The sequence below is a fragment of the Monodelphis domestica genome, chromosome 4 (assembly GCF_027887165.1).
Source record: "Monodelphis domestica isolate mMonDom1 chromosome 4, mMonDom1.pri, whole genome shotgun sequence".
Taxonomy (NCBI): Eukaryota; Metazoa; Chordata; class Mammalia; order Didelphimorphia; family Didelphidae; genus Monodelphis; species Monodelphis domestica.
In genome coordinates, this window is record NC_077230.1 from 33,690,021 (window position 1) to 33,753,882 (window position 63,862).

At 33.7% G+C, this 63,862-nt stretch overlaps 2 protein-coding genes and 1 long non-coding RNA gene across 5 annotated transcripts in view; all 3 read left to right on the forward strand.

Annotated features, from left to right (window-relative positions):
• The window catches only part of LOC130459058 (uncharacterized), a 10,061-nt gene extending 9,665 nt beyond the window's left edge, over positions 1-396 (forward strand). For both annotated transcript variants that reach the window (XR_008918331.1, XR_008918330.1), the window contains one exon: positions 226-396. This is a non-coding gene — a long non-coding RNA (uncharacterized LOC130459058). The remainder of the gene's footprint in view (positions 1-225) is intronic.
• Positions 397-13,833: 13,437 nt separating this feature from the next.
• On the forward strand, positions 13,834-24,253 carry LOC130459059 (neurabin-1-like). 2 transcript variants are annotated; one of them, XR_008918332.1, is made up of 4 exons: positions 13,834-13,948; positions 15,974-16,094; positions 17,827-18,519; positions 20,319-24,253. XR_008918332.1 is itself a non-coding variant. In XM_056826335.1 (3 exons), the coding sequence occupies exons 1-3, from the start codon at positions 13,894-13,896 to the stop codon at positions 17,936-17,938; spliced, it is 288 nt and encodes a 95-aa protein (XP_056682313.1). In that variant the 5' UTR covers positions 13,834-13,893; the 3' UTR covers positions 17,939-18,520. The 2 variants fall into 2 exon arrangements, 1 of the variants encoding a protein (XP_056682313.1); XM_056826335.1 differs by lacking the exon at positions 20,319-24,253 and having other exon boundaries at positions 17,827-18,520.
• A 2,586-nt stretch (positions 24,254-26,839) lies between these two features.
• Positions 26,840-39,597, forward strand: LOC100014111 (uncharacterized). Its single transcript, XM_056826334.1, has 7 exons — positions 26,840-26,897; positions 28,909-29,119; positions 32,347-32,436; positions 32,572-32,683; positions 33,486-33,582; positions 36,361-36,540; positions 39,323-39,597. The coding sequence occupies exons 2-7, from the start codon at positions 28,939-28,941 to the stop codon at positions 39,422-39,424; spliced, it is 762 nt and encodes a 253-aa protein (XP_056682312.1). The 5' UTR covers positions 26,840-26,897; positions 28,909-28,938; the 3' UTR covers positions 39,425-39,597.
• Positions 39,598-63,862: the final 24,265 nt, after the last annotated feature.

Below are 63,862 nucleotides of genomic sequence, written 5' to 3' on the forward strand. Positions count from 1 at the left end.
AGAAAAGATAGTTTTTATGTGAATTCCTTAATGCATTTTAGAGTTCTACAATGTAATTTTTTTACTTCATTCAGAGATATTGAATATTTTCCTAATGTTGTAAAATCTGAGTTCTTCAGAAAGGATACTTAATTTAATGTTCAGGTTCATTATGTAAAGAGTTATAAAATATATTCATTTGAATGCATGCATGTAAAGTAACAGCTTTAATTTTTTTTTCCAAAGTGCATTGGAATCACTAAGAAGAGAGATCGCAAGAAAATCCTTAAGGGAATTAAGAAAATTCAACAGACAGAAAAAAATTAATACAATCTAACAATTAAATATATCAAAAAGATAATTCTGGAAGATACAGCAAAAATGAGAAAAATATAATTACATGATATTTACCTTTAATCTACTACTTCAACATATTATTTTGATATAGAATAATTTTTCATTGTTGAAAAATTATTAATATCATCCATAATAAGCATTACAGATATTATACTGTATTTCTGAATAAACTGATTATAATATACACATATGCATTCATTTTTGTAGGAAATGGATATGGTATTTCCTCAATATAACTGAAGGAATAGTGCCAAAAGCAATTTTCCTAGTATAACAGAAACTCTTAGATGTTTTCAATCTTGTTCAACTTTTCATTACCTCTGCCTAGACCACCTGTAAAAAATCTGCCTCAAACATTGAATTGTTGCTTTCTTATTGTCCCAGAGTCCTTAATAGACATTAATTGCAGAACCTTAATGTTCTTCTCTCCAAGTCCAGCCCTCTCTATTCTTTGTTAATTTTGCTTCAGAATCCAAATATGAACAAAAGAAATAAATGTATATAAAAATTTATACATATAATAAATATATATCTATAAGGTATATATGATATGTGTGTGTGCATACATATATATTGCCCATGAGACCTCCTTCTTACCTTCTCCCATTAACTACTACATTGGCTTCTCCATAGTTTTTTGGTCATAATACTCTCCAAATCATAGCTCAAGTGCTCCAAAATACTGTTTTACATTTATCAGTCTGTTAAAGAATGTTATTCAGTTTTCCATCAAAGTATTTTAAATATCAGTGAAAATAACCTCATACAATTTTCCCCATAACATTCAGCTCATTCTCTCACAAATGTACAAAAGTACAGTGGGAAAAGTATTCCTACTTAGTGTTATAATTAACATTAATTTATCTCTAGTTATTATTTTTCATAAAGTTTATTAAGAGAAAAAGCAGATCAGCGCAGATTTAAATCTCATCCTTTACTCTAAGTTCTCAGACCACATGAAGCCTAGTCTCCATTAACCTTTCTCTTCCTCACCTGTCTGCTCTCTCCCAGAGTCCATGCCACCAGACTTCATGATTTCCTGCCCCCTTCTTTTTATTCACTTACAGGAGTTTCAGGGATGTTCACAGATGCAAACTCTGGCACAACTGTGATATTTGAAAAATGTGGATCAACCAGTTGGCCCTCCAGGAGGGGGAGGGAATAAGATCCCCTCGTCACATTAGGATTCATATATGGGGCAAATGGAAAGTTCTTATGGCAAGCGATTCTTTGAGAAACGATTTACATAGAAATGTATGGAAGGAACACATGTGGGAGGGCAGTGAAACAGAGCTAATAGATATCCCAAAACTATTGCCAATAAGAATATTGCAATATATAGGGTATCAGTTGGTGGTACAACTGGAAGGAACTAGAAAGCCAACTGGACATGATCATTCCTTACAGATAGTATTTTTGATAAGCCAAAAGCTGTCTTTGAGACACACACACACACACACACACACACACACATACACACACACACACACAAAGAAATTCAAAACATTTTCTATGTATGTGTCATTTGATGCAAAGCAGTAAGCCATTTCTCACCAGATTAAAAGAGTAAAGCTGCTGAGCTGTCTGCTAATAAATATATCATTATTGTTTCTTTAGGAAAAAAAATATAGGTCAAGGGGTTAGAAATGCTGCTGCTAAGAGAGCAAAGAGAATCCTTGGTAGTAGGATGTCTGTGTCAAAGAACATGAGGATTATAATCATTTTATGTATTTTCCCAAATTGCTTTAACAATTCATTGATTCATAGTTCTATCAACAATGAACTAGAGTGCCTGATGGTTCCACAAACCCTTCAACTTTAATTCTTCCCATATTTTCCCATCTTTGACAATGGACTGAGTGTGAAGTAAAACCTTAGACTTGTTCTTATTTGAATTTCTCTTATTGATAATTTTAGAGCAAATTTTCAGATGGTTCTTTATATTTTACAATTCTTTTGAGAACTACTCATATTCTTTGCCCATTATTTTTTGGGGAATTTGGTTTTTGGATTGCATACATTTGTGTATTTGTATATATATGCATCTTTATTTGTTGCATTAGATATAAAGTTTATATATAAGCTTGGTTTCATATATATGCACATATATTCATAAAAACACATGTTCATATGTGTAGATATAAATAGGAAAACAAACTTAGATACAAAGGGTTTTTTTTAATCTCTTTCAATTGCTTCCCATTTTTTAAATCATGGGTGAATCATTTATACAAGTTTTTCAACTTCATGTTTTCTGTTTTCTGAAATTGCCTCTAGTACTTGTCTGGTTAAGAATATATCTTTTGCTCAAGGCTATGAAAGGTGTATTCTTTTCTTTTATTTTTTTGTGATATTAAGGTCATATACTAGACTTGATTGTGATATATGACTTAAGATGTTACTCTTAAGCCTAATTTCTACCAAATTACTTTCTGTTTTTTCCCAACAATTTTTATCAAATAAAGATTTTTTCCCTAAGAAATTTGTTACCCGTTTTTTCAAACTGCATCATTTATAGTTTCATCACTTCTGATTCTCTTTTTTCTGTCTGCTTTATATTCTTAAAATTTTGGCTCAGTTCCCTATATAATAAAGAATGAGGGCTTTATCAGAGATAAAATGATTTCCCAAATTTATTATTTACCTTTTATACCAATATTTAAACTTAATATAATCAAAAATATCCATTTCATTTTTCTTAACATTCTTTATATCTTGTTTGGTCATAAATTCTTCCCTTATCCATAAGTTTGACAGGTAAACATTTTTGTCTTCCCCTAATTTGCTTTATTTCTAGATGAAGTATTCATTTTTACTTTATCCTACTTTGTGGTATGAGATATATTATATTGGTCTATGCCTAATTTCTGCCATACTGTTTTCCAGTGTGCCCAGCTATTTTTGTCAAAGGACACGTTCTTGCCCCCAAAGCTTGGACCTTTAGGGACATGAAGTTGCTGTGGATATTTAACTACTATGTTTTGATTACCTACTCTATTCCATTAGTCCACTATTATATTTCTTAACATACTAGATTGCTTTGATGATTACCGCTTTATAGTATAATTTCAGCTCTAGTGTAGCTATACCTTCTTACTTCATTTTTTTCATTGATTACCTTGATATTCTTGTTCTTTTGTTCTTCCTTTTGCTGTTTATTCCTAGTTCTATGAAAAAAGTGTATGTCACTGAATAAGTAAAGTTTAACAGTTAAAACTGTAATTTTTATAATATTGACTTGATCTATACATGAAACATTTATTTTGTGTTTTTCTAATTATTCAGATCTATTTTTGTGAAGTGTGTTTGATAATTATATTCATTTAGTTGCTAGGTTTATTTTGGTAAATGATACCCCACAGTGTTTTATATTGTGTAGTTATTTTGAATAGAGTTTCCTTTTCTATCTCTTGCCATTGGCCTTTGGAGGTGGTAAATAGAAATGCTGATGATTTATGTGGGCTTATTTTGCATCCCTCTACTTTGCTAAAGTTGCTCATTGTTTCTATTGTTTTTTTGGATTGTTCTCTAGATATATCATCGTATCTTCTGCAAAGATTGATAACTTTGTTTCCTCATTACCTATTCAAATTCCTTCAGTTTATTTAACTCTTATTGCTATCTTGAACATTTCTAGTACAATATTAAAGTAGTGGTGCCCAGGGCCAGGATCTCTTTCTAGGCTGTGAAGGGAAGGGAAGCAGGGTCCCAAATGGAGAGTTATGTTCATAATGGACCAGGGTCAGTTGGAGCTGATGTCACAGAATCATTGCAGAAGCTGGCTTTCCCCATAAGTGTGGGAGACAGAGAAGCATAGAAGATATTAGTGCAAAAAACAATCCAACAGAAATCTATGACTGTCAATATTTGAGAATTCTCTTTGTTATGCAGATAAAATGCTAAAGACTCTGATTTCAGTTTTTAGAAATGAGTTATTATAAAAGATGGACCTCCTAGAACAGACTAATCTGGATTTAGTTTCTTTTTACACATTGATTTCAGTGTTTTGGGTCTGAGAGGCCATTCAAGGAGAGCAGTAAAGCAGAAAACAAATATATATGAACAGAGTCAAAGAAATTACATAGAAGAAAAGTTCTGCCACACTGAAGAAAGGAGTTGCTTCAAGATTTCTAAGAAATACTCTCTGGGAAGCCAAACCAGAAAAAGAATCAAACTCCTCAAATACAGGAAAAGTGAATTTTTAGCTTTGTTTAGTAAATATTAAGTATTCCATATTAACTTTTAGTGTTATCCCTTCAGAAATAGGTAGAAAATATAAAAAAAGATTATGTTCAATTTCAACTTGAGAAACTATGTTTGAAATATGTGTTGGTGTGAAATTTTTCACTTGAAATTTTTTAGATGTGAGAAACATTGTTTTACCTAAAAAGAAAATTCTTGATTGTGAAGTAGAAAAATTCTTAACATCTAGACAGGAGTTTGGTACAGGTATCTTTTAACAGAAGTCCAGTGGCTGTTATAAAATAGAATTTTCCTTAGTGGGTTTGGGCTCTAGAAGGAGCAAGGAGTCTGAGAAACCGGGTGATAAATAAAGAGACACAGACAGGCTAATTTTAGTATGGGATGGTGTGAATCCCTGATGACATTCTCCTTAGAAAGATAATTAAAGGAGACCTATTCTTATTCTATTCTATCTTTTTTTTTCCCCATCTGACAAGCCCTTCCATTTTCTCAGGAGTCCTTGGGCAGAAACTACTCTCTACTACCTTCCATCAATCTCATAGGATGCCCTCCCTGGTCATATGAGAGGTATGAAACTAATTAGACCTACCAGAAGAAATGCTTGTCCCTCCCTTGAAACCTTCTGATTCTTCTGCCATGAATCTAGCACACATTTACTGAGGAGCAGTGATGGATGGAATGACCATATAAGCCAAGAGATTTTGGTGGACCACTGATCAAGGTGTTCCAAAGATGATCATTCATTCACTCATTTCTGCCTTAGCCTGAAAAAGAGCATCCTGTTTGTTGCACTCTGGATTCCTTTATTATCTTTGGTCCTAGGCTTTTCAGCCTTTGTCTACCAATTCTTATGTTGTGTATACTTTAGAGAATAATTACCATCATGTATATCCCCAATTAATTCACTATGCAATTTTGAAAATAAAAACTCTGTCTGCTCTTTGATGCCTACCTTCCATTAGGAGAGAAAGTTGATTTACCCCAATCCACATAGAATTGGGTCAGAAAAAAGAATATCAACGTTTGTTGCCCAAATAACAAAAACCAATCAGTAGAATTATAATCATAGAAAAAGAAAAAAAGAGCTGCAATCTCATAAAACTTTCGTGACTCATTGACATTATATATTGTTTTTTTTTTTCAGAAAAATGGTTCAAATTGTAAGAAATTTTCAGGAACTACAACTAAATTGTTAAATATACATAGAGGACAGTAACCTTATAGAATAATTCTTTGACAAGTAATTAAGAGGTCTGCAATTTGTTTTAAGTATATGCAATTTTAAACATTTTAGTGAATACCTCTGAGAGTCAGTAAAGTCATCTCTAAAATGAAAGCAACTACACTAGTTGATTGTTTCTAGCTCTCATCTTATCAAGAATGTCTCCATGCCTCTGTCAGTGTCTATTTCTGCCTCTGTCTTTCTCTGTTTCTTAGAATAATTCAATAATGAAAACAACAAGGGAACAGGACATATTGAAAACAATGATTGTTCTATGTACTGTATGCCTGGGTCCAAATGTTGTATCTGAAGCTTGTTTACTATCTGTTACAATGAACTATCTCCTTGGATTTTAGTTTCTTCATATGTGAATTGAAAGCATTGTTTTTGTAGTTGGAATTCAGCAATTTCTAACATAACTTCCTTAATGACACCATAACACAATCAAAATAATAATTAAAGGACTATAAGCAAAGTACACAATAAAGGGAGGCCCCTCAAACAACAAATTATATGATTTAAGTATAGGGTGATGGATAATGATGATAATAAAATAGCATAGCAAAATTTCTGCATTGATGATGCTTGGATGAATCTCACTGAAAAAATTATGTCCTAAAATTGACAGAGAGTTAAGATTAAGTAAGTGGACAGCACATTAAAAATAGAAAATCAATACACATTTTAGCTAAACCTAACATGTACAAAAACTTTTAATTAGAAAAGACACAGAGAAACAAAATGTTCCACAAAGTGGTAAACAAAATGAAAAACTGATTCTTCAAAAGTGCCAGAAAAAATGTTAGATCTTGAGCCCTAAAAAACCAAAAGTGATGTGGAATAAAATGTGAAATTGAATAAGAAACAAGAACAGGAATGTCAGAAGCCATAAAAATCATCCCTATATCTCCTTGATATTACTTGGTTGTATCCCAGATTACCTTTGTTTCCTGCCAAAACAAATGAAAACCCAAGAGACACATTACCTACCAGTAACCACATAAATGATCCAAATGTATGTAATACTCTTTACAAATCTGAAACAAACTAACTCAGAAAAGAGAACTGATCTCTGGAGAAAGTAACAAAAAAGTATTATTTCAAAAAGAGATCATTTTTTCCATATGAATTTTTTTCAGAAAATATAGTTTTTCCAGGTAACTTTAGGAATTATGAAGCAAGTAAGTTATAGACTAATTAATGCTATTCATACATACTGATTTTTTAAAAATATTTGATCATTTCCAAGCACTATTCATTAAAGACAAAGATCATTTTCTTTTCCTCCCCCCACCCCCCATAGCCGACACGTGATTCCACTGGGTGTCACATGTGTTCTTGATTCGAACCCATTTCCATATTGTCAATATTTGCATTAGAGTTTCGTTTAGAGTCTGTCCTCTGTCATGTCCCCTCAACTGCTGTAGTCAGGAATTTGCTTTTCCTTGGTGTTTCCACTCCCATAGTTTATCCTTTGCTTATGAATAGTGTTTTTTCTCCTAGATCCCTGCAGATTGTTTCGGGCCATTACACCACCAGCAATGGAGACGTCCATTACATTCGATTATACCACAGTGTATTAGTCTCTGTGTACAATGTTCTCCTGGTTCTGCTCCTCTCGCTCTGCATCACTTCCTGGAGGTCGTTCCAGTCTCCATGGAATTCCTCCACTTTGTTATTCCTTTTAGCACAATAGTATTCCATCACCAACATATACCACAATTTGTTCAGCCATTCCCCAATTGAAGGGCATCCCCTCATTTTCCAATTTTTTTTCAGAAAATATAGTTTTTCCAGGTAACTTTAGGAATGATGAAGCAAGTAAGTAATAGACTAATTAATACTATTCATAAATACTGATTTTTAAAAATTTCAATTAAATTCTTGGGGGGAAAGCTATAGCAATTTAACCCGCAAAAGCATTGAAAATGATTTGATTTGGATATGTACCTGAGATATAAAAAATTGACATTTGGAAAACAATTTATACGATTAAAATATTTAAAATGAGATACCCAAATCACATTTATCTCAACCAATATTTTAAGTCTTTGGCAAAGTAAAAAAACTCTATGGAGCAAAAGTTTACTATTTTTGGAAAAAAAAAAGGTTAAACAGTATCTTAATAGGAGTTGGCGGGTTTGACATAAGGAAATATTAGAAAATTAGTTGTTCAGTATGAGGAATTCAAAGGTGAAGTTGATCTAGTATATTTTATCTTACATAATTCCATATGAGTTATTAATGCCTTAAGGAGAGATAAAAAGATTTAAGGATATTAAATAAATTGTAGAGGAGAAAATATTAGATCCATTTGTTGATGATACTTACTTTAAAAAGTACAGGCAAATCAACCAAGCAACTGAGGCAGTATTTCCAGTAAGATTTCAAGCTACGAAATAGATTTAATAGTTCTATTTGTCAATCAGTCAGCCAGCCAATAAACCTTTATTAAGTCACTAACTTGACAGGAACAGTGATAAACACTGGGGCCAGGAAGGAAGGTCAAAGACAGTTCCTAGAGGTGAAGTGCTCAAAGATTATTGGGGGACACAATATGTAAAAATTTCACATAAACGAGCTGCTGAGAGCATGAGTTTGAAGTCAATCAACAGATAAAAAGAAGGGATCCTGCAGAAGGTGCATTTCAAAGTGGGTTTGTGAAGCTGCATGCTGAAGTTGGGGAGATCTGCAGCAGAGATGAGGGGGAAATCATTCTAGGCATGAGGAGACAGCCAAGAAAAATGCTTAGTCAGTTGATGAATCATCTTTTAAGGACAAGAAATGGACCAGAATCACTAGAAGACAAAAACATTTGAGTGACAAGAGCTTTTGGGTAGGACTGGAGAGTTAGGATCTAAGAAGAGTAAGTCAGTAAAGGTACACATGGGTGGGATGCTACAAGTCTTTTCTACATCCAATAATATTTCACAGATAACCTTGGAGGAATTAGGGGATCTCTGGGGCTTATGAAGAAAGGCAGACATGAGGAGAAGGGTACTCTGCAGGATTACTAGGATGCACTGGAGGGGAAGAGAGGCTTGTGGCAGGTAGAACAACCAGCAGCCTACTGGAGCAGTAGAAGACTTGCTCCAGGGTTTGGGCAGTGTGTCAGAAAAGGAAAAGGCATGAAGGAGATATGTTACAAAGGACAAATCAACTGGCATTCTTGGCAACTGATTGGATATGAGGAGTGCAGGCTGGGTTAGGTTGTGATTCTGGGGCACTGGGAGCATGGCAGTGCCCTCAACAATGAGAGAATTTAGAAAGAGGGAATAATTTAGATTATTTTTTGAGAGGGAGGACTGAAAGGAGAGGAAGACATGTTCTGGTTTTATAAATATTGAGTTTCCGATATATATGGGACCAACCAAAAATTCCCAAATGGAAACAAGAAAAAAAGTTAAAAACTATCCCACTTTCACTGGAGCCACTTTGAAAACCAATGGCCAACGAGGTCCTTTTGTTGTCCTCTCCCAGGACAATACTCTTTAACAACTCTGCCCACTTCTGCTCCCAAAGAGATAAAAGAAAAACGTGCTTTAGGACATCGACAACATGAAGCAATAGTTGTAAAGAGTGAAGAACTATAGAAACATGCATGGACTATACGCTTTAGCACCCTTGAACTATTTAGCTTTAGAATCTTTTTGTTTTTTAATTCTTACTATAAGCTTTTAATAGACACAAGGATCATTTGTTTTAGTTTTGTTTTTAGACCTGTGGCCTGAAGGAGCCATGTGCACTAGGAAAGAAAATAGGAAAAGTTACTTGGTTTAGAGGATCATATGTATCATCTAAGTTTCCCTAGTGCATATGGAAATATAAATGATCCAAGATAATTTCTTGGGATCTGAGAATGTCCATGAGAATAATAATCCACAGGAAGATCTCCATTGACTGCTGTTGCTGAAAGTAAGGACAAACTTGAGAACCCAATGACAGTTTTATTCTAAAGGCTAAAGCCAGAGATAGGGACTTGTGTATTTCTAAAGGGACCGACTTCTGTAGGCATGATGTGGCCTAGGAAGAAGAATCAAATTTCAGTTCAACAGGACTAAAACAATAGGAGATTCAAGAATGCCTGATTCCCTTTTACATGTGAATAAATTCTGTCACAAAGGTAAGTTTAATAAGAAGTTACGGTGGCAGCTGTGTGTGCGTGTGTGTGTGTGTGTTTTGAATCATTTTCAATTGCAAACAATACTTAATACTAAATCTAGGAGGAGATAGGAAATCTTTACAGACTACTGTGTAGAAAGACAGACATAAGGTGACATAGTTATACCTTTCTTTGAAAGCTCAATGCTGGAAGCACTGGATTAGGGAAGGATATGGCAGATTTTGCAGCAATAATGCAGGCTTCAGGGGAGAAAGACCTGCTAAGAAGTTTTGTGTGACAGAAGGGCAGGCCATGTTAGAGAGAAATGTTGGAAACGTCTCCACAGATAAGCTTTGGCAACTGGCTGGATGGAGGAGGAATGATGGACTGAGCCTGTGAAGAAGACAATAGTTGGTGAGGCAGGGTGATGAAATAGTGAGAGAGAGAAGAGGAAGAGGGGAGATTTTCTGATTAGAAAATAAGAATTTCAGCTTTGGAAATACTGAATATCAGATGTTTATAGGACAATGGTATAATTTAGAGAGGCATTACCTACCAAAAATTCCAGACTGGGATCTGGAAAGCTTACCACAATCTCAACACCCAAAGATTAAAGCCCAAATATTTGGAGAACCAAAAAAAAAAAATGACCCAGCCCAATATACTTCTTTTTCACTGTCCTCTGATCAGGACTGATCTTCCTTCACCACTCTGCCTACTGCTGCTGTCATAGAGCTAGAGAAAACATGCTTTTTGATGTCAGCAATAATTCACATTAGCTGTTGGGAGTGGAGCTATGTGGAAACGTGAGAGTGGTTTGGGTTCCTGAGTTGATTACATTAAAAAATTCCTTTAAAAAATCTTTTTCTCAATACTTTTCACATTTACATAAAAGGTTTTTATTCTTTTTAATTTTACATAGTTACAAGAGCCTTAGTTTAAAAGCCCTGGTTCACTTAAAAAATAAAACAAACAAAAAACCCTTACCTTCTCACTTAGAATCAATGCTGTGTATAGTTTCCACAGCAGAAGAGTGGTAAGGGCTAGTCAATGGGGTTTAAGCGACTTGCCCAGGGTCACCAAGCTAGGGAGTGTCTGCGGACACATTTGAACCCAGGACTTGGCTCTCAATTCACCGAGTCACCCAACTGCCTCCAAACTGGTTCATTCTTGAAAGAAAATTGAAAAAAGTTACTTTTCTTTTGATGAGTTACATGAATGATTCCAGTCATCCAAGTATCCCTGAAACTCATAAATTCTTTTAGATGGTTTCTGAGGAACTGAAGCTAACATGAGAAAAATGTTCCCTAGAAACTTACCCAGTCACCTGTGGGGAAACAATAACAGCAGATTCTAAAGAATGCCAGAAAAAGGAGTCCATGAATTTGTAAGAACACATATTTCTATATATATGATATGTCTGAGGAAGCAGAGACAGTTCTGTACTTGCTACCTCTGGGCTAAGCCATATTATCCTCCTTGAGGGCTGGTTGTTTCTCTCAAGCTCGGTGCCCACCATAAATACTTGTTGGCTAACTGGATTGATAAATGGAATTGTTTACACACTCGTTGCTAGGGGAGCTTGTTTTGAAACTTAGGAAGTAAAATTATGTAAGTCTCAAGAAAGAAAAAGAAGTCTAAATATTAAATGTTTAAAGGTGGTAAAATGGAAAGATTGGTAGGCCTAAGCTGAGGTATCTGTTAACTTTTACTGCTGCTTTTTGACTGCTGGCTGACCATTCTGAGTTTCAAGGCAACTGAAGAGTTGATTCAAAAGAAATGACTGGTGGTTCCCTTAAGAGGGCCAAACACTCAACAGCCAATAAGAGATCATAGAACATAGAACAACTGTCAGGTTACCAAGGAATCAGGAGGATTATAAATAAAGGGAGGAGACTGGGGAGGTCATTCCTGCAAAGGAAACCAAGGAGGTAGGATGTGTTAAGGGTTGGAAGGGTGGCAGTTTGATAAATTGTGGAATTATTTGTTTTAGAGTAGTTGCTGGGGATTTCTTTTTCTTGTGGAATGGTTTGATATGGAATTGGTGATTTTTGATGTATACATTTTTAAAAAATATTGATAAACAGAATCCTAAAGGGGATCTCAGAGATTTTGTCCATTTTCAAAGGAATTGAAGATTATTGAGGAATCTATAAATATTATAAAATACTATGGCAGGTTCCAGGGGGAAAATATATCCTAACCAATATCTTCTAACGTGTTTTCTTTTTTATTTTAATTCTTTCTCTTTTTAACTTTTAAACATTATTTCATGTTTTCTGTTTCATATGATTTTCACAATTTTGGTCAGTCCTCTAGTGAAAAAATATAAGAATATTGGGGAAAGAAGGAGTGGGATAAATCGTGGAAATTCATCTTTATATAAATATTTAGAAACAGAAACCAATCTATATGTATGTACTACATTTAAATAAATATATATAAGTCTGAATATAAAGATTATATCCAATTAATATCAATTATTAATTAATGATTATCAATTAGTAATTGTCACTAATCAGTAATTGATTAATTAATGATCATCAATGTGTAATAATCAAAAATTAATCATTGGTTAATATAAATTATTTATTATAAATCACTAAATTATTGAATTATTTTATTTTTATTTATATACATTTAATTAATTTATTTATTTTTAATAAATTTTATTCTTATATATTTATATATTATTGATTAATGGTGATTGATATTAATTATTTTATAGTCATTATTATTAATTACATCAAACAATTATTGATTTATTTCATGAATTAACATTAACCAATTATTATTTGATAATGTTTAATAATTAATATTAACAGATTATTGATGATCATCAATTTATCCTTAATAAATACTTGTTTAATATTAAATAATAATGATTGTGGAAAATAATAATGAATAATGATCATCAATTAGTATATGTCCCTAATTAATAATTGATTAATATTAATTATTGATTATTAAATTATTGTATTTTAGAGTATATTTAATTAATTAATTTATTTTAAATACATTTTCTTTTTATATATGTATATATAAATATATTTTATTCATTTTTGAATTTAATTTATTTATTTATTAATTTATTTAATTTAACTTTTAAATCAATTTAAATAAAGTATTTATTAACTTATTAAAATAGTAAAGTATTAATCATTAAATATTGATTGATATTATTACTAATTAATGACAATTGCTAATTGATTATTATTAATTAAAATCTTTTAGTATTTATTATTAATTAATTAACAATAATTAATAATTGATTCTTAATAATAAATATCAATTATTAATTAATGGTTGAGAATTAATAGTCAATTAATAACAATTATTAATTAATAACAATTATTAATGATAATCAATCAATAATTGATTATGTAATAATTAAATCATTATAATATAATGTGTTATGTTGTATAAATATAATAATATGACAGGATAGGATAGGATAGGATAGGATAGGATATAATCATTATATTATAAATTCTGATTAATTGAAGATAATAATTTATTAATGATCATTAATAATTAGAATTCATTAATTAATATTAATATTTAATTAACATTAAAGGATGGTTTTAGAGTATAAAGAAAAGAATGTTAGTCAATGTGCCTTGTACCACTTACCATAAACATTAATTAGGCTATAGCAAAATTGTATATACCTTTAGAATTCCTCCCCTTCCATTAGGTATAATGCTGATTTTCCCCCCTCAAATTTAATCAACATACAGGAGTAAATTTGAACATATGAGATACATTGTGAATGGAAATATTATTCTTGTGTATCTTGGGGTCTAACACTAAGATAAAAAGAATTTTTAAGGGGCGTATCAATTAATGTCAAAAGACTGATCATGAAAACTAATTTTTCTAAATAAAATTAACACACCACTGTACTTTGAAATTATTTATATTTTGTTGCCCATGCACTTAAATTTTTTTTTAATTTTTTTCAAGTAAAGATTGAATATTTTCTTGTTCAAGAAGCTTGTTGATAGCTTTTAATCTTCTCTGTGAAAAAATGATGCAAAGAAGAGTCCAGAACCTCGATTTATTTTCTTGTCAAATAGACAAAGGTAAGCTTTAACTATAAAATTGCTTATTTCATACATGTATGCCATTTTTCATCAATTTTATTTTTATTAATTTGTTTTTCACATCAATAAACATCAAATCTAGAAAATATTAAAAATATTAGGAATAATTCCCAAATGAAGATTAAGGAGTGTAAGTTTAACTGATTAATATTTTTGATATCATAACTTTTAAAATAATTTCAGAAAGGTGAGTTATATTAATAAGGCACTATTTCCATTGATATTCTTGTCCTTGTTTAGTGAAAAATAATATGATAGAAGATCATCTAACCATACCAGATATCAAAGTGTATTATTATAAAGTACTTATCTTCAAACTAATCTATTATTGATGAAGAAAGAGTAGTGGATCAGTGGAATAGAGTAGGTACACAATATGCACAGTAGAAATGACTTTAGTAATGTTGTGTTTCTTACATGCAAAAATCCATATTTTAGGGTCAAGAACTCACTGGGTCAAAAACTGCTGAGAAAACCAGAAAGCATTTTGGCAGAAACTAGATGTAGACCAATGCCGCACATCATGTATCAAAATAAGGTCAAAGTGGCATTTGATTTATGCATTCAGGGTAATGCCAGATTTAAATTAGGGGGAAAAGAATTATCAAATAAAGGACAGAGAACATTATAGGAGGTGCAATGGATCATTTTCATTACCTTTAAAAGTTTTCCACACAAAACCAGAGGGAAAGAAGAAAAATGGGAAAAAATTTAAAGATCTGATTAAGGCCTCATTTCTCAAAGATATAGAGCACTGGATCAACTTTATAAAGAATACAGGTTGTTCCCCAATTCATAGATCCTAAAATTATATGAATAATCAGTTTTCAGATGAAGAAATAAAAACTGTCTCTAGCCACATAAAAAAGCACTAAATCACTATGAAGAATACAAATTTAAACAACTCTTACTTTTCATGCCTATCAAATTTTCTTAACGAGACAGGAAAGGAAAATGAAAAATGTTGGAGGTGATGGGGGAATATTTGAGACACTAAGGTACAGATGGTGGAATTGTGAACTGATTCATCTATTCTAGAGAACAATGTGGACATATGCTCAAGGAGCTATACAATTGTGCATATTCTTTGAATTGGCAATATCACGACTAAGACAGTATCCCAAAGAGATTAGAAATTTTTAAAAGATGAAAAAAATGTCCCTTTATGTACAAAATAATTTATGGCAGGTCTTTTTTGTGTTGAAGAACTTAAAATTTCAGGGATAACATTCAATTGTGAAATGGCTGAAAAATTTGTGGTATGTGATTGTAACAATACTATTGTGCTACATGAAATGATGATTAAGATGATTTCAAAAAACCTGGAACACTTATATGAACTGATACATAATGAAGGGAGCAGAAGCAGAACAATGGGTGCATGAACAGCAATGCTATGCAATGATCAACTGTAAATGACTTTGCTATGCCCAGAAATACAAAGATTGAAAGACAGTTCTGAAAAACTGAAAAATGTTATCCACTTACAGTGGAAAAGGTGATGGAATCTAAATGCAGAGCAAAATATGTTTTTTTTTACTTTATTTTCCTTTTTTCCTGGTATGTTTTATTTCTCAACATGATGAATGAGGAAGGAAATATGTTTTACATGACTGCATATGTATAATCTTTATCAAATTGCTTACCTTTTTAATGAGGTTGGAGTCCAGGGTGAGTAGGAAAGAATTTGGAACTTAAAATAGATTTTATATGTCCTTAGAAAAAATTTTAATTATTAAAAATATATTAATGTGCTTATATGCTGAAAGGTAGAAAGTTCAGCAACATCATTGGTCTAGGGGAGACTGTAAACAGAGTCAGATATATATATATTGTTAATTATTAAGGAAAAGATACCGGTAAAGTATAAGTGGATGGCTTATAATTCCATTGCAAAGCTAGAGTGACCAGGCCAACTGTACTGGGAGGAAATTTTATTCTTACTGTTGCTTCAGATGTTTTAGGCTTTCATTATTATTACTATTATTATTTTTGTATTTATAGGGGACAACGAACTGGGGCTTTGTACTTGTATCTTCTTTGATCCAGCAGATGAGGATGGAAAGGAACCAGGGGTTTTTATAACTGAAATTATTGAAGGAGGTGCAGTTCACAAACTTGGATGGTGAGTTTGGTTTTGTAATTTTATAAGAATTGACTTTGTAGGGAGGATTTAACATCATTCTAAAAAGGGCTAATATTGTAAACATGGAAAGTGACTACACAAATAAAATCTCTGAAAAATATAGAAATATCAACTTTAAAAATATTGTCATGACCAAGCTAGTAAGGAAATGGAATTGGCTTGGAAACAAAGATTCTATAATTCCACTCCAACTTGGTCTGTAAACTGTGACTTTATTCTTGATCATTGAGAAGGTCTTTAATAATTGCCATAATGAGCCCATTGTAAACATGTGCCCAGCTATTTCCAAATCAGGTCAAATTAACAAGTATTTATAAATCTATACCATTCCAGAACCTGTGCTCTCCATGAAGGGATATAAAGAAAGTGGGAAAATAGTTCTTGATTTGGAGAAATGAAAAACTGAATTGACTAGGCAACAAACAAATTACTATTGTGTGCAGAAAAGATCTATACTAAATAAATGTGAGAAAATCTGGGTGTGGGGGATACTTTGGTTGTATTAGAAAAAATGGTATCCATGAGACACTGGCAACTATCTTCAGAGATTATTGAAATTTGACTATACAATAAAATAATTCCTGAATTGAGAGAGGGCTTCCTAGATATAGGAATGTAGGAATATACATTTAAAATATTACTATAAACTGCCCAAAGTGAATCCTTGAGAAAGGAAAAAAATAAGAAATGCAAATAGGTTGCCAAATCATAACTTTAACCTTGTAAGAATTTACTATGCAACTGAGGTCAAATGGTACCCTCTATGTCCTTGCTCATGATGTAATTTTGGACTTTAAAATAGAATTCTTCCTGAGATGACACTCTGTTACATAGAACTGAAAGCAAAAAACGCCATCAGGCTTTCTGTTTCAAAGCCTGAGGCTCATTACTTCTTCATCCCCAACTCACTTAGCCCAGATGGTTTTAGAATTTTTTCCTGCTTCCTAGATTGTAACAGAATTGATTTCTTTAGCTGCCCATCCTGAATATCCCAAATAAATGGTGGAAATTTTCTCCTCTTAACCTCCCAAAGTTGTTTTCTTTTCCTCAGTTTCTATGATGACATTTATCTGTTTATTATCACCCAAGGTCTCTACAATAAAAATATCAACTAGAAGTTTCCGTCTGAATTATCGTCTCCTTACTCAGTCTTCAGTCAGTGGGGCATTGTCTGATACCTCAGAAGAATCATTTGTTTTAGTTTCTGCAGATCCTATTGACTTTCTGAAGAATATTAAAATTGAAACAATATTCTGATAATTGTTTGTAGGAGGGCATCTGTGTTTGTGGATGATTTCTCTTGGATCCTTCTCACTGTGTTTTCCAAGATCTGCCAAAGTCCTTTCCTTTTTCAATCTCATTTCATTATTGAGACTTAGCCAGCTGGAAAGGCTTGGAGTACAGACCCAGTTATGAACACTAATCATCCTTGAAGCCCACTTAAAAAAAAATCCAGGGAAGAATCCCCAGACAGGCTGCAGGGTAATGAAATTATTGAGACACACCAGCCCTCTAAGTCCTCTGATTAATTTGTAGAGAAGTGGTGACTGAAAAATTTGTAAGTGGCAACCATTATACTAATGGTATGATGAGCCATTGAAGTCTATCTCTTAAATTAGTACCACATCTTCTAATCATACACATGCATTGGACTTTTAGGTCATAAAAATCTTCAATGTAATTTTAATTACTATGCAATTCTATTTTTCAGTATCCGTGTATTTGACCAGATTATTAAAATAGGTGACATCAATCTAATTGGATTGGATGAAGCAGAAATCGTCTCTACTTTTAAAAAAATGGACGATTCTCCTTTCCAGTAAGTAAATTTTCCCACATTTCTTTAAGATGCAGAGATTGCTAGATCATTGTTTTTGATTTGGAAATTTCTTTAGCAATGTGTTCAAACAGAAAAATTGGGGAGAAAGATAGCCTAATTAACATGTTTAAATAATTTCTCTTTTTGTCTTCTTTTGCTAGGAAATGACCCTCTTTTTTTTTCTGTTCAGCAGTTCACAAGACATTTTAGGACCCATTTGCACCTTCCTTTCTGAGTACTCTATCACATCTCAAGCAAACCCTTGATTTTCGTTTGCATTTATTTTTAGTTAATGAATTTTTATTTTCTTGGCAAATAATGCTCCTTGAACCTGAAGAGGTTTTTTTGTTTTGTTTTGTTTTGTTTTGTTTTGTTTTTGTAAGAATGAAAGCTTTTAGCTGAATTTCCCCATTCTGCTCTTTGCATGGCTATGTCTTAATCCAAAGTACATAAATTAAATGTGCATATTTTGTACCTAGGATTGAAATTGGCCGCGAACCACCTGAAGTCAAGTCAGAACTTATCGAACTCCTCGAGTTGTCAGAGGAAAGGAAGAAATATTTTATGGATTCGCTCATAGTACAGGTATTATGTGAACCAAATAAAAAAATGCAGAAACGCAAAATTCTTTCTTTTTTATCATAACAATATTAAAATAAAATTTTTGTTCTTTAAAACGTTTCCTTTCCTACTCTTCAGTAACTTCATCTTAATTTATTACATACTTTTTTATTGTTGCTCTTTTATGCAATTTTATCAATGTCTCTGAGATTTACATTCTAATCTTCTCTGATGCACTCCAACCTTCACCACTGAATTATCATTTGTAGTATAGAGAATGAATTAAGCAAAACTGAACAATAAATACAGCAACTGAATCTGATAGTTTTGCTCCTTTCTGAACAACGGAGATATATACATGTGTGTATGTGTATGTATATTTTTATATCTCTAACTTTTGTCCCAGTCTAAGATTTTCCATTACAATTAGTCAGAGGATGGCAATCTTTTAATGCTGCTTTAATTTACCTTAGTTTTAAAGAGCCTTCTGTTTCTGCTTACTTTACATTATTTAATATGGGTTTTTTTAATGTCTTGTAGAATTCTTATTGTTAATTTCAAAAACTTAATAATATCTCATTATATAATATATCACAGCATTTGTTCAGGTTTTCCCAAATTAACGGACACTTTGTATTCAGACAAAGAATGTGTAAGTGTACACATATTCCCTTGATTTCCTGCCTTTGATGACTTTGGGGTTTCACTTCTATTCTAGTTGCATTGATTTTGTTCATGTTAAATCTTTCTCAGTAGTGCAAAATTCCTATTTTTTCTTTTATTATGATCACAAACCCCCTAGTTTTTTACCATCAATATGCCTCACAAATATTGGTCTAAGAGGTCTTATTCCTGCTGTTTTTCTAATTTTGAATGCTGTATGGGTATTGGTTGATATTAAGGTTGTATATGCAACTTGAATTCATTATGGTAAATTATATAGCCCTTTCCTATTCAAACCTTCATTTGTATCACATGATTTCCAGTTTTTCTCAGGCCTTCCAGAATACAGAATCCTTCCTCTCTCATTTTTGTTTTTGGGTTTTTGAACCCCTGGATTGCCGAGTTAATTATCTTCTGGGACTTCCTCATGGTAGAATATTTTATGAACTCTTAATTATTGTCAAGTAATCCTGAGTAATTTTATTAATTTTGAAGGTTCAGTTTGAGGACCTGTTAATTTTAGACCTCTTTTATTATTCTTGTTTTTAACATTTCCATTAAGATTCCTTTTCACAACAATCTCTGACCAACAATCTTTTTTTTTATGTCTTTCTGTATCCTATCTCAAAGGCTTTCCCCAAAAGGCTGGTCTACCAATCTGTAAGCCCCTGGAGGTGAAGGAATGTTTTATCTTTATATCCCCAGGACAACACACGGACTTGCACTTTTTAGATGCTTAAGAAATTATGATTGAATTAGTTGTTCATGTTGTTATGCTGATGCATAAGCAGGCTCTTGCTTTTTATTCTGTGCTATTTTGCTAGATGTTTTGGCAAACTCTTTAAAGTGTTTTACTATAATTTTGAAATGACCATCCTTCCTCTAATAATGATAATGTCTTTGGAAGAAAGATCAAAGAATATATTTAATCTTTCAAAGTGTGTATATGGGTATATTGGTATATATTTCATTTTGCAAAAAGTATAAAAGTATTTACTACTGCCTCCTTAAAACCTCTTTCCTATCCAATTATGAAATCTTTAAACATTAGCACATTAGGAGAGTGGATTTTGTTTGTTTATTTTAAGCATGTTCTTGAGATTTCTTAGCTTTAGGCCTATATTGTAATTACACTTTCTAAACATTTTCTCCATTTAAAGGAAAAAATTAGAGATATCACTATTGTGAGAGGACAAGCAAGTATTTGTAGAAGTCCAAGAGTACCATGGTACTGGATGGCCAGGTATATATATATATGTGTATATATAGGTATAAAGATATATATGTAAGCTTTTATTGAGTATGTAAACTAGTGGTTTTTTTAGACAAAACTTAGTGAAAGGTTAATAATAAAATAACAATATGCTTTTGCCTCTAAATTCCATTTACTGGGAAGATTTCCAAATTGGAGACTCAATTTAAAAAATGTATATATTCAGTGGGTTTTTTGGATAATATTTTCCTGATGAGGAATGGCCTCATCATTTCTGGCTTATAAATATATAGAATGCAATAATATAATGCATTAAAATAAGTAAATATCAGGAATAGAAGAAATCTGGAAACATCTTGATAAACTTTGATGTATAGCAAATAGAACAGATAAAAACAAAAACAAAAAGAATGTTTTTTTTTAACTTTACCTTCTGTCCTATAATTGAAGCTAAGTGTTGTCAGTTCCAAAGCATAAGAGCAGTAAGAGCTAGGCATTGGGGTCAAAAGACCAGCCCAGGGTCACATAGCAAAGAAGAACCTGAGGCCAGATTTGAATGCAGGACCTCCCATCTCCAGAATCTCTCTATCCACTCAGCCAATTAGCTGTTCATGAAAATATATTTTTTGTGAATCAAGACAAAAAAAGGTCTAGAGAGAGCAATGGATAAGCAAAAACTGTTAGGCAGAAGAATAGATTTAAAAATGTTATTTTAGAGTGTTTCACTGACTCCCTATTATGTAAATTCATGTTCAACATAAATAGCACAAAAAGGCTAGAGTCTCCTAAGCATGATGATTGTTCCTTAGGTTACTAAAAGTGTGGAATCAAGCATGAAACTCCCTAGGTTTCTTCAAATGGACAATATATTTTAGACTCTTCATACATCTAGTGATAATGTCCAGTTCTGATTGTATCTCTCCAGGACTTCTTAAATATTGACACTGTTTTAGTGAAAAATTCAGAGTTTTTTGCACTCATTGCTTTCTAGCATTATTGAACATATAGAAGGATGAATTTTTTCAAATATCTATGGTCACTCCAAGATAGATGCAAAGTTAAGACAGTGTAGTTTCCTAGAGTCACAACTTATTGTCATATTGTTGTTCAGTTGTATAATTCTTCCTAGGACACTCTTCAGAGTTTTCTTGGAAAAATACTAGAGTGGTTTGCTATTTCCTTCTCTAGCTCATTTAACAGGTGAGGAAACTGAGGCAAACGTGATTAAGTGACTTGCCTAGTGTTACACAGTTAATAAGTGTTGGATTTGATGACTGAATTTTAACCTAAAAGATGAGACTTTCCTTACTCTAGGCTTGACACATCCAGTGTGCCACCTACCTATCCTTGCTGCCATTAATATTCACAGTTTTAGTTGGATTACCTAGAGAAAAGAGTAAAATATAACTCAGCTGTGTGCCTGTGATATCAAATAGGGATAGGAATTTCCCAAAGAAGTATAACAGTGACAAAGGGTTGTAAAGTTTAAAATTAGTGGTTGGATGATGATTATATGAAATTATGTGATTGCCAGTACTTATTACAACTTGAGTCAGAATTTATTTACAAATAGAGAGGAAACAATAAAGAAGAGAAATGTAAAGGGGATGGAGAAGTTATCTATCCTATCAATCTAAATGCTTTTCTCTGGGTCTGCTTAATCCAGGAAGAGATTAATTAGCTCTAACCAGGAACCTTGCAGCCTCCTCCAAGATGGAAGTTAGTCTCTCTAAAATCTAGGAGAGGGATCAGCCTTTTACTCACCCAAGGGAATAATCCTAGAGTCAGAGTCCAATTAGAAGCGTAGTTCCAAACCCATGATCCAAGCAAGTCTCCAGCAAAGCTCCCTTGAAGACTATCTAAGACTATCTCCAGAAGACAATCTCTTCAGACTATCTTCTCAAAGACAATCACTCTGCCCTAAAGAAGTTCGGGGTTTGCTTTTTATGGTGACTTCTTGTCCCCTCCCCTCTTCTCAGGGGTCAGTCACAGTTTCCAAATTGTCTAGCACTGCCCATGGGGCAGTATGGGTAGGATCAACTTTTCACCTTCTGAAGGTTAAATTCTCATCAAAAAGATTCACAGATTCCTGGCTGACTGAGGTGTGAATTCTCTAAGTACCTTGCTAGATTCTCATCTAGTACTAAATATAGTGTTTCATCTTTTGTTGGTACAATTTAAAAGGAGACAAAGGAGAGTTAATCCTCTTTTTCTGTCTAGTGAAGGTACTAAATAGGGGTACTTAATAGTGTTAACTCAGGATAGACAGTAAAGAATTCCCTTTTCACAGGATACTGGGGTCCAGAGGATTGGGATGATGCTGTGTCCTCTCCCTTTCCATTAAGGTCTTTCCTGTTTTCGACCTAAGCATGTAATGACTACTTTAGTCTTGGGGAGACCAGTCCACTTGAAGGAAAGATCAGGCATTTATCTCAGTCTTTGCTTCCTTTTGCCTCTACCAGGTAGCTCCAAGGAAAATTGAACAGAAAAATTTGGTCAAATAAGGAAGTGCAAAAGTACTTGATCTACTCTGTGAGACAGCTATGTATTTCCTCTTCATAAAACATAGGCTTAATAAACACAGGGTCTGAATGCAGTTCAGGCTCTCTGGACCTCTGAAATTCAGAATGTTGATTTTATGCAGAACACAATAACCTCAAGACTGATGTTGGATCATTTATGTAGGAAAGGCAGTTAGAGGTTCAAGTTTGCTGAATTGAGCCCTAAAGATCTTGTGTCCACATGGAAAAAGCTGCCAGACTCTTAGAGTGGGGAGGACAGCCCATCCTCCTTCTGTTCAGGAGAGAATTATTTGCCACATGCCCTAGAGTCATGATGGTAAACCTCTGGCACATGTGCCAAAGATGGCACAGAGAGACCTCTCTGTGGACACACATATGCCTTCCATGGCAGAGTTAATTACTAGAAAGGTAGAAGAACTTGGGGTAGGGGGACTGCTCCCTTCCCCTCTCTCCACTGTGCATCCTTACCCCTCAGTACTCACTCCCATTCCTGAGTGGAGTGCTCAGGCTACTCTCCTCTCTTTCTCCCTCCCCTGTCTGAGTAAGGGCAGAGGACACTTGGTTGCTGGGTGGCATGGTCTCTAAAAGGTTCTAAAAGGTTTGCCATCACTATCCTAGAGCCTTTTTGGTGAACCTATAGCAGGTGTGCTGGAGGGGCTGCTCCCTTCCCCTCTCCATGTGCGCAAGGACAATTCTTATATCACCTGCCCCTCAGCCTAGCAGTCAAATGGGAACATTTCCTCCCTCCCCTGTCTAGAGTAAAGTCAGGTGTTCTTACATGCATCATGAGGGTTTCAGTTTGGTCACTTGCTCTCTAAAAGTTTTGCCATCACTGCCCTGGAGAATCAAAGGAGGAGATGCGATAACACCCCCCACACACATACCTCCTCCTGTCACAGGGCTGGGACAGCTCTGAGCATGTTCCATCTCCATTATCATGACATTTATATGAGAAGACAGGCAGATAGACAGGCAGACATAGTGCAAAATTCATTATTCACATTTGTTCTAAATGCAAGTTTAGGCCTTTCTTGAACCTCTAATATGAGAAAAATCACAATTCAAGAGAGCTGTGATTACTTCTGTTACAATGATTGGGAGAATCATGTGGCATAATTTTGGAGTTGTGTGTTTTTATTTTATCTTTAGAGCTCATTAAATAATATTTGAGTAAGTAGAGATATAGGCTAGATGTATAATTTCATTGAAATAGGGAATACTCATGTGTATAGTTAGAAAATCTGGAAACCCTACTACATTACCCAGAATATTTTTCCCTTTGTGCACATTTGAGTCAATTCACATAACTGTTTATAAGTTCTGTAGCTCCTCTCAATTGCTCTCTTCTTTCATGACTGGTCCTGGGTATCGGTAGTTCTTTTATTTTAGTTATTAATTAATAGAAGTTTAAAAATAAAATTTATAGAATATTAATTTTAATCTTTACATTTTGGTTTACCACAAAGAGAATTTTCAAATATTTTTTTTAAGATAGAATAGATAAATTTTTTCAAGCATGCTTTTCTGCCAGCCCACCTGCTTTCCCCACCATCTGTTTGAACCAGCTCTCCTCCCACTACTGCTGCTGCCAGCAAACACCAGATCTTGGGAGTGGTTTCTCCTCCCCCTGCATGCTCTTGGGAAGAGTGCTCAGCTGCAGTCTCCCACTGCTATTTCTGATTCAAGTTTCTGCACAGAGGGTGAGATTCCCCAATTTTTGGCCAGTCTTTTCCCCACTCCAGGTGGGTTTTTGAGCCTGTGCTAGCCATTTTTCAATGAGGAAAAGTGACACCATGCTATTCAGCCCCACCCCCTTCTAGTTTATAAGCTGAATTTCTTAAACTGACCCTTGGCACCCGGCTTGCAACTCAGGATTTTTTTCACAGGAAAGGGGACCCCTCTGCTGTTTTTTTTTTTGAGGGCACATTAACACAAATCAATGGATTTTAGATTTTATTTTTCTGCCTCCTACCCAAAACATCGAGGACTAATCTTTCTTTCATATGAAAATATGCTATTGTTCTCCCTTGAAGTTTTGCCCTTCTTTGAGTTTACTCTTTAAATAAAATCCATTCAGTCTTCCCCTTTCTTTTTTTGGAGGAAAAATGCTTTTACAAAGCATGCTAGGAACTCTCACAGAACAGTTTGAATTGCTTGATGTCTAACTAGTGCATATTAGTTCTTGTTTTTTTTTTACTAGCAATATGTATTTGCACTGCATATTTCCCATTTTGTTTGCTTCTCAAGAATATGCAACAGGCTAGGGGGCAGCTGGGTAGCTCAGTGGATTGCAAGCCAGCCCTAGAGATGGGAGGCCCTAGGTTCAAATCTGGCCTCAGACACTTCCCAGCTTTGTGACCATGGGCAAGTCACTTGACCCCCATTGCCTAGCCCTTACCACTCTTCTGCCTTGGAGCCAATACTCAGTATTGACTCCAAGAAGGAAGGTAAGGGTTTAAAAAAAAAAAGAATATGCAACAGGCTAGACTGCTTAAATTAGAGACCAAACTGAAATATTCTGACAAAATGTTATGGGGTTCAGATGTGTACCCCTGGGGTTCAGGAAGGATACCTTTGGCAAGAATGCAAGACTCCAACACTTAGCTTAAAAACAAAAAGAGAAATTTATTAGTTTAGGAGGCAATGTTGAGAATGGCCAGGAGGATAGCAAGGTGGAGCAGCAAGATGGGGAGCAGTTCCTTGGGAGGACAGCATGAATGGAAAGGCTGCTCCCCTGAGGACAGTATAGATGGAAAAGCTGTCCCCCCAGACGACATCAGTTCTGGGGATTTTGTACTCTTTACAACAGATGCTATGTCATGGTGTGGACATGACCTAGAGTGTTAATAATCACTCAGGAATTTGGTGGGGTTGAGGTGGTCATCTGACTTGGGTCTGCCTGGAGGCATGAAGATTCCTTAACAAAAAGATATCTTGAGATATAGCCTTGATAGGATCTAGGTGTAGCCTGGAGGTGCGTCTCTCTGTCCAAAATAGTTTGCCTGAGTTTCTGGGGGTACAGTGCCCATGTCAAAAGTTTTGATATTCTTAAATATTCTCAACACACAGAGTAGAGAATTCTGCCCATTGCTTCTATCAGAAATTTCCGAGTTCTGACAAATGAAGTGCAAATAGTTAATAAATAGTGCGGAGGGGAATGAACTTTAAAAGAGATCTGGAAGTTTATTGTTTCCTAACTACTTTTAATTTATTAGCCTCCATGAGAGTAAAAGAAGTCTATTGGAATTGGAGAAAAGGATTTTTGACGTCCCTGACTATGTCTTTGTTACGCTTATTTTATTTGCTGATTGCTTGTGTTAAGAGTTAATTTTTTTTAAGTTCATATGTTAATCTAATCAATATCTTTCTGATATACTGAATCATTTCAAGCTAATGTTTTTGCCTATTAGATATATTCTATTATATTGATTTTTGTACCTTTCCCCTCTGACTGTACTGAAGAACATCATTATGAAAGCCCATAAACACCTTTTTCAGTGGCAAAATCATAACTCATTAGGGGTGTGCTGCATTTGTCACATAGATAATGATGGATGGACTTCATCAAAACTGGTTACAACTTGTATACAACCTTTAGAGAATTTAATGAGCTAAGAATTTCAATTGCAATTTTAAGAGGTCTACAGAAATTACTTTAGATATCTAGGAGATTTCTGGAATGATATTTAAAATATATATGCAGACATATATTTTAAAAAATGTTGAACTAAAAGGTAGAGAACCAAATAGATGTTCCTACCTAGCCTAGAAAGGCTAAGTGACTTGCCCAAGTTAATACAACTAATTAGTGGAAACTAACAACTAGGTTCTAGAACTAGAACTTGAGTCCAAATCTCTTTAATTCCAAGATGGTTTGATTGCCAGTTGTATGAAACTGCTACCTTTTCTTCTACAGTGACCTGAAATTTGTTATTGGGGTACTGAAAATATTAATAGAAGAAGATCAGGGATGTAGAAAAAACATCCAAGCTATCTTTGAGCAGGTAAGACAACACAGTTCCTCCCCATTAATCAAGTTTTATTGAATGTTAGTTGTGTTCACAGTGATAAAAGTGGTGGAAAGCAAAGCAGTCAGTGAGAATGGTGCCCATAATAATGCATGAAATAAATGCTTCCTATTTCATTCATCCATTCTTTTGATCAGTCCAAACAAAACTTTTCAATCTTACTAAAACTCTTCTTGGCCTAAGAGGACTGCTTTATGAAAGGTGAATTGACCAAAACTCCCATATCACTACTCTCTGCCTACTTCTACTTATGACTCTTTAGAAAATCCAGTATGGAAATCATTTGGGAACCCCAGCCTACTACTACTACTAATCCATGAATTGTGTCTACTTGATCAAGAGAAAGGATCATCGGCTGGGGTATCCTTCTTCCTTGCTTCCCTTACTCCGTTGCAGCTATTAACTACTCTTAGGTCTTAAGATGTGAATCAGTAGCTTTCTTCCTTCTGAAATGAAGAAGACCCACCAGGCTTTTTTATTATTATTTTCTCTGTGAATGTGCCTCTGAAGTCTGCTAGAATATAGGCTTTACAATCAATTTCCCCTACTTTTATGCTATCATTGTAACTACTAATTGAAGTACCTCTGGATGTGTGCAAAATGCTGCTAAGCGCTGGAGACATAAAGAGAAAAAATGAAACATTTCCTGATCTTGAGACACTCTTACTCGATACTCTAAGTGGAAAGTACAACATTTAAAATAAGGTTCAGCTGAAGCACAAGATGGAATGCTTCAGAAGTCCTGGGGTCTCAGTGGTAGAATGGATGGAATGGATAGCAAGCGCCATTTGGCAATGATTTCACAAAGATTAGTTAGACTGGTTCTGCCATCTATCACATCAGTAAATTCTTTTTGTATTTGAGGATTAAACCCAGTGTCTCGGTCACATATTATCAAGGCTTTCCTGTTGTTATTGGATAAAGTCTAAACCCAGTACCTTCCATACTCTGACACCAGAGGGTTCCATACTTAATTCCCAGAGTACCATGACATAAATTTTTTATTATATATAATATATATATATGCATATATCTATATCTATATCTTTGTAGTCATATAAATCTTATATACCCAGAGCTTAGCTGAGGACCAGAAGACCAGACATGGAAGAAGCTCTTAGTAGTGAATATCATTTTTCCTTTTTTCTATACGCATGTAAATCTGTGTGTCAGTATATACATATATATGCACATAAATGCATGCACACATTTATTTATATATGTGTATGTGTGTATGTGTCGATATCTATACCTCTATCTAAGGCCAGGTTACTTACTCATCAGACCTGCCCTAACATTCTTCTAGTTTGCAAAAGGGCTTGTCACTGTAATTTCTCAGCTATTATGGTATTTCCACTGACTGTTTTTGAACATCTCTTGGAGTCCATTTTACTAAATTACAATCCTCCTAGAAGCAGAAACTGTCTTTCCCCCTGTATATACAGAACTATGCAGGAAGAGAGGCTTCATTTTGTAGTGTTAGGAAGTGATATGTATTGAAGTGGTCCCCCTGATGTCCATCCTGGATGTCTGAAGCTCACCAGGTCAGTAACATCTTACTGCTTTTGGCAGCTTCCTGCACCTAAATGGCAGTGAAGGTGTCACCTTGCCTTGAAAAACACAATTCTTAGCTGGGAGAGCTTTTAAGCTTTGGATTCTATCCCTAACCTCATTCCTATCTACATGCCTATCTCTTTCCCTCTTCCCATTCCCATCCATGTCCCCATCTCAGTTCCCAAACCTATCCCTGTCTCTAATCTCATGTAAATCTCTCGTCCTATCCTGATTAGTTTTACTCAATAGCTACTAGTCATGGAATTTGTGCATATGTTTTTGAATGTAATAGATCTTAAGGGGTCATTTGAGAATAAAGAGGTCAGATAAGTGGCTAGCAGGAATAAATGAGATGGTTGTGACTGTTGGAGAGGAAAAGGATTGAATAGCGTGTAATTAATAGATTTATTTTGGTTCATTTGGTAAATTTCAGGCTAACATTTTTCAAGACAAATATAAAGACATGAACACATACAAAGTGAATATGGAACAGAAACCTGATGAATCAAATAAAGAAGGCACATTTTTACCATTGGCCCCAGAAGAAGAATTATTACTAGAACAATTTAAAATAAAACCTAAAGAGATAAAAAATGAAGATTTATCACCAGGGCAATTATTAGCCCAAGGGGATTTCAATTCAGGTAAGACATATATCCTTGCTCAAAACATTTGACCCTAAAGTTTTCTGATAGAAAAGAGAAATTTGGAACAAATGTTTCTATCACTCACCGAATCTCTGGTCTCTATTCCTTTTCCCTTCATATCTCTAATAATCCTTTTCCCTTCATATCTCTAATAATGAGAATGCCAGCTGCTTTATAAGGCTTTCTCAACTATTGGTGATCCCTCTCTGGGTGATTGAACTATAAGGGACCTTGGAAATATTCTACTATAACATTTTAATTGCTATAGAAATCTATCCTATATGTATGTCAGAATGTCATTTAGCTTCTGCCTCAAAATATGCAGTGATAGGAAACTCATTTTCTCAACATCCAGGCCACACTATTGCTAAATTACTTAAGCTTTTAGAAAAGATTTCAGTACAATTTTATTTTGCTCATGCTTTTTTTAATAATTTAGTTGTATTCCCTTCTTTTGAAATAATACAGAAAAAGATCTTGTTCCTCTTTCCCTATTACTATCTATCTGACATATAAAATCAACTTATTATCCACCTAAGTTTTTTTTAATATCTATGATCATGTTTAGACTGAAGACAATCTTTATATGATTTCTTATTACATCCTTGGGACATGGTTTTGGTTAGAGTCTATTATCCATCCTACTTTAATGACATCCATTTTGGTTTATCAACGTTCTGTTGGTCTCATTGCAACAAAATCTTTTTTTTTTTTAATTCAATTACTTATAGGAATAATTTTGGCCATTTCTTTTGACATTTTAAAATTCAGATACCCCCATCTCCCTTTCCCTACCTGAGGGGGTGAAGAATCTGATATAGGTTATACTCATACTATCATGTAATACCTATTTCCATATGGTTCCCATCATGATAGACACATAACACACATATTCAATAGAAATCTCATGAAGATTTATAATATAACTTATAATTTATAATATAACTATTATAGTGGAAGATGTCAAGTTTTGATCTACACTCAGATTTTTTTTTTGTAGCTTCCTTGACCATTGATAGTATGTTCTTCATGTATTACCTTGGAAGCTTAATGATAATGGTTTAGTCCTTCACAGTTGATCATTGTATAATATTTCTGTTATAGTCTCTAGTTATAGTTGTTCTGCTCACTTTTTCTGAATTCATCCTGTTCATTGTTCCTTATGGCATAATAGTAATCCATTACAACCATATTCCACAGCTTGATCATTCAACCACTAAATAATGGACAACCCCTCAGTTTCCAATTCTTTGCCACTATAAAAAGAGCTGATAATAATATTTTGGCACAGTTAATTCCTTTTATTCTATCTTTGATCCATTTGGGATCCTGAACCTTTAGTGAGATTGTTGTATAGACCTTTGGGTATTGTTTCATATAAGTCTCCAGAATGGTTGTATCGATTCACACTATCACCAATGAATTTTATTAGTGTTACAATTTTCCCACCTCCTCTTCAACATTTATCATTTTCCATTTTGGTCATGTTAGCTAATCTGAAGGGTATGAGATCATTTTGCAGAGTTGGCTTAATTTTCATTTCTTTCATCAATAGTGATTGGGAATTTTTTAAAATATGGCTATGTAAAGTTTTAATCTCTTCTGAGAAATGCCTATTCAAATCCTTTGACCATTTCTCAATTGAGGAATGTTGTGTATTATAAATTTGACTCAGTTCTCTTTATATTTAAGAAATGAGACTTTTGTCAAAAATTGCTATAAATTTTTCCTCAGAATTTGTTTTTTCATTTCTAATCTTAAGTACATTTGTTTTATTTGTGCAAAACCTTTTTAATATAATGAAATCAAAATGCCCTTTTAATCAAGTATGCCGATGATTTATTTATTTTATTTTTTCATAAAACAAACTATTTGTCTTATTTTATTAGTTCTATGGTTTTCTTACTTTCAATCTATTCATCCCTTGCTTGATTTTCATGATTTCCAATTTGCTGTTTAATTGAGGATTTTTAAATTTGTCCTTTTCTAGGATTTTTAGTTGTATCACCAATTCCCTTATGACCTGCTCTTTTTCTACTTTACCTGATATAAGCAATAAGAGATGTGAATTTTCCTCTAAGTACGGCTTTGGCTACATGCTAAAAAATTTGATATGTTGTCTCCTTATAATCATTGTCTTTAATGAAATTATTGATTGTTTCTATGATTCATTCTTTGACCCATTTATTCTTTAGGCAAAAATTTGTTTATATCTATCATATGCCATACTCCATAAATTTATTTATTGGCAAATAGAGAAGGTTTCCTATTTTAGCTATAAATATCACTTGTATAAATTGTTCATTAGAAAACACCTTTTTCCTGGGTGCCATCCATTACTTGCATTCCTTTTGCACTGTGAATCTGTGAACATTTGGAGTATCACTGTCATTGCTAACAGAAGGAAATCTGGTTCAGCCTTATGAATCTGATATCTGGAAGAATGAATACTGGTGAATTGAGCAACAGTTTGAAAATGAATGCTGTACTTCAGGGGCTGACTTTTTTTTGGCTGCCAAGTACCAACAATTAATATGATTGTTGTTCAGAGAATATTAGAACCTCTAGTGTGAGGGCTTGCTGAACGCTTTTCAGGGCTGCTTATCTACCTTTGGTGTCTAGTTGTCACTTAGCTCTCACCTGTGGTTCCAAGAAGTTGTAGCATGTGGAGCAGCCTGTTAAAACTGAACAGATGGGTTAAGTTAGGTTGATATCTACTCCAGGCTTGTGAATACCTCCTCCTGGAATAGGTTGGATGAGAAAATTTGCTTCAGTAACCATGAATGTAGCTGAAGTAAGCACTGTGGAGTGCGTAGAGTTTGGTTGGACATCTAAGACACTAAAGTCATTTAGGTTCAGTGTCAATCATCTAGGTTCAGTGTCAGTCATCCAGACTTTTGTCTTGCCAAAGGATTTAGATGATTCTGCAAGAAAGAGTGAGGCTGACAATTTTGTGCAACTCACTTAAATCCAATTCATACACAAGTGAAGATATTACTCTGTGATGTCACTGGTACTTTTCAAACATAAGGATCACCACCACCACTGCCAACTGATTAATCAACATTTTTGACTGTCTCATCCTTTTAAGTCTTCTTCAATCTAGCTTTACTTGTTTTAAACTGCCCTTGCAATGGGACTAGTATTTTCTTGGTAGATATCCTAGATCATCAGTCTTAGAAGGAACCTCAAAGACCACCCACTTTAATCCCTTCATTTTGTAGGTGAGAAAAATGAGGCCCGGAGAAGATATTCAGATAGTTACCTTCCCAGCGGTGACTTCATGGCTTCTGGCTCTAAAATCAAGGCCAAAGGTAGGTCCTTCACTTTATAAGATGTCTAAGCCTTGGTCAGCAATAGTAACCAATGAAAGATTGCTGTTGTCCCTTGCTAATCCTAGTAAAATATTTGTGTACTGTTGTACTCATTGAATTATTTATTTTTCTTAGAGACCCAAATAAAAAAAGAAAAAGAAGAAGAAGAAATAGTAGTGGAGGAAGAGATTATTAGCACTGGAAAACCTACAGAGGGAAAGCCTAAAAAGAGATTTTCCTGGTTCCAGTAAGAGATGTACTTTTTATATATGGATAACAATATTCTTAATAAACAAAACATTTTATTTCTCCTGGAATTTACCTCTTTGGCTACTGTTTGCTATGTTTTTTTGCCCCTTTCTACAAAAGAACATTATTTATATGAATTTTCTCAGTTGTTCAAATCTTCCTTTAATGGGTGCTGGCATAGAGTAAAGGTGTCAAATTCACAGTTTATGGATGTGACCCAGAGAGATCCATTTCTTTTTGAGTCTGATAATAACAACTTAGTGGGAAAAGTATAGGACATGGAATCTGAGTTATCTGCATTCAGACTGGAGTTTTATCACCTAGTCATGTGTTCAAATTCAAGTATTTTCTGATCAATAGGTTACAGACTTCCCATCTATAAAATATTACAAGTTGACATCTAGCGTTACTTGAGATCTAAATCAGTGACCCCCTCACTCCTTACAAGACAAATCATGTATTAGTTGTGGTTAATGTGGAGGAGGAAGAAGTAGAGAAATGATATTGTGCCATATGCACACATATTTAACTTAACTGGCTTCCATATCTAGTTTTATATTTTTACCTATAGCGCCAAATTTGATCTTGCCCCTTCTCTAATACATGTGCTGACATAGCACGTATCCTACAAAAAGTGTAACTCCAAACTCTTTTAACATGTAGCTTTGTCTTTTTTTTCAGAATTGAAATTCATGAAATTTTTATAGTGTGCATCTATTTAAGATCTTTTTTTGTGTCATAGTAGAATGTATTTTTGTGTTTTAATAATTATTTCCCTTTCAAATGTTGTATGATTCTAGCAATATCAAAGAACGCAAGCTGTGGAACTTCTTTCATTTTAAAAAACATGACAAACAAGTAAAGAATGTGCACAAGTGGGAAGAAATTGATCAAGAGGTAAATTTTCATTATGTTAAATTTATCAAAGATTTAAGTTTGTTTCCCCATTTAAATTACTAGAGAGTGAGCTTTTTCTTGAATTAGAAAACTATAATTTACCTTGGATTGAGGAGTTAACATTCTGTCATAATTAATAATCAGTATTAATCAGGAATAAAATTACCCGAGTAAGGAGCAAAAGTACCATAGCGGCAACTGTTTGGCCTTGAAGTCACTTTTTTGTTCCCAGAGATCATTCAAGAACCTCTCTCAAGAAAAGGGAATGATTAAGAACTCTTAAAACATTTGAATTCTCTGTATTTGGATGTTCTAAGGACAAAGGATAATTGATTCAACTTTTGGCCTCAGAATATTGTTGGCTAAAAATTTTCTAAAATGATGGCACAGAGTATTGAAATACACTTAACCTAGAGAAAAGTGCAAGTTGAATTGTTATGGGCTGATGCAGGTAGGAAGTGATAACATATTAGGATAATTTTCCCTCCATGAGACAGAAGGGGTCTCTGAAGGGGCTGTACAATATTTAAAAAATAACAGGTAGGTAAAATGGTAAAAGTTTAACAAGAAATACCACTTTCGGTTGTTGGTAAAATAAGAGGAGAGATTGCATGTGTATGTCTTGATTGACTGTGCCTGTGTTACTGAGCAAAAAAAAGAACATGAGAGCCACAGATGGGCCAATATGTCAATGAAGGAAAATAATAAATGTTGAAGGGGATATGGCAGAATTGGGACACTAATGCATTGCTAGTGGAGTTGTGAATTAATACAAGCATTCTGGAGGGAAATTTGGAATTATGAGCAAAGGGATTTAAAAGAACACATTTGATCCTTTGATCCAGCAATACCACTGCTGGGTTTGTACTCCAAAGAGATAATAAGGAAAAATGCGTATACAAAATATTCATAGCTGAGCTCTTTGTGGTGGCAAAAATTGGAAAATGAGGGGATATTCCTCAGTTAGGGAATGACTAAACAAATTGTGGTATATGTTGGTGATGGAATACTATTGTGTTATAAGGAATGATGACCTACTTGATTTCTATATGAACTGGAAAGACCTTCATGAACTGAAGCAGAGTGAAATGAGCAGAACCAATCGAATGATATACACTGAAAGTGAAACATTGTAGAACTATCCAACATAATGAACTTTACTACTCGCAGCATACAATAGTCCAGGACATTCCTGAAGGACTTATGAGAAAGAATCCTATCTATATTGAGAGAGAGAACTATGGGAATAGAAATGAAAAAGAAACTTAAGACTTAACACTTAGAACTTGTTTATATGAATATATGATTTGGTGTTTGAGCTCTATGGTAAAAATGAATAATATAAAATTAGATATCAAGGGATAACATTTGTACAATCCAGTAGAATTGCTTATTGCTTCTGGGAGGGAAAAAGGGAAAGAAAATGAATCATATAAACTTGAAAAAATATTAAAAATAAAAAAAGAATATGAGGTATGAGGTCAATTGAGAAAATATCTATTGATCTTCACACACATATTTTTACACATACATAAATAAATAGATACACATGTACATATGAGTAAGTCCAACTAAAGATTTCATCACCCACCAGGCATTAGGAGGTATTTCTGACCTGCCCAATTTTGTTTGTGCTCTAGCTAGCAAGAATAAAATTCTGAATTGCCTCACATTTGGAATTCTTTTGAATCCTCTAAGGATAGCCCCCATCTCTTAATAGATACTGAAAAAGGACCCCCACAACACTGTCTAATGGAGATGGGCATATTTTTTTCAATTTTCTTTTACTTATAAAATAATAAATGGCAACAAAATACAAGCTTTCCTCCAAACCTAAAGGTGACAACATTGAATATATTTAGTATTTGTAATCATGATGGTCAACTTGCCAAAATCTTGTAAAAAAAAAAAGTAAGATTTGTTTCCATTTACTTTCTAGAAATATTACCCATCAGTAGAAATAGACAAAAAACTAGGATGCACTTTAATAGTTCCTGACCAGTTTCTCAACTGATATGGTAACCTCAATTGGAAAGTTATGGATATCAGACACTGGAAGATGGAATTGGGGACTTGAGGGTTCTTTGCCTTTATAAGAACCATCACTAGATTCTAAAGTTAGCTAACACCTAGCTAATCTAACTTCTAGTCTTAGAACCTGATGATGACTCTTCGAAACCCCAGCAGCTCCCACCAGGCCAAGTTGCCTCAACTTCCTTCCTGGGTGGATATTGGGTAAAGTGGCCTGTGTTCCTGGCCAAAGAAGAGACAAAACTACCTGGGTAAAGGTAGATTTTAGTTCAATTTATTTTGGCCATGGAGAATAACTGAATACACTTTGGATGTAGATAATTTTCCTCTCATCTTGTCTTAACTTGGAGTAGGTGGAAACATTTTAGTATTAATACATTCCCTTACAAAGTCATCACTCCTTAAGTGAAAATATATCGAGTATTTTGCCTGTTTTAGAATACTGCTATTTTTAAAAAGGCTCCAAAGTATTTTCATTGCAAAAAATAAAGTTTTTTCCTGGTTTACAAAACTCACTTCAGATCTCTTGTTGTTCTGTGAATTTTTGACATACAGATGAAAGAAAAGGGTGGTGGGGATAAGAAATACAGCAGCCTTGAAAAGCAAAAATTATAAAAAAACGAACTGTGAAAGGAGGGATGATTTTGGAAAAATGGTCTCTAAGGCTCCTTTGAGTTTTTGCTGTCTATGGTTATATTAACATATAGTCATGGAAGCTTTTTAAATATTGTGTCTCTTGATCTCTAGGTATTGGATGATTACTGTCCTTATTCTACTGAAGCCCCTAAAACATTGCCAACACAGTGGACAAATATTGAAGTTGGTAATTGGTTATGGAGCATTGGAATGGAGGAGTATGTTGTAAAATTTTATTGTAAAGGAATAAATGGTGGAAAACTCCTTATACTGGACAATCGCTCGCTAAAAGTAAGTATGCTAATCTAGGTGATATAGATGAATGTTTACAAAAATATAAATTGCCTAGATTAACATATGAAGAAATAGAATTCTTAAATAATCCCATATCAGAAAAAGAAATTGAACAAGCCATCAAGGATCTCCTTAAGAAAAACATCCCCAGGCCTGATGAATTAACAAGGGAATTCTATCAAACATCAAAGAAAAGCTCAAAGTTCTTTTGGAGAAGAACAAAAGATCAAGGATATCCAGGGAAATAATGAAAAAAAAAAAACGCAAAGGAAGGTGGCCTTTGTAGTACCAGATCTCAAACTATGGTAGCCTTTTTAGTACCAGATCTCAAACTATACTATAAAGCAGTGGTCATCAAAACAATTTGGTAATGGCTAAGAGGGAGAAAGGAGGATCAGTGGAATAGACATGGGTTAAGTGACCTCAGCAAGACAGTCTATGACAAGTCCAAACATCATAGCTTTTGGGACAAAATGTAAAATAAATAATTTTGATTACATCAAATTAAAAAAGTTTTGTACAAACAAAACCAATGCAACCAAAATTAGAAGGGAAGTAACAAATTGGGAAACAATCTTCATAACAAAATCTCTGACAAAGGTCTAATTACTCAAATTGACAAAAAGTAAATCAATTGTCCAAAAAAATCAAGCCATTCTATAATTAATAAATGAGCAAGGGACAGTGTTCTAAAAATCTAATAATCAGAGAAATGCAAATCAAAACAACTCACCTCATACCTAGAAGATTGGCTAATATGACAGCAAAAGAAAGTAATGAATGATGGGGAGAGGGGGTGTGGAAAAGTTGGGATATTTGCATTGCTGGTAGACTTGTGAATTGATCCAACCATTCTGGAGGGCCATTTGGAACTATGCCCAAAAGGGGCTAAAAGACTGTCTGCCCATTGATCCAGCCATAACACTGCTGGGTTTGTACCTCAAAGAGATAATAAGGAAAAAGACATGTACACGAATATTCGTAGCTGCACTCTTTTTGGTGGCAAAAAATTGGAAAATGAGGGGATGCCCTTCAGTTGGGGAATGGCTGAACAAATTATGGTATATGTTGGTGATGGAATTACTATTGTGCTCAAAGGAATAATAAAATAGAGGAATTCCATGGGAACTGGAAAAGCCTCCAAGAAGTAATGCAGAGTGAAAGGAGCAGAACCAGGAGAACATTGTACACAGAGACTGATACACTGTGGTACAATCGAATGTAATCGATTTTTCCATTAGTGGCAATGCAGTGATCCTGAAGAACCCAGAGGGATCTATGAGAAAGAACACTATTCACATTCAGAAGAAAAACTGTAGGAGTAGAAACACTGAAGAAAAACAACTGCTTGATTACATGGGTCTAGGGGGATATGTTTGGGGATGTAGACCATAAAGGAACATCCTAGTGCAAACATCAACAGCATGGAAACAGGTTATGATCAAGGACACATGTAATACCCAGTGGAATTGCGCATCAGCAATGGGAAGGGTGGGAAGGGGGAGGGGAGGGAGGAATAGTATATGATTTTTGTAACCAAGGATTAATGTTTGAAATTGACCAAATTAAAAAATAAATGAAATGAAATGAAATGAAAAAAAAAAAGAGTATATAAGGCCACATTTGAATTAATGACTTTTTAAAAATTTAATTTATTTAATCAATTTTTAGAACATTATTCCTTGGTTATAAGAATTATATTCTTCCCCTCCCTGCCCTCTCCCCACCCTTCCTGAATCTGTTGCTCAATTTCATTGGGTATTACATGTATCCTTGATCAGAACCAATTTCTATGTTGTTGGTGTTTGCATTATGATGATCATTTAGAGTCTACCTCCCCAGCCATATCTGAGTTAAGGACCTCTTGTTTCTAGGCCTAGCTCTCAATTTGCTAAGCCACCTGTCATTCTTTTTTAGAACTCTGTGCATTAAAAAAAAAAAAAAACCCACTGGTAACCAGGAAAGCAGTTTTGTAGTTTTTGAACAGTCAGATTAATTTCACTGAAACAGATTAAAAAACATTAATCATGGAAAATGGCAAAATTTCATTTCATTTATAGTAAATAGAATCTCATATTTTATAAGGCCTAAATTGCAAATCCTGTTTAGTATGATACCTTTGTCTTTGACTAGAGATACTTGATCCATGAAATATGATAACTTACTAGACAAAAAAAAAATTCTACTTGGATTCATTTATTTCCTAAGAGAATAGAATTTTGAGGGTTTTAAAGTATACTTTCTCTCATAACATGTTTCTAGGATTTTCCTAAAATATAGTATTTGATTTAAGTTCCTTTAAGCTGTAAATGTCTGATATTCTGAGCCTTCAATTTTAATTTAATTTTTAATTTTAAAAATAAATTATTAATACATTTAAGTATTGATTGATTTTATTATTCATTCTTTTACTTAAGTAAACAGGAATGTTTTAATTAATATAATTTTCCATTTAATTTTTTTTCAATTCGGGATTGTTTCAATAGCACAAGCATCATTGGACTCCCATCTAGATAAATAACAATTAATGCATGAAATCCCAAAACGTTTCACAAAGGCAAACTATTATGGTAGTTCCTTAATGTATTTTAGGATTGTACGATGTAATTTTTTACTTCATCCAGACCTAGGGAATATTTTTCTATTGTTGGAAAATCTGTGTTCTTTAGAAATGATCCTATAGCAGCTTCATTTTCAGGTTCATTATGTAAAGAATTAGAAAATCTATTCATCTGAATAAGTAGATGCAAAATTACACTTTTAATTTTTCTTTCCAAAGGAAATCGAAGTCAACAGGAAGAAAGACCGCCGGAAAATACTTAAGGCTATTAAGAAAATTAGAGATTTTTTGGAAAAAAATCATATTTGGGTCTTACTATAGAAATTGATGGAAAGAAGACACAGAACCTGAAAGATATGGCAAAAATGGAAAACGCAATTACTTTTGTTATATTTACTTTTCATCATTTTACTTGTATGTTACTTTTGCTGTATGAACTTTTAAGGGATTTTACTTCCATGTTACTTTTGTTATATGAACTTTTAATCATTTTATTACTGTTATTCTGTTATTATTAACTTTTAATCATTTTATTACTGTTACTTTTGTTGTTATTAACTTTTAATCATTTCACTTCCATGTTACTTTTGTTATATGAACTTTTAAGGGATTTACTTCCATGTTATTTTGTTATATGAACTTTTAATCATTTCACTTCCATGTTACTTTTGTTATATGAACTTTTAAGGGATTTTACATCCATGTTGACTTTTGTTATATGAACTTTTAAGGGATTTTACATCCATGTTGACTTTTGTTATATGAACTTTTAAGGGATTTTACTTACATGTTACATTTGTTCTATGAACTTTTAATCATTTCACTTCTATGTTACTTTTGTTATATGAACTTTTAAGGGATTTTACTTCCATATTACTTTTGTTATATGAACTTTTAATCATTTTATTACTGTTATTCTGTTATTATTAACTTTTACTCATTTTATTACTGTTACTTTTGTAATTATTAACTTGTAGTCATTTCATTTCCTTGTTACTTTTGTTATATGAACTTTTAAGAGATTTTACATCCATGTTGACTTTTGTTATATGAACTTTTAATCATTTTATTACCGTTACTTTTGGTATTATTAACTTTTAATCATTTCACTTTCATGTTACATTTGTTATATGAACCTTTAAGGGATTTTACTTCCATGTTACTTTTGTTATATGAACTTTTAAAGGATTTACTTCCATGTTACTTTTGTTATATGAACTTTTAAGAGATTTTACTTCCATGTTACTTTTGTTATTATTAAGTTTTTAATCATTTCACTTCTTTGTTACTTTTGTTATATGAACTTTTAAGGAATTTACTTCTATGTTACATTTGTTATATGAACTTCTAATCATTTTATTAGTGTTACTTTTGCTATTATTTACTTTTAATCATTTCACTTTCATGTTACTTTTGTTATATGAACTTTTAACGGATTTTACTTCCATGTAAGTTTTGTTATATGAACTTTTAATGGATTTTACTTCCATGTAACTTTTGTTATATGAACTTTTAAGGGATTTTGCTTCCATGTAACTTTTGTTATATGAACTTTTAAGGGATTTTACTTCCATGTTACTTTTGTTATATGAACTTTTAAGGGATTTACTTCCATGTTACTTTTGTTATATTTACTTTTAAGGCATTTTACTTCCATGTTACTTTTGTTATATGAACTTTTAATCATTTTATTACCGTTACTTTTGTTATTATTAACTTTTAATCATTTCACTTCTATGTTTCTTTTGTTTCATTATTAACTTTTAATTATTTCATTTTTAAGTAAGTATTATTTTGATAGAGGATAATTTTTGCACAGGTTAATAATTGTTAGTATCATACATATAAAATTTGAAAAAATGGTTATAATATGCACGTATACTTTTTTATAAGAACCAATATGGAATTTCCTCCATATGACCATAATGTAAAAAGCAATCATTCTAATCTAACAAAATATTTAGTTATTTTTCCTTTTCAACTTTTCATTGCCACTGCCACCAGCTTTAAATCATCTGTCTCAAGTACTCTTTATTAGTTCATCATCCCAGAGAACTCAATAGGCTTTAGTCAAGCCCTCATGATGCTCTGTTACTTTTGTTTCAGAATCTATATATAAACAAAAGAAATGCATATAAAAATCAGTACATGTTATAGATTTCCTGTAAGGATACATATTGTTCATGAGAATCTCCTTATTACCTTACTTTTTTGTCATAATCTTCTCCAAATCATATTTTAAGAGCTACAAAGTATAGTTTTATATTCATCACTCTCTTATAGAATTTAGTTTAAATTTCTATCAAAGTATTTTAAATACCAATGAAAATAACTTCATAAAACTTCCCCCTTAAAATTTCAGTTCATTCTCTCATAAAAGTATAAAAGCTCAGTGGAATAAGGATACCTCTTTAGGATTCATACATAGGCACAGGCAGCACTTATGCTTTGGGACATGGGTGAACAGAACACGTTGGAGGGCAATGAAATTAGAGCTAAGAGATATCCCAAAACTATCCTCATTAAGGACATTGTAACATGTAAGGCATCCATTGATGTTAAGTGAGCAGCCTAGATGTAATCATAAAACTGACTGGACAGGACACTTCCTCCTGATAGGGAATATTTTAATATGGATACTTGCACACACATATGTATTTCCATTTAAGTGTGTATACACATATATACAATAATCTATACTAAAAAATAAGCATCATATGAAACTGAGAAACACTAGCAGCTATCCCAATAAATATAAGAGTAACGAAAAAATACCAACTCTCCCCAATACTATTTGAAATTTTTCTGGAAATCCAATAGTAATAAGAAAGACAAATCCAGGACCTAAAGGGATGAAAACAGGAGTATATCTAGTTATTCTTATTTGCTTATAACTGACAGATGTCGTAGAAAATCCTAAAAAATCAGGAGATATTGTAACTGAGATGAGAATTTATAGCAAATTTCCATTCTACAAAGTAAACCCTCAAAAATCAATTCTATTTCTATATAATAGCCAAAAAGATTCAATGGGTAGTAATAGAGATAAAAATCACATTGTAAATAACTATAAATAGCTTCAAATAACATGTTAGGATCAAACTACTGAAATATACAAACTAATTGTATAAACAACATTATAAAGTGATCCTTCAGGAAGAAAAGAAAACTATAAATAGCTGGAGGAAATATTCATTATTCATGACTGGTGATCATAATTTAGGGCAAGTGTCAGTGCTACTCTACTTAACCAATTTCTAGTGCTATGTCAATCAAATTTTTAAAGGTTACATTATGAAATTCAATAGAATTCTAACAACTCAAGTTAAAAAAAACATAAAGGGGAATAATGAATGAAGACTGGGAAATATAAAGTCTGTAAATTAAATACTGAGTCCAGACTTCATACTGTTATATGGAAGCAATCACCAAAGCCATACTCTAATGATTAAAAAATTGAAAATTAAATTTTGTATATATAGTCAGTGAAGGATGGTTTAGCATAAATGTTTGTTCTATTGTGACAAAGGCTTTTTTCTATATCAAAAAATTATGTGGTTTAGGTCGTTTTTCTTTTCTATATGATTGTCTTTACTCTTTTCCTTATGTTAAACTATCTTTTGTATTCCCGGCATGAATCTAATTTTTTTAACCACAGATTGGTTTTTGGATCAATCACTGTATTTTGTTGACAGAATTTTACTAAAAATTGTTAAATTAAGTTTCATTAAATGTCTGGACTTCTGTAATTTTTCCTTCCCTTGTTTAGGTGTTAGGATTATAATTATTCAGTGAAATTTAATAGTGCTTTCTCAATGTTTTGAAAATATTTTATGTGTATAGTAATACTATAATTATTCTTTGAAAGTTTGACTCAATTCAGGACTAGGAATTTTTCACCAATATCCCCTGAATTCCTACTTTGGCATGGCATTTCATTTATACTTTGATTTCTTTCTCTCAATTGGATTATTAAAGAACTTTATATGGGATTCTGTTAGTTTGGATATTTAACATGCTCGAAGATTTTTCTCTATTTTGTATTTTCAGTTTTATCATCATAAAATCATATAAAGTTGGAAATTATTTGATTCCAGTTTTGTGTTTTATTATATTTTCTAGATTCTTAATTGGATTTTCTTCCATCTTTCTAATCATGTTGATGATTTGTCAAATTTGTTCATCTTTTTCAAAAAATCAACTTGTAGTTTTATGCATTATTTTCATCATTTGCAAAGTGGATTTTTTACTTAGTTTTCTCTAATTTTTCATAGTTCATTTTTCTATATTTTCTATTTATTAGCTGCGTTTCAGATATTTTAGTATGTTATTTCATCCTTACAATTTCCAATTGCATTTCCTGTTTTACCTAAAAGTTTATCAATTAAAAAGTCATGTTGGTTTTCCAAGTTATGTCTCTTAAAATTGTTTTATGTTATTTCAAATTTTTGAAATTGTCTTTTCTTTTTCCTATAAAATGTGGGAAATGAATAATAAACTCTTTTATGAATTTATATTGTCAATCAAATTTCTATATCGGCCATGTTGAAAAAATACGAATGTCTTATTCTGTACTCTTGAGTCTTTGATTCATCAGGAGGCAAATAGTATGCTTTTTCATTAAGCATCTTGAATGATGGTTGGTCATTACACTGATTAGAATTCCTAATTTGTTCAATGTTTTTGTCATTACCATATTGTTCTCCTTGGCTCTGTTTACTTGTCTCTCCTTCACACTTTACAAGTCTTCCCATTATTTTCTCAAACCTTCTTCCGTTATTTATTGAAATACAATACCATTCTATCATATTTCCATCACATAACTTTCAGCCATTCCCCAATTTGTGGGCTTGCCTTCAAATTTCTATCCCTAGCCACATTAAAAAGGTATATAATATATTTTAAAATATGTATGCAAATACATATATGTGATATATATCTTTATGTATATGACTATCACTCCCTTCCTCTGGCCTCCCTCTAATTACCCCATTTTCCCACAGTAAGGCCAGCTACATCTCTCACTATGAGTTCTAAGGGGGTAGTATCCTTTTTTATACTTTTTAAACTTTTACCTTATATCTTAGTACCAATACTAAGTAAAAAGTTCCAAGGCAGAAGAACAGTAAGGTCTAGGCAAAGTTGCCAAATTTGAATGCAGGTCCTGTCTGTAGGTCTGGCTCTCTAACCATTGAAAAACCCAGCTGTCCTGGTATGATCCCTTAATAATAAAGTCTTCAGCCATCATATCAGTGTGTTATGTTTACCCTATTAGGTGATTAGGAGCTGGTTACTTTAACACTATGAACATCAATTAGACTTTGGTAAGAGATATTTGCTTCAACAATATAGTAAGAAAAGAATTCCAAATATTACCCCAACACCTTTTCTCCTATTTCAACACAATCACAGGCAAGGATGAGATCATACTTAACTTGGATTTGATCCACCAAATTTACTTACAAATCTCTCACTGAACAATGGAAGACTCTCTCTCTCTCTCTCTTTTTTTTTTTTTTTGCTTTTAAGCATAGCCCAGCCTGGACCCCAGGCCCCAGACTTCCTGTAAGTGGCTAGAGCTTCTGAACTTTTAAAATGCACAAGGCCTGGCCATCTGCATTCTCTTTCACCTAAAAGAAGACAAAAAAGACACAAAATGACAAAAGTCACAGCATGGCATGTACTCCCAACTTTAGCTCAAATCCAGGTAAGACATGATCTGAGAGCCCTATGGCAACTGGCCATCCTCACACACTCTACAGGAAGGGAAGGGCCTTGACCATGTTTCCCGTTGGATACTTTTGAGTATACCCCAGTTCTACAGCCCATCAAAAAGGCTCCTCTTCACCACATTGTCAGAGGACCCAAAACAAATACCTTGCAAATACTCCACAGCCTGCAGGGAGATCAACCTATGCCAGTTCATAGATGGGTCTGTTTGGTTGGCTTTCCATTATGATCACAATAAATGTTTCTGAAATAAGAAAAGTACCCCAAATGCCTAAGATTAACCACTATTTCATGATGGAAAATCCTTCATCAAGGGATTGAAACTACAGTTCTCAAAAGAAAAATTGTAAGTTATCATCAACTTTATTAAACATGATTGCAAATCGTTAATAAAATTGTATGCATTAACAGAATGGGGGCTCTACCTCAGGAGGTAGCATTACAAAAGGTCAGAACTGCCAATTTTGGGGAGGATATATAAAAATTAGCACAATGAGTTGTTCTACCTTTGACATGGCATATCCATTTGGGAAAACAATTTGGAATTATAATTTTGAAAAAGTGACTTAAAATGTCTATCCCCTTTGAATATTTTACTCTCAAGCATACATTCCCAAGAAACAAAAAAACTAAAAAGTTCCCCCTGACATCTAAATATTCATTATACCCTTTATGTTGTTGGAGGCAATTAGGGGAAGAAGTGGTTAGCATGCCGGGCATGGTGTCAGAAGACACAAGTTCAGATCTAGTTTCAGTTACTCATATCCTGGGCAAATCGCTTAAATGTTATATTGCCTGTGTCTTGGCTCAAATTTTGCTCAAATAAACTCGGACAGTATAACATTTAAATGAAGTAGTTTCTGGGAATTTTTTAAGGTTTACAATCCTAACCTTATGAAGTAGGTTCTGAGAATTTCTAAGGTTTACAGCACCAAGCAGGCAACCTGGACAGAGCTACAAAGACTCCACATACTGCTCTAGCCTTCCAGGAGATTTTGGCCTCAGGACATATCCAGTACAACCCAGCTGAATTTAATCCCATCAAAAGTGTTCAGAGGTCAGGGAAGTCCAAACTCCAAGATCCCTTCCTCACAGACTTCTGGACTTTAATATCAAGAAGGAAACAATAAGTAAATTAGGTGAACACAGAATAGTATACCTGGTAGACCTTTTGGAAGGGAAAGATTTTAAAACCAAGCAGGACATAGAAAGAGTCACAAAATATAAAATAAATAATTTTGTCTACATCAAATTAAAAAGTTTTTGTACAAAGAAAACCAATGTAACTAAAATCAGAAGGGTAACAACAAATTGGGAAACAATCTTCATAAAAACTCTGACAAAGGTTTAATTACTCAAATTTACAAAGAGCTAAATCAATTGTACAAAAAACCAAGCCATTCTCCAATTGATGAATGGGCAAGGGACATGAACAGGCAGTTCTCAGCCAAAGAAATCAAAACTATTAATAAGCACATGAAAAAGTGTTCTACATCTCTTATAATCAGAGAGATGCAAATCAAAACAACTCTGAGGTATCACGTCACACCTAGCTGATTGGCTAACATAACAGCTATGAAAAATAGTGAATGCTGGAGTGGATGTGGCAAAGTAGGTACACTAATTCATTGCTGGTGGACTTGAGAATTAATCCAACCATTCTGGAGGGCAATTTGGAACTATGCCCAAAGGGCAATAAAAGAATGTCTGCCCTTTGATCCAGCCATAGCACTACTGGGCTTGTACCCCAAAGAGATAATAAGGAAAAAGACTTGTACAAGAATATTCATAGCTGCACTCTTTGTGGTGGCCAAAAATTGGAAAATGAAGGGATGCCCTTCAATTGGGGAATGGCTGAACAAATTGTGGTATATGTTGGTGATGGAATACTATTGTGCTAAAAGGAATAATAAAGTGGAGGAATTCCATAGAGACTGGAACAACCTCCAGGAAGTGATGCAGAAGGAAAGGAGAAGAACCAGGAAAACATTGTACACAGAGACTGATACATTGTGGTACAATCGAAGGTAATGGACTTCTCCATTAGTGGAGATGCAATGTCCATGAACAATCTGCAGGGATCTAAAAAACACTATCCACAAGCAGAAGATACACTGTGGGTGTAAAAATACCGATGAAAAGCAACTGCTTGACTACAGGGGTGGAGGGGATATGACTGAGGAGAGACTCTAAATGAACACTCCAATGCAAATACCAACAACATGGAAATTGGTTTGAATCAAGAACACATGTGATACCCAGTGGAATTGTGTGTTGCCTGTGGGAGAGGTGGTGGGAGTGGGGGAGGGAAGAAAAGAAAATGATCTTTGTTTCCAATGAATAATGTTTGGAAATGACCAAATAAAAATTAAAAAATAAATAAAAATAAAACCCTTTTCTCTCCCTACTCAAGTTTGGGGGAACTCAGGCTTTGGCAGCCTGAGCCCCCTGCTAGTCAAGTTGACTGACCCTGGGTTTGGCCCCTTGGCCACAGTTCAGAAACAGGGCAACAGGAGCTGAGGTAAAGCCTGACAGAATCAAAATGCCTTTTTTCAGGTTTCTCTTCTCTCAGTCCCTTCAATTGAGAAGTGTTGGGGGGAAATTTCCTGTCACAAGCAGGAAAAAGTGGGTAACCCTCAGGATAAAGTCTTATTCCACCTTCTCTCTTCAGCTTCTCCCCACTGAAAGACCAATTGCTCTTCTGAAGATAACCTTCTCTTCCTCAAGATTCCAACCTCCTGCTCCTGGTGCCCCTTCCCCAATGAAGTGATCAGATCCACACACTCTTCAGCCTGGCACTTTTTGTTTAGTGCCTGCCTCTGTCACAAGATCTAATGTTGGGCATTTTAAGTGAAAAATTCAATTATTTAGTTTTTTATTTAAAATTATTCATCTAGTGTGTCATAGAATGATTGAAAATATTTCTTTATTCTGAACTTAAGCATTACATAAAGTGAGCATGTCTCAAAGTAGAAAAGTGGTTTGTATATAGAATTAAGAATCTCTAACATATGGAGCTAGAATTATTTTTATTGGTATATAATACATTCAAAATGTTTCTTTCAAATTTATCCTGTTTCTATGGTTTATAAAAAGGTTAATTCTAGGCTTCCTTCTGTTATCTTTTATGGAGATCCTAGGTTTTTTTTTTTTTATAAGAACCCAATATTTGATCAATTACCCCAAATCTATACCACTGAGTCTCCAATGTCTCTTAGACAGTACCATAATGTTGAGATGATCACTGCTTTATAGTACAGTTTAAGATCTGGTACTGGTAGGCTCCCACCATTCACATTTTTCCCCCATTAGTCCCCTTGATATTCCTTTGTACTTCCAGATGAATTTTGTAATTATTTTTTCGAGTTCAATAAAATAGTTTTTTTAGTAGTTTTATTAATATGGTACTGAAAAAGTAAATTAATTTTTAGGTAGGAAGTATCATTTTATTATGTTAATTCATCCTAGCCATGAGTCATTGTACTTTCCCAATTATTTAGATCTAGTTTTAATTGTGTGTTTTGTAATTGGGTTCATATAATTCCTGCTTGTCTTGGCAAGTAGATTGCTAAATATTTTATATTGTCTAGGGCAATTAAAATGAAATTTCTTTTTCTAAGTCTTGCTGCTGAATTATTGTTGGAAATATGGCTGGCAGAGGGTTTCTCCCACTCCCATCTTCTGTGCTAGTTTTGTTGATTTCAGAATCTTAGCAGTAGATAGAAAGCAAACAAGAACAGTTCTAACTTTCAGAAACTGGTTGGGCCTGTGTCTTTGGGCTGAATTGAGAAGAGGCACTCGGAATCAGGACTGGGAAGCCAACACTCCTCCCACCTCCAACACCAGGAAGGAAGTAACAACCAGGCAGGAATAAGGGCTAGTCACAAGACCCAACTGCCACTCCCAGTTGCCCCTTCCCCCACCAACTATCAGTCTTGTTTCCTTTCCAAATAGCCTTCTTACCCTTCCCCCTAACTTTTTGATTTTAGTCAGTCTCTCTCTTTTCCCCTCCCTAATGTTACTCCTTTTCCAATGTCCTCCCCTCTTATTTATTCCCCTCTTACTATAGTGCCTTTTAAATGACCCCCCAACCTCTCCCTCTCTTGTGTAGCTCCCCTCCCCACATGCCCATTTATTATCCTTCTACTTCTCCATAAGAAACAATACAATTCTCTGCCCCAATGGATCTGATTGTTCTCTCTCTGAGTCAATTTCAGTGTGTATAAGATTTAAGTATTACATGTTGCCAAACTCTTCCATTCTTCCATTGAATTGATCTTCTCCCCCTCCCCCGTGAGCTTCTTTATGAAAAATATATTTACCCCATTTTATCTCTTTTCCAATTTCTCTTAGTATTAACCTATGTTTACACCTAGTTTTTTAAATACATTTTGACATATCATCCTATACAGTTTGTCACTGTACCCTCTTTCTAGCTAACCTGATGAAAATAACATTTTTTAAGTGTTATCAATATCTTTTCTTATAGAAATACAAATCATTTTTACCTCATTGGGTCCCTTAAAAAGTTTGGTTTTCTTTCTTTTTTCTTTCTTACCTTTTGGTGATTCTCTTGAGTTCTGTTTTGGGGTATGACATTTTCTGCATAAGTCAGGTCTTTCCTTTAGGAATGCTTGGAAGTCTTTTTAAAATTAAATTACCAAAATTTCCAGTGCATGACTATAATCAATATTGCTGGGTAGTTGATTCTTGGTTGTAGACCCAGTTTCTTCATATTCTGTAATATCATATTTTTTGCCTTGCAGTCCATCAGAGTGGATGCAGCCAGTTCCTGTGTTATCCTAACTGTGCATCCATGATATCTGAATGGTTTCTTTGTACCATCTTTTCCTTAATCTGGAAGTTCTTGAACTTGGCTATAACATTCCTTGGTGTTGTCAATTAGCTATTAAATGCAGCTGGTGGTCTGTGGATTCTTTCAATCTCTACTTTATCCTCTTGTTCAAGAATGCCTGAGCAGTTTTCTTGAATAATTTCCTGTAGAATGATATCCAGACTTTTTTCTTTGGTCATGATTTTCTGGTAGTCCAATGTTTCTTAAATTGTCTCTTCTGGATCTATTTTTTAGGTCTTTTTTCCCAACGATCCCTTTTTCTTCTGCAGAGAACTGGAATTAAAAAATGAAGAGATGGAATTGAAAAGAATAATAGAAGAAGAAGGTCAGAAATATAAAAAAGACCTCAAGGAAATTGATGAAAGTGTGAGAGTACAGTTCATATGTATATATATATATATATATATATATATATATATATATATATATGAACTGTATCTATGATTAAAAACCCAGTGTCTGGCTCACATATTTTCCCTCTTCTTTGTGAATAAAATCTAAATTCTGTGACTTCCAAACTGAAACCAGAGGGGTTCTACAATTAATATCCAGCGTACCTTGAAATAAATCTTATTATATATACATATATGCATATAAATCTCATATACTCACAGCTTAGCAAAGGAACAGACACATAAAAAGCATTTAATAAAGGTCATTTTTTTCTTTCTATATACACATGACAAGATGTATAAATATATACATACACACATTTATATATGTGTCTCTGTGTGTGTAACTTACATCTATATATACACCTCTATCAAAGAACAGGATACATTTTTATCAAAACTCTCCTAACATCATTCTAACTGCAAATGGTCTGGTCCCTGTAATTTCCCAGTTCTTATGGCACTTTCACTAATTTTGTCTTTGAACATCTTTACTAGTCCATTCTACAAAATTATAATCTCCCTGGAGACAGAATCTGTCTTTTCCCTTTCATATACAATACTACACACAGAGAGTGGTTTCATTTTATAATATTAAGAAGGAAGACCTACAATGAAGTCCTCCTTTTAATGTCCATCCTGGATGTCTAAACCTCACCAAGTTGGTAACATCTTAGTGCTCTGGGAAACTCTCTGCAACTAGAGAGCAATGGAAGTGACACTTTCCTTCAAAAAGTTAATTCTTCACTGGGAGATCTTTTTGCCTTTGAATTCTATCCCTAACCTCATCTACTATGTCTATTCCTATCCCCTTTCCCTTTCCAATCCCCATTTCGACCTCTATAAGAATGTCTATCCCTATCCCTAACTTCATGTTAATCCTTAAATCTATTTTGATTATTATTCCCTGACAACCTATTAATGGAATTTGTGTATAAGTCTTTTTCATGTATAGTATTAAGGGGTTAATTGGAGAGCAGAGAGGCCAGATAAGTGGCTAGCAGGTACAAATGAGTTATTTATGGAATAGTTATGAATGCTGGAGAAAAAAAGGATTGAATAAATTGAAATTAATAGAATTATTATGGTTGCACAAATTTCAGACTAACAACTTGATAGAGAAACTTAAAAAATACGTGAACATATCTGAAGTGAATATCGGAAATCAGCCTGAGGAGACAGTAAAAGAAGATATAACAACAGGGCAATTATTGGCCGCAGAGGATATCAGTTTAGGTAAGAGTTTGATTCTTGATTAGGCTGAAAGGAATCAATTAGTGTCAAGAAAAGAGGCAGCAGAGGTTATAATGTAAATATGGAATTTTAGCTGATAAACATTCTGTTGGTCTATTAACACAAATATTTTTAATTTTTTAATTGTACAATTTTAATTTTAAATTAAAAAATTTTTTAAAATTAAAAAAAATTTAAATGTTACATGGAGAAACAATTTTTGACAAGTTTTTTTTTTTACCATTTTAAAATTCAGATTTGCTACTTACCCTCCTCCCGCTCCCAGACAAGATGATTAATAGGAGAGAGGAGCATATACCCATACTTTCATGTTATACATACTTCCATGTTATTTCTGTCCATAGATGATAGAAGACACCTATCACTCTTACAATATAAATCTCATGAAGGTTATATTATAGGAGCAGATGTCAGGTTTTGATCTGTCCTTAGCTTCTAAAATTCTGTCTTTGGCTACAGACACTATTTTCTTCATGAATCCCTTGCAGTTATCTTGGAGACTTACTTTACTGATAATGGCTTTAGTCCTTCACAGTTGATCATGGCAAAATACTTCTGTTACTATATACATTGTTCTTCTGGTTCTGTTCACTTTTTTCTGAACTCACTCTTTCACTGTTTTTTTATGGTACAATAGTATTTCATTATAACTATATAGAACAACTTGTTCATTCTTCTCCCACATGATGAATAACCCCATAGTTACCAATTCTTTGCCACTACAAAAAAAGGTGCCAATAATATTTTGGTACAGTTAATTCCTTTTATTCTATCTTTGATCCATTTGGGATACTAAGCCTGTAATGAGACTACCGGCTCAAAGGGTGTGCATAGTTGACTTTGGGTATGGTTCCCTATAGCTCTCAAGAATGGTTGTATCAGTTCATAGTTCCACCAACAGCATATCAGTGTTTCATTTTTCCCATGTCTCCTCCAACATTTATCATTTAAGTCAGTTTAGCTAATATGAAAGTTAAGAAGACATATCTCAGAATTGTTTTAATTTAACTTTCTCTCATCAGTAGTGATTTGGAGCATTTGTTCCTATAACTGAATAATTTTAATCTCTTCCTCTGAGAACTGCCTGTTGATATCTATTTCTTGATTGGGGAATGTTTTGTATTCTTATAAATTTGACTTGGTTCTCTATATATTTGAGAAATGAGGCTTTAGTCAGATACTTTATATAACCCCCCCCCCCATTGGTTGTTTCCTAGATTTGTTGTTTCGTTTCTCATTTGTTTTATTTCAGTAAAATCTTTTAAATTTAATTAAATTAAAATACTTTTTTAAATTAAGTAAGCCATGATTTATATATTTGATTTATTTTTTCAGAAAACCAAATTTTTTTCTTATTTGTTAGTTCTATAGTTTTATTTCAATTTATTCATATCTCCCTTGATTTTCAGGATTTCCAAATTGCGTTTAATTATGGGTTTTTAATTTGTTTTTTTATAGTTTTTTTACTTGCCTAACCAATTAATTGATGTTCTGTTTCTCTATTTTATTAATATAAGCTATGAGATATGAATTTCCTTCTAAGTAGTGCTTGGCTACATCCCATAAATTTTGTTTGCATTCCATAAATGTTGTTAATGAAATTGTTATTTGTTTCTATGATTTAATCTTTGATCCATTTGCTCTTTAGGAAAAGATTGTTTCTAATTCTAAAATTTAGTTTCTAATTTATTTTTAGTCTTCTGCATTTTGTGTCACTTTTCTAGCATTCTGGTCTGAAAAGTATGGATTTAATATTTCTGTTTCTATACATTTGGATGTGAGGCTTTTATGACCACTTATGTGGTTGATTTTTGTGAAAGTCACACATATTGCTGAGAAAAAAGTGCTTTCCTTTCTATTTCCCTTCAGTTTTCTCCAGAGGTCTATCATGTCTGGGTTTTCTAAAGTTCTCTTTACCTTCTTAACTTCTTTCTTGTTTATTTTCTGGTTGGATTTATCTACTTTTGACAGGGGAAGGTTGAGATATTCCCCACTAGTAATATTCTTATTTTATTTTTCCTTCTGTAACTTCATTAATTCTTCCTTTATGAATATGGATGCTATGACATTTGATACATAAATGTTTAATAATGATATAATTTTCATTATCTATCAAACCTTTTATCATTATGATATTTCTTTCCTTATTTCCTTTGATCAGATCAGTCTTTGCTTTTGATTTCTCTGAAATCAGATTTGCTATCCTGGCTTTTATTACTTTATTTGAGGCATAGTATATGCTACTCCAGCCTCTTTTATTCTGTGTGTGTTGTGTCCATGTTTTAAATGTGTTTCTTGTGGGCAGAATAATGTGGTGTTCTGGTGTTTAAACAACTCTGCTATCCTTTTCTGTTTTATGTGTAAGTTCAGTCCATTCACATCCACCTTCCATATTACTAATTGTGTTTTCATGCATCTTATTTTCCTTGTTTATTCTTCTCTTTCTCTCTTTTCAGCCTTTCCATGTTCATACATGTTTTGTTATTGACTATCACCTCCCCCAATTCAACCCTCCTTTTTTGTTCACCCTCAACCCCTTATTCTCTCTAACCTCCTACTTCCCTATAGGGTAAGATAAGTTTCTACAGATGAATATGGCTGTTATTTCCTTTTTGAGCTAGTTCTGATGAGAGTAAGGTCCAATCAGAGTTAAAGCACATCTCCTCCACTGGATTTGCTGTTTATGTGCCTGTTAATGAGAAATAGTTTGCCTCCTTCTAGATCTCCTTTTCTCTCTTCTCCATTTATTCCTCTTTCCCATTCCCTCCCATTTAATATCATCCCATCTTATTTAGCTTCCTTTCTTTGATGCATACCCCTTTTATTGCTCCAATATTAAGTATTTTAGATACTTTAATCTTAAGTATTATTTTCAATATTAAGTATTTTAGATTCTTTAGCTTTAGCTTGCCTTTGAACTATTATAGATGTCTTAATTATTTCAATGATCATCTTGCCAGGTATGAATGAACTCAATTCAACTTTCGCAAAACTATCAAGTATTATTCCTCTCTTGAGTTTTGAATTTAGTCATCAAATTTTGTTTTCAACTTTTTTGCATGAGAAAAGTCCAAATTTCTCTATTTCATTAAAGAGCAGTTGTTACCTTTTGGAAGTTTAATCTTGGTTTTACTCGGTGTATAATTCTAGGTTGCAGTCCTTTGAATCTTTGCTTTTCAGAATGTCATATTCTGTGCCTTCCAGTCCTTTAATGTAAAAACTGCTATGTCCTGGAGAATCCTGACTATGGCTCCTCAATATTTAAAATGTTTCCTTCTGGCAGCTTCTACTACTTTTTCTGTGGCCTGGGAGTTCTGGAATTTGGTTATAGTAGTACTGGGGTATTTTATTTTGGGTCCTCTTTCAGGAAGAGATTGGTGGATTCTCTCTATTTCTATTTCCCCCTCTTGTTTGAGGATATCGTAATATTCCCTGAGGACTTCTTAAAATATGAAATTCAGGATTTTCTATTGATCATGGTTTTCAGGTATTCTGATGATCTTCAGATGATTTCTCCTGGGTCTATTTTCTAGGCTGGTCATATTTACAATTGAAGTATTTCAGACTTTCTTCTATTTTTTTTTTAATTTTGGATTTTGTTTTATTGTTTCTTGCTTATGGTTTCATTAACTTCTATCAGTCCAATTCTAATTTTAAGGAGTTTTCTTCCTTGAGTTCTTGGGTTTCCTTTTCCACTTGACTGTCTTTTCTTTAAAGGGTTGTTTCCTTCAGGTTCTGTTTTGTTTGTTTTGGTTTTGGGTTTGTTTTTTTGTTTTGTTTGTTTGTTTGTTGTTGTTGTTGTTTTTTGGTCTCTATTCCCATTTGGTGGATTCAATTAATTAGGAAGTTTTTTTCTTCAATTATTTTTTTTCCCCCAGCTGTTGAGTTTTTCAATTAATTCCCTTATATTTTTTAACTTCTTCCAGGGATTCTTTTTAAGATCTAAACTCCTTGCCCACTTTCTTTTGAGGCTTCACATGTTTCCTTTATGGCATTGTTGTCCTCTTCTGAGTCCATATATTGATCTTCCTTGTCACTAAAGTACATTTCCCAGGTCAGTTTTTTCTTTTTTTACTTGTTTTTCCATTTTTTTCTTTCCTTTGTAACCATATTTATCTTTTGAGATCCTTCTCTGTTCCTGGAGTAAAAGGGTATATTGTTCTAAGATTACAGAGTACTCTTCTCTGGTATTTGGTGTAGGACTAGCTGCCCTTGTTCCTCCTGGTTTGCCTGTCAAGGAGACAGCAGTACTGGCATGTTCTGGGGAGGTTGGCAACTGTTTCATTCAACTATATTTAGCATAATGACTTACCAGTTCCCCCATTGTTTTGTGGGTTAGTCTGGTCCCCACTATGTTGCTTCACTGCCCCTACCAAGTAGCCTGGGTGGAGAAGGCTCCCTGTTTTGATTTCTACTGCCCCAGGCTTTCCCTCACCACATGTAAGTAAGCAAATTACTTCACTGTAGTTCTAGTTCCCCCTTCTTGCATCCCTGTAACCTCAAGATTCTTTTGCCATTTGGAAGTGGATAGTTCATTGTTAATTCTAGTTCCATCTTTACTCCTTTGGAGTCCCAAGGCTCTGATGTCACATGAGAGTTTGAAGGTTCCTTACCTTCTCTACCTGTATAGAGTGACTCCAGCTGGGTTCCAAGATCTGCCAGTACTATCAGATTGCTCTCTTCTCGTACCTACAGTGAGATGTTGCTCCAACTTTTCTTTGTTTTGAGGCAATTTGTTTTCTTTTGTTTTTGCCTTGAGGAAATGGAGTGCCTTTTCTTCCTACATCTTAACTTTCAGCATGTAACTTTTGTCTTCATGCAAAATCTGAATAAAAGTGAAGAGGGCAGTTCTAAAGAGAGGAAGCTGCTGAGGTATCTATATCCATAAATGTACATATTCACATATGTACACACATATACATCCATATATACATATACATATCTATATGTCTGTACATATATGCATGTGTGAGCATAGAATGCCTTCCGCATGTTAAAGATTTTTTTTCATAGACATTGAAAATGTTTTTTTTACCAAGAACTCCTTGAGAGCAGAGATTGACTTTTTTGTCTTTTTCTGTATCCTTGGTGCTGTACCTGGAACACTTGAGGCACTTACTAATGATTATTGACTTATTCAAAACCTAGAATTTATTTTTTTAAGATATATTATCTATATAAAGAAGAATGTGCATTTTTGAAAGACTTTCAAGTTTTTGAACTATAACACTCAAGGATGAGATAGAACATTTTATTATCCCTATTACTACAAGAGGAAACTAAGAATCACAGCTGATGATTACCTTTGACTTATATGTTTCTGTGCCAAGAATAATCCCATGTGCCTTACCACCAAGTTTATACTCTGCCTGATTATTAGTAAATTTTCTGGGAAAAAGAAACATATAGACATACACACACACATACAGACAAAACACAAATACACATACAAATGGTATCTAGGCTGGTAAAAAAACTGAAGCTAGTGAGCGGGGAAAAGATTGCAAAAACAGAAAATTACTCCTAAATTTATAAATTACCTATCAAGATCAACGCTGCCATATTCTTAAGAGATGTGCATTATACAATGTCACATGTATCTGATTTCTTTTAATGTAAAATACTCTCTTTAAGGCATATCATCTTGTTTTATCTTCATGACAACTCTGTGGAGGAGGTTACATAAATATCATTTTCCAGATTTTACGGAAAACAAAAACAGGAAGATTCTGGAAATAAGACACTACTTGTTCAAGTACACCCAGCTCGTAAATGGACAAGCCAAGATTCTGTAGAAAGAATGCATTGTCACTTTAAAGATATATTACAGAATCCAAATTGTAAGAAGGAATGGAATACATTCTCTCCCTAGTTAATCTGTGTCACCCTAAGATTTTATTAAGCGTGGGGCTCACTCTAATTCCCTACTTAAAATGAATGTGTAAACTCTAGCTTGAGTCTCTAGCTGCCTTTCTAATGAGACTCACCATCACCTTTGTCAGAGTTATGCAGAAAGTGAGGCAGGTCAAGATTCTTTTGAGAAAAGTGAGGTGGGGGGAGGATTCAGTCTATTTCGCCTTCTGCAGATTTGACTATACCATTTACTAGCTGTTTGGAACTTTGAACAACTTACTTAACTACTCATGTTCTTTAAATCTCATATGAAAAGTAGTACTGTGAGAACACCAATCTGACCTTTTGGTGTACATAGTTTCAAAGGAGAAATGCTTGGAAAAAATATTGGACAAATTAAATAAAGAAGTATTATATATACATTTACATATACATATACATATATACATATTCTGAAAAGAATGAGTTCCACATACCAACCAGTGAAGTTTTCTAAAGAATACCGTTCTTTCAGAACAAAAATGACACAATAGAGAAAAGAGAAATGGATCCTATTTTGACTCTGGCAAAGGCTTAAAAGTACAGGTAAATTTGGAACAACGATTGCCCAGGTGCCAAGAAGAGGAAAAGATCATGAAAAAGTGGTTGGAATGGAACAGAGAGGATATTATAGAACAGAGATGATGTTATAAGCATCAGTGTTTGATATTAATAAACATTTTAATCACTGACATAGATAAAAAATAGATTCCATATGAAATTTGCAAATAATTTGTTTTAGCTTTAATTTTCCCAAACCTAGTACTATGAAAAATATATTTTTGAATGTTTTAAATGAATATTATTTTAGATATATCTGTATCTATCTCTTTCGATCTATATGACTGTCCATCTAAATTTAACTGTTGGCAAATAAGTTAGAGATGGCTTCCTTTCTTAGCTATAGATGTTAGACAACCTATATAGATGTTAGACAACCTATCTATATAGAAGGTTCATTAGAAATCACTTTCTTGGGTGTCATCATTTACCTGAATTTGTCTGGTATTGTGAATATGACAACTTTTGGAGCATCATTGCCATTGCTAACAGTAGGCAATCTGGTTCAGCCTTTTGAGTCTGGGGTGAATGAGTCACAGTGGGAAAGTGGATGATGCACTTCAGGGGCTGTTATTTTTTTGGCTGCTGAGTACCATTATTATGGTGATATGTTCAGTTGGTGTTCAGGGAGGGTTAGAACCTCTACTGTGAGAGCTTGCTGATTGCTTTTCAGGGCTGCTTATCCCCGTTTGGTGTCTACCTCTTTCCCAGCTCTTACCTGTGGCTCCAAGCTATAGTTTTCAGCAGCAGCCTGTTAAAACTGTCCAGGCAGATGGGTTAAGCTTGGGTTTATGTCTAACCCTAGCCTTGTGAACACCTCTCCTGCGAGAACAGATGGATGAGGCAATTTGTTTCAGTAGCCATGAAGGTGGCTGAAGCAAACACTTTCGAGTGCTTAAAACTTGGATGGCTATTAGAGACACTGACATCATTTAGGTGCATTTTCAGTCATCCTGACTTTTGTCTTGCCACAGGATTTAGATGACTCTGGAAGAAAGAGTGAGGCTGACAACTCTGGGCAACTCACTTAAATCCAATTCACACATAAGTTAAGATATTACCCTGTGATGTCACTGGTATTCTTTGAAATGAAGGGTCACCACCACCACCACCAATTGATGGAACATATTTTTTATTGACTGAATCATCCTTTTATCTTCTTAAATCTAGCTTTGTTTTAAACTGCCCTTGCAGCTGGCTAATATTTTCTTATAAATTCCAAATGATCAGTTTTTCAGGAGGAAGCTCAAAAATTATCTATTTAATCCACTCATTTTGTAGGTGAGGAAAATGAAGCCCAGAGAATACATATAGATGACTAGCTCCCCTGCTAAGACTTCAAGTGTCTTGCCTCTAAATCCAATGCTCTATGTTCTTACCTCTGCATGATAATATAGAGGGTCATTAGCAATAGGAAGCAATTAAAGGTTGCTGTTGCCTCTGGTTAAACCTAGGAAGAAACTTATACTGTTCTACTCATTGAATTATTCATATTCTTAGATATCACAATTAAAAAAGAACAAGTAGAAGAATTACTAGAACAGGAGATCTGCAGTGGCAAACCTGCAATGGGAAAAGCTCCAATGCAGTTTTCCTGGTTTTGGTAAGAGATATGCTTTTTATAAATGGATAACAAAATTCTTAACAGACAAAATGATTTATTTCTGCTGGATTTTACCCCAATTGGCTACCATTTTGCTGTGTTTTTCCTTTATATAAAAGAACCTCATTATTTCTGTATGGTTTCTCAGTTGTTCACATCTTCCTCAAATGGACTCTGGCATAGAGGTATCTAACTCACAGCCTATGGAGTGGCCCCAAGAGATCCATTTCTTTTTGAGTTTGATAACACCAACATAGAGGAAAAAATATAGGACATAGAGTGTATCTAGGGTCAAATTGGAGCTTTGTCACTTCAACTTGTGTGATTGAGGTTATGTGATTTCTGATCAATACGTTTGAGATTTCTCATCTATATAAAATGAGGGGATGGCACAAGTTGACATCCAGTGTTACTTCCAAATCTACATCAGGGAAACTTCAACTCCTTACAAGACAAATCATGTATTAGTTGTGTTTAATGTAGAGGAGGAAGCGGTAGAGAGAGATGATACCATGCCACATGCACAAAACTTTTAAGTTAATTGACTTACATTTCTTGTTTGTTTCTTTTTTTTTACATAAAAGTCAGGTTAGGTTATACCTATTCTCTTCGATATATGCCAACATAGACATGTGCCCCATAAAAAACCAAAGTTCCTTTAACATATGGCTTTATCTTTCTTATGGAATTGAAATTTATGAATTTTTATAGTGTGTTTCTCTTTAGGTAACTTTTTGCATCATAATAGAATATATTTTATGCTTTAATTATTTCCCTCTCAAATCTTGGATGATTCTAGCAATGTCCAAGGATACAATTGGCAGAGTTTCTTTTGTTTTAAAAAACATGATAAACAAGTACAGAATGTGCGCAAGCAGGAAGAAACTGACCTAAAGGTAAATTTTCATTATGTGAAATTTGTCATAAAGATTTATGTGCTTATCTCCATTTTAATTACTAGGGAATGAGCTTTTAACATAATCTCTAAGACCCTTTCGCAGTTTTCACTGTCAAGGGTTATATTAACATAGGCCAATCTAAGCTTTTAAATATTGTCTCTCTTGATCTCTAGCTATTTGATGACGCCTCTGCTTCTTTTATACCCCAAAGCTGCTGGTGTCTGACTGGACAGAAACTCAAGTTGGCCATTGGTTAAAGAGTATTGGAATGAAAAAATATATCCTGAAATTTGATTATAAAAGAGTAAGCAGTCAAGAACTTCTTGAATTAGACAATGATGCATTAAAAGTAAGCTTCAGAATTGGCTTTTTATATATGCTACATACAATTATATATTAACTTATTTTATGGTGGGCATTGGATGAAAAACAGTACAAATAATGGGATTCCTATATATGGCCCATTTGACAACCTTATGGTTTTAAGGAAAACATGTTAACTACCTTTTTGAATGTAGTTTCAAGAAATGTTTTTAATGTGATTTGCTCCCCCATTTTTTTAGTATTCCTGCCATATGGTCATTCCTTTTTATTTCTATTTATTTATTGAAACCTTATACCTTCCGTCTTAGAATATATAACATGTAAATTTACAAAGAAAAAGAATTTTAAGGGGTGGGCAATGTGAGGCAAGTGACTGTCTCAGCATCATACTTCTAGGGGGTCACATTTGAAACCAGGACCTCTTTTCTCTAGGTCTGGTTCTCAATCTATTGAGCCACCATTCTTTTTTTTTTTAAGAATTCTATTTATTAACAAACACTGGAAAGCAGAAAAGCAATATTTTAATTTTGTACCAGGCAGATTAACTTCACTGAAACAGATTAAAAAACAGTAATCATGGGAAATGGCAAGCTTTCATTTCATTTATAGTAAATAAAATATCAATATTTTAAGCTTTAAATATCAAATATTGGTTAGAATAACATCTTTGTCATTGACTTAAATAATAAAAAATTGCATAGTGTTTCAAATGCTACCATCTCTGGGCTCCCAACCAGTTAAGCAAATAAAAATTAATAGATGAGGAATGTAGCTTCAAGTATAATTATGATACCAATAAGAAGTACCAACACTCTTCTTAGAAAAGATAGTTTTTATGTGAATTCCTTAATGCATTTTAGAGTTCTACAATGTAATTTTTTTACTTCATTCATGGATATTGAATATTTTCCTAGTGTTGTAAAATCTGAGTTCTTCAGAAAGGATACTTAATTTAATGTTCAGGTTCATTATGTAAAGAGTTATAAAATATATTCATTTGAATGCATGCATGTAAAGTAAAAGCTTTAATTTTTTTTCCAAAGTGCATTGGAATCACTAAGTAGAGAGATCGCAAGAAAATCCTTAAGGGAATTAAGAAAATTCAACAGACAGAAAAAAATTAATACAATCTAACAATTAAATATATCAAAAAGATAATTCTGGAAGATACAGAAAAAATGAGAAAAATATAATTACATGATATTTACTTTTAATCTACTACTTCAACATATTATTTTGATATAGAATAATTTTTCATTGTTGAAAAATTATTAATATCATCCATAATAAGCATTACACATATTATACTGTATTTCTGAATAAACTGATTATAATATACACATATGCTCTCATTTTTGTAGGAAATAGATATGGAATTTCCTCAGTACAACTGAAGGAATAGTGCCAAAAGCAATTTTCCTAGTATAACAGAAACTCTTAGATGTTTTCAATCTTGTTCAACTTTTCATTACCTCTGCCTAGACCACCTGTAAAAAATCTGCCTCAAAGATTGAATTGTTGCTTTCTTATTGTCCCAGAGTCCTTAATAGACATTAATTGCAGAACCTTAATGTTCTTCTCTCCAACTCCAGCCCTCTCTATTCTTTGTTAATTTTGCTTCAGAATCCAAAAATGAACAAAAGAAATAAATGTATATAAAAATTTATACATATAATAAATATATATCTATAAGGTATATATGATATGTGTGTGTGCATACATATATATTGCCCATGAGACCTCCTTCTTACCTTCTCCCATTAACTACTACATTGACTTCTCCATAGTTTTTTGGTCATAATACTCTCCAAATCATAGCTCAAGTGCTCCAAAATACTGTTTTACATTTATCAATCTGTTAAAGAATGTTATTCAGTTAAACCAATGGCCAACGAGGTGCTTTTGTTGTCCTCTCCCAGGACAATACTCTTTAACAACTCTGCCCACTTCTGCTCCCAAAGAGATAAAAGGAAAACGTGCTTTAGGACATCGACAACATGAAGCAATAGTTGTAAAGAGTGAGGAACTATAGAAACATGCATGGACTATACGCTATAGCACCCTTGAGCTATTTAGCTTTAGAATCTTTGTTTTTTAATTCTTACTATAAGCTTTTAATAGACACAAGGATCATTTGTTTTAGTTTTGTTTTTAGACCTGTGGCCTGAAGGAGCCATGTGCACTAGGAAAGAAAATAGGAAAAGTTACTTGGTTTAGAGGATCATATGTATCATCTAAGTTTCCCTAGTGCATATGGAAATATAAATGATCCAAGATAATTTCTTGGGATCTGAGAATGTCCATGAGAATAATAGTCTACGGGAAGATCTCCATTGACTGCTGCTGCTGAAAGTAAGGACAAACCTGAGAACACAATGACAGTTTTATTCTAAAGGCTAAAGCCAGAGATAGGGACTTGTGTATTTCTAAAGGGACCGACTTCTGTAGGCATGATGTGGCCTAGGAAGAAGAATCAAATTTCAGTTCAACAGGACTAAAACAATAGGAGATTCATGAATGCCTGATTCCCTTTTGTATGTGAATAAATTCTGTCACAAAGGTAAGTTTAATAAGAAGTTAAGGTGGCAGCTTTGTGTGTGTGTGTGTGTGTGTGTGTGTGTTTTGAATCATTTTCAATTGCAAACAATATTTAATACTAAATCTAGGAGGAGATAGGAAATCTTTACAGACTACTGTGTAGAAAGACAGACATAAGGTGACATAGTTATACCTTTCTTTGAAAGCTCAATGCTGGAAGCACTGGATTAGGGAAGGATATGGCAGATTTTGCAGCAAAAATGCAGGCTTCAGGGGAGAAAGACCTGCTAAGAAGTTTTGTGTGACAGAAGGGCAGGCCATGTTAGAGAGAAATGTTGGAAACGTCTCCACAGAGAAGCTTTGGCAACTGGCTGGATGGAGGAGGAATGATGGACTGAGCCTGTGAAGAAGACAATAGTTGGTGAGGCAGGGTGATGAAATAGTGAGAGAGAGAAGAGGAAGAGGGGAGATTTTCTGATTAGAAAATAAGAATTTTAGCTTTGGAAATACTGAATATCAGATGTTTATAGGACAATGGTATAATTTAGAGAGGCATCACCTACCAAAAATTCCAGACTGGGATCTGGAAAGCTTACCACAATCTCAACACCCAAAGATTAAAGCCCAAATATTTGGAGAACAAAAAAAAAAACAACCCACCCCAATATACTTCTTTTTCACTGTCCTCTGATCAGGACTGATCTTCCTTCA

Excerpts from the sequence above, each read along its gene's own strand:
- LOC130459059 (XM_056826335.1), top strand. The coding sequence starts at position 13,894 with ATGATGCAAAGAAGAGTCCAGAACCTCGATTTATTTTCTTGTCAAATA. Across the intron at positions 13,949-15,973 it reads TTCTTGTCAAATAGACAAAG|GGGACAACGAACTGGGGCTT; the intron begins GTAAGCTTTAAC and ends TTGTATTTATAG. Across the intron at positions 16,095-17,826 it reads GCAGTTCACAAACTTGGATG|TATCCGTGTATTTGACCAGA; the intron begins GTGAGTTTGGTT and ends TCTATTTTTCAG.
- LOC100014111 (XM_056826334.1), top strand. The coding sequence starts at position 28,939 with ATGAACACATACAAAGTGAATATGGAACAGAAACCTGATGAATCAAAT. Across the intron at positions 32,437-32,571 it reads CTCTAAAATCAAGGCCAAAG|AGACCCAAATAAAAAAAGAA; the intron begins GTAGGTCCTTCA and ends TATTTTTCTTAG. Across the intron at positions 32,684-33,485 it reads AAGAGATTTTCCTGGTTCCA|CAATATCAAAGAACGCAAGC; the intron begins GTAAGAGATGTA and ends GTATGATTCTAG.